The 72,089-nt window shown below is 40.9% G+C and overlaps 1 pseudogene; it reads left to right on the top strand.

Moving 5' to 3' along the window:
• The first annotated feature begins 52,427 nt into the window (after positions 1 to 52,427).
• On the top strand, positions 52,428 to 53,637 carry LOC131827890 (rRNA-processing protein FCF1 homolog; annotated as a pseudogene).
• Positions 53,638 to 72,089: the final 18,452 nt, after the last annotated feature.

The following is a 72,089-nucleotide window of genomic DNA, read 5'->3' as shown; positions in this document are numbered from 1 at the left end:
TTAATTGCATCCTAGCTTTCATCAAGGGTAAGATGCACTATAGTTTATGTTCGACTAAGAAAGAGAAATGCTGTCAGTTAAACTAGGATATGTCCTCAAGTGCAAGGTAAATGCCACCTTAAGAGATATAAAAATGGGGGGGGGGACAAATCTTAGAACAAGTAAACTGTGGTACTAGAATAATTAAGAAAGGTCGAACACTTGGATCAACAAAATAAGTGATTATTCCTTAACCATGTGCACCCAACTATATTAAGTCTTAGAACAAGAGACATTCTCATCTTGATGCCCCGCAGCTGTTAGGCCCAAGGTACAGAGGGCAGTAGCCAATGACCAGCAGGCCCCAAGTGCCATGTGCAGACTCTAAGAGCAACTGCCTTTGAGAGAGGAAACGGTTGAGAGTGGGCTTTCTGAGGTAGAGAAGTATTAGCTGGGAAAGTCGGAAAATTGACACAGAATCGGATATGATGCCCCTACATGACAGAGTTGGTGAAACTTCCCTTCTCAGAGATCTTGAGGCTCCTCAGAAATGTATTTTTCATTTTGGACGGAACATTCAGGATAAATATGATCTGTTCGAGTTCCTGGTTCTCTCATCAGGACTGTTTCTTAGGCTTCACTGGTACAAGAAAAGGGTTTTGATAGACCAGGGTAAATCCTGACAAAAGCAAAGCACGGTATCGATGAAAAACTAACCACTCAGAAGAGAACAACAGATAAAAGGCCAGGCCGACCTGACCCTGCAGGATAGGTAAGGTTGGTCTGGCAACAGGGGTAGAGGGGAAGTGCCCATCTCCTGCTAGAAGAGCTAGAGAAGTCCCCTTCCCGAGAGACCACACCAGGAGAGGAGAGCAGTAGGTGCTGATGATGAAGAATATTTTAATCAGCAGAGAAGGTCAAAATGACAAAGTTCCAGGATCAGAGTAAACCTATGGGATCAAAAAATAAAAAAAAAGATTTTTTTGAAACGACATTTTTTTTAAAGGAATTTAAACAAAAGTCCTTTATAACAGACAGTTGGCTGTTTAAACCAAAAGTACAACTCACTGAGAGAATTGCCGCATTATTTATTGGGGTAGAAAGGACCTGGAATGTAGAAAGACCCATTCTGTAGAGGAAAAAATAGAATCACTAACAGGTCTCAACCTTGCACAGCCAGTGGCTAGAATCCCTGGCTCATGAGACCCTGTGCTAGCAGGCCGCTAGAACCATCTCAACTATGTTAGTCTATCTTGGAAGCCAACAAGTGTTTGCCCAGTTAAGAGCACGGTAACAATCAGTCACGTTATGTTATAATGATTGTCGATATCTTTAAAAGCCTTGTCAAGTTCCTTTTTGAGTAACCCTCACCCCACCCTTAGAGAAATTTATCTGTGGTTCACCTCTTTGAAATACCTCACTGTTGTTCCAAATTTACCATAGCAAAAAAAAAAAAAAAAAGCTTTCTATTAACAAAGTGTTCAGAAGGGGGCGCCACTGGAAACAATGAGAGTTTTCGCAGCTGGGACAACTTTGTTGCAGAAACAGCTGAAAGCAATCAGGTCAGACAGAGCCAAGGGCTGGAGGGATTTTTAAAATTACAAAAACCGAACCAAATCAAACCAAAACAAAAATCATAACCAATGGCCAAGATTTCAAGGTTGCTACTAAAGGTATGACATTCTCCTAAGACATGCGTGTGACTTGATCAATATATTTCTATATTTATATTTGAAGAAGAAGGAACTATTTGATGCAGCAAATCCACGTTGATTAAAAATTACCAGATATGGGTCTCCTGGGTGGCTCAGTAGTTTAGGCCTCTGCCTTTGGCTCAGGTCATGATTTCAGGGTCCTGGGATGGAGCCCCACATCAGGCTCTTTGCTCAGCGGGGAGCCTGCTTACCCCTCTCTCTCTGCCTGCATATATGGCATCTGTTTGCCATTTGTGTGTCTTCTTTGGAGATGTGTCTGTTCATGTCTTCTGCCCATTTTTTGACATGATTATCTGTTTTGTGTGTGTTGAGTTTGAGGAGTTCTTTATAGATCGTGGATATCAGCCCTTTATCTGTAATGTCATTTGTGAAAATCTTCTCCCGTTCCGTGGGTTGTTTCTTCATTTTGTTGACTGTTTCCTTTGCTGTGCAGAAACTTTTGATCTTGATGAAGTCCCAAAAGTTCATTTTTGCTTTTGTTTCCTTTGTCTTTGGGGACATGTTTTGAAAGAATGTGCTGCGGCCAGTGTCCCTGAGGTTACTGCCTATGTTCTCTTCTGCGATTTTGATAGATTCCTTCCTCACGTTGAGGTCATTTGTCCATTTCGAATTTATCTTTATGTATGGTATAAGAGAATGGTTGAGTGTCATTCTTCCATACATAGCTCTCCAATTTTTCCTGCACCATTGATTGAAGAGGCTGTCTTTTTTCCACTGTATAATTTTCTCCTCTTTGTCAAAGATTTTTTGACCATAGAGTTGATGGTCCATATCTGGGCACTCTACTCTAACCCACTGGTCTACATGTCCTTTTAACCAACTGAGCCACCCAGGTGCCCCTTTTAAGCTATTTTTTAAAAGTACAGTCATTCTTTTTTTTCAAGATTTTATTTATTTATTTATTTGACAGAGAGAGAGATCACAAGTAGACGGAGGGCAGGCAGAGAGAGAGAGAGAGAGAGAGAGAGAGAAGCAGACTCCCTGCTGAGCAGAGAGCCTGATGCAGTATTTGATCCCAGGACCCTGAGATCATGACCTGAGCTGAAGGCAGTGGCTTAATCCACTGAGCCACCTAGGCGCCCCTAAGCTATTTTTAAAATTCCTGTTCCAATAACACTTGGATTGCCATATAAAGTTAACCACATCATCTTTTTTAGGTAAGTAATTGTACTTTTTATGTGCATAGTTATTTTATTCCATGAGTTCAGCTCCTCTTACGATCATCAAATCTCTGTAAAGTCTGGGTATGCTAGGATTTTCTTAGCAACAATAAAATACATTGAAACCTGGTAGCTTAATTATAATAATGTTTTCTTTATCAATCATTCACAATAGCATTACATTTTGAGTAGCTTCCTTCTATTTTGCAGCTATAGTGTTTGGAAAAACTTGAATTGTGATATCACTGTGATAATGTGAATTAGTCAGGGTTTTTCAGAGAATCGGGAAGAGAAAAAAAAAAAAAAAGGAAGATATTCTCCAGGGCCAACTCTAGAAGTAACTATTAAAACATCTGTCCAAATTAAATTGAACAAAACTCAGAAATGCCATCTCCAGTGAAATACAAAGAAGATTATATATAGTTCTGGGCACACACATCTCATTTGACCCAATGATGTACATCAATGAAAGACTGAAGGCCAATCACCACTCCATGGGAGAATTTAAAAATAAATTTACTAATGAGGCCAAGAATTCAGAATCACAAATACTTCAGAACTAATAATAACTGCCTTCACTTGATGTTATTCTATAAGATAAATCCTACGATCAAGTTTTAATTTTAAGTTCTTACAATTTAAAATTCTTAAATCCTTATGAAGAAGCATCATTTGGAGGGAGCAGTTTACATAATTTATCATCCATCAGCCTTTTTTTAAAGATTTTATTTATTTATTGGACACAGAGAGAGAGAGCGAGAGAGAGAGAGAGAGAGAGATTACTAGTAAGCAGAGAGGCAGGCAAGCAGGGAGGGAAGCAGGCTTCCTTTTGAGCAGAGCCCGATGTGGGGCTGGATCCCAGGACCCAGAGACCATGACTTGAGATGAAGGCAGAGGCTTAACCCACCACCCACATGATGAGAGAGCCCCTCAGGTGCCCCTCATCCATCAGTCTTAATTGTTTGGAGGAAAATGTGTGGATGAATAATGCCTTAGGGAGCTGATCTCTCTAAAGAATTTTCAAGTCTTTACCCCTTCAAGGTTTTTGCACAGTTCTGATAGCCTCTAAACATCCAGCTGATTTCTACAGTGACAGGCCTGTTAAAAACTGTCCTCAAACCAGGAATAGAGCTTGAAACATACCAGTCAAGAGCAGCTTTGAGTCTTTTAAGGAATTTATCATCATTTCTTTGTTTTTGGTTCATATCCGAAATAGTTCTATATTACACTTGCATAATTTCTCCAGAGCTGACTTTGAAGGAGGCATTCAGTTCCAGCTAGTTCCATATTTTGACAAGAACTATAATTCTATAAAAAAAAAAAGAACATATTTTAGAGCGCCTGGGTGGCTCAGTGGGTTAAAATCTCTGCCTTCGGCTCAGGTTATGAATCCAGGTTCCTGGGATTGAGTTCCACAGTGGGCTCTCTTCTCAGCAGGGAGCCTGATTCCATTCCTCTCTCTCTGCCTGCCTCTCTGCCTTCCTGTGATCTCTGTCAAGGAAATAAATAAAATAAAAAAAAACATATTTTATACCAGTTATTCATGTTTATTAACTAAGATATCACAATACAAATAATACAAACAGTTGCTCTTTATTAATACCTTCAACCAAGATCAAAAAAATATGTCCTATTTTCTCCAAAAATTTTATATCATCTGATAGGTCAGATATTTATAAAATTACATTTAAAGTTTAAAAAATATCAGCAAATATTTTCATTTAAATGCAAATTTCAAAGAAAATCTACTTTTCCAAACACGACTTTTTATCCTATTTTTTTTTTAATTTTGTCGACAACTGATAAATTGTTTAGCGAGACTATAAATGTTAGATCGAAAAAATGATTGATAGATGTAGGTTCAAAATATTATGTTCCATTAAAAATGATTTAGTCTTTGATGAACATCTGTTTGGTAATATGTTGTATCTAGATATTGTAAATTAATGACCTATATAAAACTATAGGGAAATGACACCTTCCGTTCCATTATGAGTAGAGCTTTTAAAATGCTATTTGTCACAACCTGTCATCTTGTCATTATGTAGCATTATGTAACATTTAAAAAATGTATATTCTATGCAGCCATCAAAAGAAATGAAATCTTGCCATTTGCAACAACATGGATGGAACTAGAGCGTATCATGCTTAGCGAAATAAGTCAAGCAGAGAAAGACAACTATCATATGATCTCCCTGATATGAGGAAGTGGTGATGCAACATGGAGGCTTAAGTGGGTAGAAGAATAATAAATGAAACAAGATGGGATTGGGAGGGAGACAAACCATAAGTGACTCTTAATCTCACAAAACAAACTGAGGGTTGCCGGGGGGAGGGGGTTTGGGAGAAGGGGGTGGGATTATGGACATTGGGGAGGGTATGTGATTTGGTGAGTGCTGTGAAGTGTGTAAACCTGGTGATTCACAGACCTGTACCCCTGGGGATAAAAATATATGTTTATAAAAAATAAAAAATTTAAAAAAAAAAAAAGAAAGAAAGAAAGGAGACTTCTGAATACTTTGGAGGAAGACATGATGGGAATAAGAGAAGGAAGCCAACAAGAAAGTTTTGGGATGTGTGATATGCCCTTTCTCCCTCTGCTAGGTTCACAAATATTCATTGAATGGATCTCTTGTGGACACCAGTGAAGGGCTGAATTGTGTCTACAGCTTGAATCAGAATGGCTTGCACAGTTGCAAGAGCCCAGAGGCAGAAGCACCAGAATTCCCAGCAGACTTACTTTGGACTTGCCTGGACTGTGGAATTGAGGATTGGGAGCAAACTTTTCCAGAGTTCAAATACTAAGGAGGCCCCAACTAACAACTGAGTTACAGAGACCCAGGAAAGCTTGTGTGAGGAGAAGGCCAAATGCTTAACCAAGACTTCTGTCAGTAGAGCTACAAAAATTCCAGACAGTGTGAAGAAAAAGGAAAAAAAAACAAAAACAAAAACAAAAGTAAAACCTGATCCAATGTCGAGAATTTGAGGAGTAGGATATCCCTGCAAAGTGGAGTAGCTAAGGGTAGTAAACAAGTATAGGGCCATTCCTGCAGAACCAGCAATCTTTTAACTAGTAAACATGGGAGAGTGTGAGCCCAGATACCATGGCCTCTGGGAGAAGGGGTGGTTGTTGTTCTTTTGTTCTGCCCTGGCCTGGGCCATGTGCCTGGACCTTGCATCTAGGATGTAATAAGTGTATGCTGAGGTTGTCCAAACCTGCACCCCACTCCCCATTCCTGCTATCTCATGGAAAGAGCAATGGAAAGTGAGTTAGAAGAGACTGAAGAAGAATCTCTAGGGATATCAAGACCCTAAGGGCACAGTACCAGTACTTTCATATCTTCTTACAAGGGGACGTCTGGGTCTTGGAAAACATGAGAGGCTTTGAGGGAGAAGCTCTGGCTACAGGGATCAGGCCAGAGGGTGGAATTTGCAATTCTTGGACTCTAATCCAAGGGCAAACATGGAAGGGCAAACACAGAAAGGTAAACATGGAATAAGGGCAAATAAGCGCAAACATGGAAGACAAGCTCTCCCAGATACTTGCTTATCTGTCCGAGCCCTGAGTATGGACAAGAATGGAGAAAGTGCCCAGTCAAAACACACAATGAGGCAGGATCCATAACAGAACTCTTGGCTTTAGGGCAACTGCCAAGAATACCAGCTATTGTAGACTTGGGCTTTCCCATCCTTATGCTCACCACCAACTTACTTTAGACTCATGCTATTGAAGGACATGAGACAATTGCTGCTTACTCCTTGCTTACCACCTATGCCAGTCAGAATCCTCTGTGTCACTTCCTCCAGCACCTGCCCAGCTTGGGATAGGAGGGGCTTTCCTGGTCCCCAGACTCTCCTGCTCAACCTGGTCTAACTAAGCATTCATCCACTCTGACTTCTAACCTGTGAAACCCACCCAACCATCTCTTTCCTAGACCATTGCACCAGCTTCAGGTTTGCATTCCCCTCCCCCCGCCAAACCTGCAACCTCTACCACAAGAATTCATAGCTACAGAAAGCTACCTGATCAGTCTTATTAAGATACAATTTGGATCAGGCTGTTGATTTGGTCAGAGCATCTTCAGTGTCATCCTCATCACTTATAGAACAAAAGCTAAATCCCTTAGTAAGACATCTAGAATCCTACACAATCTAGATACAACTTTCTAGTTTCATCTCCTATTCTATTCCCAAATAAACTTTCTACCCCATTCTCAGCCAAACTTGTTCTCCCATAATGCTCTACATGTTCTGACCTTCCTACATTTTTTCAATCTGTTCTTTCTACTCTGAAGCCCTCCTCCCTCTCTGCATCCATTGAAATTCTAGCCATTCTTCAAAGCTCAAGACAAATAACACCTCTACCACGAAGCCTTTCTAGTTGGAAGTAAATCCTCATTTCTCTCTGCCTCTTAGCATCTAAATAGCCGTCCCTTGTACCTATGAATCACATCTTCTTTATCCATTCATCTGCTGAAGGACATCTTGGCAATGTCCATATTGTGGCCATTGCTGCTATGAGCATTGGGGTGCAGGTGCCCCTTCACTTCACTACATCTGTGTCTTTGAAGTAAATACCTAGTAGTACATTTGCTGGGTCGTAGGGTAGCTCTATTTTTAATGTCTTGAGGAACTTCCCTACTGTTCAGAAAGGATGAACACCTACCATTTGCATTGACATGGATGGAACTGGAGGGGATTATGCTAAGTGAAATAAGTCAAGTGGAGAAAGACAATTATATGGTTTCACTCATATGTGGAACATAAGGAATAGTGTGGAGGACCACAGGAGAAGGGAGGGAAAACTGAATGGGAAGAGATAAGAGAGGGAGGAAAAACCATTAGAAACTCTGGACTCAAGGAAACAAACTGAGGGTTACAGAGGGAGGGGGGTGGGGGGATGGGGTAACCAGGTGATGGGTGGCATGTGTTGTGGTGAGCACTGGGTGTTATATGCAACTAATGGATCACTGAACACTACATGAAAAACTAATGATGTACTATATGTTGGCTAATTGAACATAATTTTAAAAAATAAAATAAAAATAGAAAAAAAATGTATATTCCTCACTTTGAAGTCTTTTAGAAATCTAAAATATGACATTCTATGGTTTGTGTTTCCATATTCCTTTATTGCCACATGCTTTGATTCAAAGGTAATAAATTCCTCTTATTTGGAAAAATGATGTTTATTTTTGTTCTCTCACCCTTAGCAGGTGGTTTCATTTTAGCACACTTCAGAGTTATAATTTCATGCTTATTAAAAACATTTATTATGATCTACATAGATGAATGAAACTTTTATTTTATTAAATTATTTGCCAAAAAATCTGTTAATTTAAAAATGTATTTCCTTTGAAGGGTTATTTTAGAGAATTCAGAGAGGATCTAGGAGTGTGGTATTATGCAATATTTAAGTAGGTATGAAATGGTTATTTATATGATTGTTTCTTTAAGGCTTATGTATATTGTCCATTATATGCTACAAAATATTTTGAAAGTAAATTTAAGGTATGTTTTACATAGTTTATTTTTTGGAAAAAAATATTGAAATGACTTATGAAATTCAGTATACTCTCAGCATATGTTTTTCTGAAATTTACCTATTGTGTCTTGAACCTATTATATGGCAGATATTACTTCAGACTACACTGGTAAATGAAATACTTGGCTTTGTAGAACGTTTATTTTAATGGGTGAGACAATTAAAAGCTATAAAACTTAATAAAAATTGCATAGTGCATTCAAAAATGATGAGTACAATGGGGAAAAAGAAAAATTAGATCAGGGTGAGAAATATCAAGGTTGCTAGGCAGGGGATGGGGAGTTAAAAATTTTAACAGGAAGATCAGGGTAGTTACAATGAAGCTGACAATTGAACAAAGGTATGGAAAGGTGATGAATTTGCCCAGAACTATCAGCAATAAGGTCACTCCAGACAAAGGAATTGGCTATCTTGAAGGCCATAAGGTTGGATCGTGCCTGGCATATCTGAGGAATAGCAAGGAGGCCACTGTGAGGGACTGAAGAGTAGCAGGGAAAGAGGTCACAGAGGTTAAATGAGTGGCTAGATCATGTAAAAGCTTAGAAGTCATTGTAAAACTCTGGCTTTTATATTTGGAAATTTACTGTATGATAGAATTTCTGCTAATAACTGAGAGTACAAATGTCCATAAAATTTCAAAGATTCTTTTACTTGTAAGACAGAATAAAGAAAAAGAGTTCATATTTTCACATGGTGTAACAAATGCTCGGAGATCCAAGTGTAGGAAGCTATGGGAGCACAGAAGAAGGCACTAAAATCACACCAATATATTTGATGACTGTGACTATATATAAATTTGTCTTTTCTAGATTTTTTATAGTCATGGAATCACACAGTATATACTATTCATTGCCTGGCTTTTCTTTTCTCAGCATGATTACTTTGAGAATCTCCAATTGTAAATAGTTCATTTTGATGTTGAACAGTAATCTCTTTAATGAGAGATCATAATTTGTCTTTGCTCTATTGATGGACATTGATGAACATTTCCACAGTTTTCAATTCTTAAAAATAAAGCTGCTATGAAATTCATATACAAGTCTTGTATGAACATAGGGTTTGTTTCTCTTGGTTAAAAGCCTAGAAGTAAAATGGCTATTTGTGTAACTGCAACATATTTTGCATTTAAAAAAATTTTCAAACTATTTTCCAAAGTGGTGGTATCATGATATATGCCAACAACAGTTGAGATTTTTTGTTGCTTCTCAATCTAGCTCAGACGAAGTAAATTAGCCTTGATAATTTTAGCCATTCTAATAGATATGTAAACATGTCTCATTATGATTTTAATTTGTATTTCTTTAATGTCTAAATGTTGAGAAATTTGTCATGTGCTTATAAGCCATCCATATCCTTTTGGTGACATGTCTCTTCAATAAATTTCTTCACATGTAAAATTGGTTACTCTGTTTGGTTATTAGTAAAGTTTTTTATTTTTATTCATTTTTTAATAATCAGAGGAGATGTCCATTATCAGATATATAATTTGCAAATCCCTTTTCCATCTTTACGGTTTCTCAATGGAGCTTTGATAGCTGTGTCTTTCAAGAAATATGCTACTTCTTTCCTGGTACACGGAGGTATGACTAGAACATTATCAATGTTGACCTTTGCAAAGAAAATCATGGCTTAAGATATATGTAGTCTGCGGTTGTTGGGAGTGTTCTGTAATATCAAGCATATCTAATTAGTTGATAATTTTGTACAAGTCTTACATATCTTACCAATTTGATGACTATTTGTCTATATAATCTTAAAATAAAGGTATTGAAACTTTTTTCCGTTTCTCTTCTAAGGTAGAAGTTATGATTTTTGTTCTTAGTTTTTCCCTATATATCCCCAAATCTGTTATTAAGTATTAAAAGTCAAGAATTATTATACTCCCTGATAAATTCATCGTTTTAGTCTTCTGTAATTTTGACTTGATCATTATGTCTGATAATGAAATTTGCTTTAAAATCACTTTTCATTATCTTGATATAACCACCAAAGTTATAGTGTGATTAGTGTTAATATAGCATAGTTTTTCTTTTACTTTATAAAGCACTTCTATATTTAATCCTGAAAAAAAAAACAGATTTTTAGCTCTGGAAGCATCTTTCTAAATTATCTTTTTTTTTTTTAAATGAAGCAGTAGCAATTTTTGTTAAGGGACCTATTTAGTAAAAGATTTTATTTTGTTTATTGACAGCAAGAGAGAGAGAGAGAGAGAGAGAGAGGAAGCGCACAAGCGGGAGGAATCACGTGCAAAGGGAGAGGAAGAAGCAAGCTCCTTGGGGTGCAAGTAGTCCCATGCAGGGCTGGATCCCTGTACACTGGAATCATGACCTCAGCCAAAGGCAAATATCTGCTTAAACAACTGAGTCATCCAGTCACCCCTAGGGAAAAAAAAAAAAAAAGACCTTTTAAAAACATTTTGTTTCTTTTTTTTTAATATTTTATTTATTTGACAGACAGAGAGACAGGAAGAGGAAGTATAAGCAGGGCAGAGGGAAAAGGAGAAGCAGGTTTCCCAGTGAGCAGAGAGCCTGATGTGGGGCTCCATCCCAGGACCCTGGGATCATGACCTGAAAGGAAGGGACACTTATGGAGGAAGCCACCCAGACACCTCTTTTCTTTGTTTTTAATATATGGCAACTGATGCTTCCCAGCCACGAGGAGCATATTACCCATTGATTAAATCTTTGATAACAACCTATTTAAAGAGGTGTGTAAATATATACTTACTCAGATTTATACACTTTGTGTTTTCTTCATAGTTTGGGGCTGGACCCCATGGTCACAACACTGCTTCCAGTCTTTGCCTTCCCATCTTTTGATACCAGGTATTTGGTCAGCAAAGCAAATTAGTATCAAAATTAATAAGCCCTTGGCACCATATCTCTGGAGCAGGGGTTGCTCTTAGCCAAGGCCCAGAGCAGTGGACCTCCCCTCTCTAGTGCTATAGCCCCAAGGACTAGGTCCCTGCCACCAGAACTCAGTCTTACATGTTATGCTAAGCAGACAAAACCAAAACAGGAAAGCTCCCACACCTTTCACTGGCATGCCTCATCTCCCACTACCTCGACGTCCAGTCAGTACCAGATGCCAGGGAGGGGTCTTGGTCCAACATATGGGAGGGAAGGAAGTAGCCACGAGCAAGTACCTGCCTCTCTGTGCCTTTCTTTCATGAGCAGGTTGTAAGGAGGAGTAAGAGGAAGGGGAAGAGAGGTGAACTTCAAGGGGTGAAGGCCTCAGGTAGGCAGCTGGCTCCTGCCAGTAGGAAAGGGACAAAGGAGAAGGCAGTGAGTCTTGCAGGGAGGGTGGGGGGTAAGGGTTACAGCTTATGACGGAATCTGGACAGGAGTAATAGGTATACTAGTCATTTGAGTCCACCATTGGCAAGCTGGGCTGGGTGTCAGGGCAGATAGGCCTCCCTGGGCAACGGCACATGAGAGAAGGTGGAATTCTTCTCTGAGGAGCAGGTGGAGCTTTGGGTGTTGGGAAAGCATAGACAGTATTGTTCCAGGGCCAAGGACAGGTCCGGGTACTCGTGGTTGGAGGTCAAGGCCACAGTATGATCCCGGTCTTCTACCAGCAGCTTGAAGGTACCACATGCCAGCCACCCCTCATTATTGTGTAGAACTCTCTGGTGCACTTATTGGCTTATCCATCAAATGACTCCTTCAGCAACTTGAAAACCACCTCCACAGGCACTCCAGGATATGGGAGGCTTCCAGAGTGAAGATTTTGCACAGGATCACCCCAAAAGACCAGAAGTCACTCTGGTGGATGTAGATCTGGTCAAACATGGCCTTAGGGACCATCCACTTCACAGGCAGTCCACTGTTGGTTGTCTTTTTATAGTAACTGATGTGGTGATATCTCTGGCAAGGCTGAAGTCTGAGATCTTCATCATGTTGTCCTTTGTCACCAGCAATTCCCTGGTGGCCAGGTCTTGGTGTATGCAGTTCTTGGAGGCAAGGTACTCCATGCCTCAGGCTACCTGATAGGCACAGGATACCAGGTCCTTGGAGGAGAGTTGCTCTGCTGCATTGTGGCTGATATTGTAACAGTACTCCAGGTCAGGAGGCCTCTGGGCCTGCAGGTACTCCTGTATGTTGTCTTTGGAGGCATATTCCATGAGAGTGTACAAAGGACCGTCCTGTGTGCAGGACCCAGCAGGTTGATGGTGTCCTTGTGCTGTCCAATCATCTTCATCATCTCCATTTCTGAGATTAGGTTTGACAGGTCTTTCTCTGTTGCATCTGACTTCAACATCTTCACAGACACTTTAGTCAAATGGTTGGATTTGTCTTTGTCCAGCCCAATGGCCTCCTCCAACACCACCTGCCCAAAGTAGGCCTGTCTTAGGGGTCTGCCTAAACTGCCTGCAACTAGCCTGTCTCCAGGCAGTTATGAACTCTAGATTATCCTCAAAAAACATTAAACCACAAGCTAAAAGTTCTCTTCACTAGGTCTCTGTCACAGGTCTAATTTTCTTATCTTTCATCATTTATCTTTTTCCTAATTCTTATTTTCAGTATAGTTTATTTTGCTTCCAGGTGTTTCCCCTGGTTTCTGTATGCTGTTTCATAGGGAAGAATTATCCTGTCATAAAATTATTTCTTGAGCATTCATTACACCTCTCAGTTAAAATGGGTTCTTTTATGGTATTGATTCATTTGGGTTTTCTCAAAATGGGAAGAATTTTCAAAATGGTGTTTTCCTCAAGGTTCAGAGTATGTCTTAGCCTCATCTTTACTCTTTTTGAAATTCACTTTTCAAATTCTTGTCCCTCTTTTTATCTTTTTAAATTAAAATGTTTTATTTTTACTATTCTTTTATTTGAGTATAGTTGATATTCAGTGTTACATTGGTTTCAGGTTTTCAATATCTCCATACATTATTCTATGATCACTACAAATATAGCCACCATCTGTCACCATATAACACTATTATAATATCATTGACTATATTCTCTACACTGTCCCATATCTCTTTTTAAAATCTCTGATTTTTATGTTTTCTGTTTTTCCAATTTTCCGCCATCATTTTACTTGGTTACTTTAATAAAATATGCCTGATTACACACTCTTTGCTGAAAACCATAGCATTTGATTTATAGTAGTCTTCTTCTTCTTTTTTTTTTAATTAACATATAATGTATTATTAGCCCCAGGGGTACAGGTCTGTGAATCGCCAGGTTTACACACTTCACAGCACTCACCACAGCACAGACCCTCCCCAATGTTCATAACCCCACCACCCTCTCCCTACCCTCCCCACCCCCCCCGGCAACTCTCAGTTTGTTTTGTGAGATTAACAGTCTCTTATGGTTTGTCTCCCTCCCGATCCCATCTTGTTTCATTTACTCTTTTCCTATTCCCCCAAACCCCCCATATTGCACCTCCATTTCCTCATATCAGGGAGATCATATGATAGTGTCTTTCTCTGGTTGACTTATTTTGCTAAGCATAATACCCTCTAGTTCCATCCATGTCATCGCAAATGGCAAGATTTCATTTCTTTTGATGGCTGCATAGTATTCTATCGTATATATATATATATACCATTCATTTGTTGATGGACATCTAGGTTCTTTCCATAGTTTGGCTCTTGTGGATATTGCTGCTATAAACATTTGGTGCACGTGCCCCTTTGGATCATATAGTAGTCTTCTTTACCTCTATCAGAACCCCAGGAAGCTTTATTTATTTATTTACTCACATAAACAGATGATCCAACACAACGTTTTTTGATGTTCAAATGTATTATAACGTCTTACCGCTTAACATTATGCTTACTGCTCTCTTTCACTGTCTGACTAAATCCTCATCATCACTATGCCATTTAATCAGAAAGAACATTTGAACTCAGAGTTCTCTCCATATCAGGGAATGAAGACTCCACACTTCTGTTTGTGCAGGTAAAATAAATGTTGATATTGTCTGTCCTGCACATACTCCATCCTGTTCACCAGAATATTCACCATCAAAATATATACAAAATAAATACCATACCTCACCACTTCTATTACCACCCAGCATGCTAAAAACACCATCATATGTTCCTGAATTATTGACTTGATTGATAACCCCACTTCCACACATACTGCACTCCTTTCTCCCTGCAAATTTATTTTGGTACAGCAATTTAACCTAAAAATCAAGTCAGATGATTTTATTCTGCTGTCGAAAGTCTTTTGGTATCTTCCCCTTTCATATTAAACAAAAACTGAAGGCGTTTCAATGTACTAGAAGGTCACGCATCAATACGTTCTTCCTCTCTCCACCACTATGAACTCCTCATTGGCCTCCTTGCTTTTCCTCAAAAGTAACAGACCAGCTGTTCACACAAAGTCTATATACTTACTTGCTCTGCCTAGAGCAGTCTTTTCCTTTAATATGTGTATAACACCCTCCTTCACTTCCTGGGTCTTTGTGCAAATAACATCTCATAAATGAGATATAACCACCCAACACAAAATAAAATTAACTTTCCTCCCAGCATTCTCCAATGGCTTTTACCTTTCTTGTATTTCTTTGTAACACTTATCACCATCAACCATCAATCATTATTCTAATACTGGTTATTTTCTTATTGGAGACAGAGAGAGAGAGAATTGGGAGGGGGTGCAGAGGAAGAAGAAAACACCCCACTGCCTAGAAAGCCTGCTGGGGAGTTACATCCCAGGACCCTGAGATCATGACCCAAGCCAAATGCAGTCACTCAATGGACTGAGCCACCGAGGTGCCCCTCTATTATTGCTGTATTTCACTATTATATTTCAAAAGAATGTAAGCTCTTTGTGGTCAGGTATTTTATATGTTTTATTAATTGAAGTATTCTCAGAAAGGTAGCTGGCAGATTGTAAGGGCTCACTAAACTCTATTTTGTTGTTATTATTGGGCTCCTTTATGGGCTTTACCTCTTACGCTAGAAGTCTATCCTTCAGATGTAAGCAATAAGAATAGAGCCCTGCTGCCTGTTCAAATGAGTAAAAAGCCTGTATTAAGTGGATATTTTAAAAGCTAAATGAATGGCTTAATAGTTGTATATAGGGGGAAAGGGAACATATTTTCCACGGTTTAGAAGTGGAGTTCTTTTATAGAGTTCTTGTACAAGCCGACACTATTGAACGATAATGGGCAGTTGTACATTACAATTATACAAACACTTTGGTAATTTATATCCTTTTTTTGTAATTCATGACTGGATCATTTAATTCCTTAGGAGCATTATAGCATTTCAACATTTCCTGTTCAATAAACTTATTGGGGTTGCTACCTTTTTTATTCAAATGGAGAAATAGTCATGATGTCATCTAAATAATGTGTTATTGATTGTGTTGTTTTCTAGGAATGAGTCGCACATGCTAGTTTAAAAGTTTTGTTAAATTCCCAAGTCTGTCACCGATAAAAGCCTTTTGTAGATTAGTAACTTGATCAAAACAGAAAAGTTATGTAACACTCAATTGTTATACTATCTTTGTTTCCATCTTGCATTGTAATAACACCCATCTTAACTCTATTTAAGACAAGTCATCGCCAGATGGCTTTCTGGCATTGATTGCATGATATGAAATCTAATATAACTAAAAGTTTTTGGTTTTAGTAGCATATAAATCAATTTAGAAAAATATATGTATTTGATATAAGATAAAGTTTTAAATTATTTGGCAATAGTAAACTAAACTTTTTTTTGTAAATTTTTATTTTCTATAATTTCATTGAGCTCTATTGCAATAAGAAACAAGTTACAAAAAATTAAGGTTTATTTACCCCAATTCAAAATTATTAGGAATATAATCATAGAGGTTGAAGTATTTAAAATATTGAACCCAAAACATTTTATTACTGAAATTCATGAATGCTGAGCATTCACTGTTAAAATATACTAACACTATTGATAGACTGGTAGAAGCCTAAAATCATATATTTATTAAATATTTATATCCATATCTTTTCATGGTGTGGAAATTCATTTCTCTAGCATTAAATAATATTCCATTGTTTGCATGTACTACACTTTATTTGACCTTTCACCTATGGAAGGATATCTTGGTTGCTTCCAAGCTTTTGTCAGTTATGAATAAAACTGCTATAGACATCTTTGTGGGTATAGATTTCATCTTCTTTGGATAAATACCAGGAACTGCTACTGCTGAATCATCTGGAAGAATATGTTTAGTTTTGTAAGAAACTGCCAAGTTGTTTTCCATTCTTTATTCTCAATAGACATGGAAGAACATTCCTGTTGCTCCACATCCTCACCAACATTTCATGTTCTGTTGTCAGTGTTCTGGATTCTGGGTATGTACTGGTGTCTCTTTTTTGTTTTAATTTGCATTTTCCTGATGACATATGATGTGAAGCATCTTTTTATATGCTTATTTGCCATCTGTAATATTTTCTTTTGTGAGGTATCTGCTAATGTCTTTGGCTCATTTTTAATCAGGTTTTCCCCCATTGTTGAGTTTTAAGGGGTCTTTGTGTATTTTTGATTAACAGTCCTTTGCCAGATGTGTATTTTGCAAATTTTTTCTTAGTCTGTGCTTTGCCTTTTCATTCTCTTGGCATTGTTTCACAGAGTAGACATTTTTAAATTCAGTGCTTGTGCTTTTGTAGCTAAAGTTATTTCCAAAACCAAGGTCATTTAAATTTTCTTCTATATTACCTTCTACATGTTTCATGTTTAGGTTTATAATCCAATCTGAGTTAATTTTTGTGAAGAGTGTCTGATATCTGCCTGGATTTATTTTATTTTATTATTTTATTTTATTTTTATTTTATATTTTTACATTTAGCTTCACCATTACTCCAGAACCATTTGTTTAAAAGATTGTATTTTGCTCTCTTGTATTGCTTTTGCTTTTATATTAAATATAAAATATAATTGATAATATATATTCTGTTCCTTTATTCTAGTCTTTCTGTGATATTACAATATCTTGCTTACAATTATCGTTATGGTATACTTTTTTTAAAAGATTTTATTTATTTATTTGACAGAGAGAGAGATCACAAATAGGCAGAGAGACAGACAGAGAGAGAGATGAGGAGAAGCAGGCTCTCTGCTGAGCAGAGAGCCCTATGCGGGACTCAATCCCAGGCCCCTGGGATCATGACCTGAGCCAAAGGTAGAGGCTTAGCCCACTGAGCCACCCAGGCGCCCTATCGTTATGGTAAACTTTGAAGTCAGTCCTCAGTCTTTGTTCTCCTTCAACACTATGTTGAATATTGTGAGTCTTTGCCTCTCCATATAAACTTTAAAATAAGTTTGTTAATATTAAGCAAAATGAGACCTCAAGGATCTGAGAGATGTCTAAGAAGTACTTGATACATCCCTTGGGTATGGTTTATTGAAGTGTCCACCTGTCTGAAAGCTGGGGAATCTAGATAAGGGAGGGAAAATTAGTTATGATAAAACATATCAACAAACTTGAATAAATTTTGTAAAACTTATTGTCATGGCTCATATACAATATGACCAACAGAGGGACTATCAAAAGGAAAGCATTAGTTATGTTTATTGTGAAATTTTTTATTCAAAATAAAGCAATGAGAGGGGAAGACACAATGAGAAAATTACCATTTTTTAAACGGTAAACTTCTTACCAACTGGAATAGGTTTTATATTCTAAGTAGTATATTGAAAAGTAAAACATTGGGGCGCCTGGGTGGCTCAGTGGTTTGGGCTGCTGCCTTTGGCTCGGGTCATGATCTCAGGGTCCTGGGATCGAGCCCTGAATCGGGCTCCCTGCTCCGCAGGAAGCCTGCTTCCCTCTCTCTCTCTCTCTCTCTCTGCCTGCCTCTCTGTTTACTTGTGATCTCTGTCTGTCAAATAAATAAATAAAACCTTTAAAAAAAAGAAAAGAAAAGTAAAACATTAAAAAATAAAATTTTAATTTAAAAAAGTTATGTAATTTTTTAAAAAGGTTAAAAATAGCAGAACCATTTTTCTTATAACTGGAAAATACATTGTATATATATCTATCAAAAATAACTTGTCATGGGGGCGCAGGGTGGCTCAGTGGGTTAAAGCCTCTGCCTTCGGCTCAGGTCATGATCCCAGGATCCTTGTATCAAGTCCCACATCGGGCTCTCAGCTCAACAGGGAGCCTGATTCCTCCTCTCTCTCTGCCTGACTCTGCCTACTTGTGATCTCTGTCAAATAAATAAATAAAATCTTTTATAACAAAAATTTTAAAAAATAACTTTCATGTCTGGAATCAGGAGCATATGGAAAAAAATAATATCTGAGGACAGTACTTCTGCCATGTTTTGTGCCTTGTTAATATTTTTAAACAGTCAGGCAACTTTTAGCTTTATTGAAATACCTGCGAAGATACTAGCAGTGCCTTTTGGAGCCCTATGACTATAAAAATTAATTGCAAATATTCAAAATGTTTACTATGGTGTCACTATTTAGGGCAACCACCAAGTATGTTTCAGAAGTAAGCATAACTGTTACTCGTCCATAAGGCAAAAGGGCATATTTTCAGGAGTTCCATTTGCTGTACCAGGAGGTGAATCAAGTAATGATTTTTGTCTATAAAATAATTCACTTTTCAACCTAACATTCCTCATTCTACATTAAAATAATAAAAACTAGGAGGAGACTAAAACAAACAAACAACTACAACTACAACAACCAGCTTTTCCTTCAGTGGAAAAGTAAATATAACCTTATGAGTACCCAGAAATTTATTTTTAAATATTTTTAAGATAAGCGTTTTTGTTAGAAAACCATATATTTTATATTGCTAAGAAATAACAGGCAAAGTTTTATTAACTTCTAAAAAGTCTAGTTACTTTTATTTATCTATTAACTCATCTCTTTATGAAGTAGAACATGATCACACCTATTGTATCTACCCAAGTTTGTATGCTTTGGTTATTTCATGTTTGCTACTTCCTTGCTTAATTTTTACAATATTTGATACATAATAGTATCTTTAAGTCCATCTACGGTTTCACAGAATTTGTTTGAACTTCATAAAAATGTACCATACTTTTTGCACTGTCCTTGTTTAAATTCTCTATTAACTTTCCAAGATTTATTCACTTTAGAGGGTGTAGCTATCATTTATTTTTATTCCTCCATAATGCTATGTTTACAAATTTGTATTTATCTGTACCTTTAAAAATATCTTAATTATATACCATTTCTCATCTCACGTAACACTCATGTTACTTCTACACTTATCAGATATTATGTAACTGAAAACCACAACTCAGCAACAATATAGAACCATTTTTCAAAATTCAATGGCTTACCAGAATTCTTTAATTCTATCCTTTATTTGTATTAGATGACCCTTTATTCTGGTATTTGGCATTGTTCATATGGAGGAAAGCTTATAAGTTGATATTTCATAAATAGAAGGATTTATTATGATTGATTAATTATTTTCATTTAGAATGCATAGAATATGGTTGATTTAATATTTGTTTCTTACTCTCTGCCTGGAACATAGTGCTATCTATGTAATAGCCACTAAAATATTAAGTTAATTACCTAGACTTTAAACTTCATATGAATAGGAATAACATACAGAACTCTTCACAGATTGGGACACCTGGGTGGCTCAGTCAGTTAAACGCCTGAGCCTTTAGCTCAGGTCATGTTCTTAGGGTCCTGGGACTCAGTTCTGCAACAGATTCCCTGCTTAGCCGGGAGTTTGCTTCTCCCTCCCCCTGCTGCTCCCCATGCTTGTGCTCTCACTCACTCTCTCTATTACAAATAAATAAAATTTAAAAAATGAATTCTTCTCAGATAGCTAATATAGAATATCATCTTTGTATTCATCAAAGGGAAAGTGCCATATAATAATGAAATTCAGACTACTTCAAATTCATTTTTTAACCAGTAAGAAAGTACTGGAAACAAGCCAAAAATGTCTTTAATGAATTAAAGAAATAGATTGATTTTCAATATCCTAATGTTTCTAAAATAAATTGCAAGATTTTTATACTAGATATCAGTGTAAATATTCATTATACAAGGATATTCTAAAAATAAACCTGAGAAAACTATTTGACATACATGATGACAAAAACGAGTTTGACAAAAGTCAGTTTGGGTAAAACTTACAACACCTACCACCTGAAACTCTTGTTCTATAATTTAATTATTTTAATTTACAAAAATACAAAAATAATATATCAGAGTAAGTATATTGATAGCTTTGAAGGTATGCTCTGGTTGTGCACTCTTTACTATTGAAAGGGGAATCAAATATGTGATACTTATGGTGTGACTATATTAAAATTCAACAAGTTCAGAAGCATACAAGGAATAGAATAAAGATAAAAGATGACCCTTACTTATCCTAAAGATAGACAATGGTATATATGTGCTAGTTGGGGAGACAATCCAGTCAGTAGATGGAGGATGTAGTGTTGGAAAAAAAAAGACACAACGTTTTGGTTAAACGTTTAGCACTATATTTAACAAAGTGAAATTGTGTGTTAATAGCCTTGAATAAAATCCAAAAAATATTTTCAATTCATTGAAGATTATTTAGGAAAAACTTGAAAAATACAACTTGATAAGGATTCCAATAAAAGATTCATAAGCAATACAAGTTTCAGAATTTTTAGTATATTTTCCCTAAAAAGCCATTTGATTTAATTAAAAAGAATTCTATTTACCTGCCACTTAAATAAGAGGAAATTATTTGGTTTTGTAATAAGTCAATAAAATAAATTAACATATCTTCAGAAAACAGATATGCACACTAATTTTAAAATAATAGTGCTTAAGCTGTTCAGCAAACATTTGCAAAATTCCTTGCCATCAGCTGGCTCTGGAGTTCTGCTAGGTGAGTAAGGCCATGTATGTTACTGCTCAGAGTACTGACGCAAAGCAATTGTCCCCTTCACCTCCATTTTTTGCCGTTGATATGTCATGCTATGTTGTTTAGAGATCCATAGATGGCCCTACATGAAGGCCTTTTTTTGTGTGTATAAGGGTGACTGTGATTTAACTTTCAAATCAGATGGCTCCTGATTTACAATGATTCAACTTATGATATATTTGGCAATGATGTGAAAGTGAAAGTGATTCAGTAGAAACTTTACTTTGAATTTTGAATTTGGGTCTTTATAAAAAGGGCCAGTGACATATGGTATGGTGCCGTCTTGTGATGCTGGGCAGGGGCAGTGAGCCACAGCTCCCAGTCAGCGAGAAGATTACAGGGGTGAACACCTGATATTCTTACAACCATTCTATATATAAACATTCTTCTTTTTTTTTAGTGTAATATTTAATAAATTGCATGTGATATTTGATACTTTGTTATAAAATAGGCTTTGCTTAAGGTGATTTTGCCCAAATGCAGGCAAATGTAAGTGTTCTGAGTATGTTTAAATAAGCTTAAGGTAAGCTATGATATTTGATAGTTTAGGGGTATTAAATGCATTTTCAATTTTTTATGTGTTTCTCTGTACATAGCCCCCTTGTGAGCTGAGGAACATCTCTATATGTATATGTAGCCTTGGTATGGCTTACATATTATTGGCATGAAACATCTAGAACAGTACGTGTGCCATATAATTGTCTACAACATCAAACAAGTTTCTTGAAAACTTGTGCCAAAGGGGTTATGTCTTTAAGGATTCTTATTTCAGAAGGGTTCTCTCAAATGTAAGATTTTTAGAAGTTAAGTGAAAATCTGACCAAACTAAACATTTTTCCATTTTCCCTAGTGAGCAAAGATAGCTAAAATCTATCTGCCATTTTCAACACTGTACTCAACGACTGTAATTCTAATTTAAGAACAGATTATTTATATCAAAACCACATGTTGGCCTAATCTTACACAATATTCATAAATCTCACTCAGAGCCTTGGACACTTTTATTTGTTGAGTCTATATGTTACTATGGACATTCATCTTTTTTGACCTCATAGCTTCGTGTATGTCTATACTTTTGAAAATACATGCATCATAGTTCCATTGTAAAATGTCTGGGTTATAAAATGTGCTATGCTAGCAAAATGGTAATAAGAACATACAAATGACCTGATGTAATGAACTGGACCAGATTGCCAGATATCACTTTTCATACCAGAAAGATTCAGTGGTAAGTTTTAAAATGGCCAGCTATACTTCGACTGAATTATAACTCATTTAACTTCTTTCTTTGTGTACAGTATTATACATTACTCAGTACTATAGTAAATAAGTACTTTGGACAGATGTAAGTATGCTGTAATAAAAAATGTTTTTCTTCTTTCTTTTAGTCCTTTTTACTTGTAAGACTAGCCACAAATACCATGCCTCTCCCAAAATAATTTGCAATCCAAATTTATCTCTAAATGACTTTATTGCACAGAAAAAAAATATATATATATACACTTACAGTAGACATGTTCAAAAATAGTTACACAACAGCAGGGCCCTAAATGTAAGCAGTATACTTGTTTTGTTTTGTTTAGTTTTGTTTTTTTCTTTAAAAAAAAGAGGTTATGTGAAATATTGGAATTTTATTTCGAGGCGTAGTATTTCAAGACAGTTAACTACACTTATGGTGTCAACAGCCTCTTGTTGGCAGTATGATTTTATTGGCTCCATGGAATAACAGCAAGAATTTACTATTGCTTCTTTCTTTTATGACACACACAGAAAAAAAAAATTGACACATTTGCACAAGACCAACCAGAATCATTTTAACCTATCAAAATTGATGGGAGGCCTTCACTGCCAAAGTCACTGCTGGGTTTTCACAATTCATTGCAGACAATCTGCTACTCCCATTATGATAAAGGAGAGAAGAGTCATAATCAGGGAAGAAAGCTAGATTAATACTTGTAATTATCATTGAATTATTTAGCCTGCTATAGGATTATTATTAGTAGTGTCATTTGATAATTTTCTCTCATTTTAGTAAACACAACTGTGAGTAATTACCCTACCTAATATTTCTCTGTATTGGCTGACTAGCTAGCAAACATTCATGAAAATATCCATTAGCCACACATATAAAATGCTTCATTATGATGCTGTTGAATCAGAACATACCACTACCTGATCCTGTAGCTCTTTGAGGATTTGCAAATCAATTAATTCTATGTTTATTGGATTCTTCCCATACAATTAGAAAATTTATAATAGAGTCCATGAACATTATTAGTTTTACCATTTTAAACCAGCAATCACACTTTGATTTTTACAACAAAAGCAGAAATATAAACACACACATTTGGATCAGTTTTCTGTTAGTCTGTCTGGACTTCAAAATCCTATTCCTCAAGATAATGCACACCAAAGTTCTGGATTAAACAAGAAATTAGATGGCACCTGAACACTTGGTTTAATATTCTCCAAAGGACTATGCAACTTATTTCTTACATTATGACATTGTTTTACAAAGATGCACACTTTTATAATGTTAGTATTTGTAATAATCAGTAAAGTCAATTAATCATGATTAAAAACCAAACATAAAAATTTCTACTTTTTGCTTTTGCCCCCTCCATTTAGAACTTATTTATAGCCTGATAATTCAAAGGTCCCTATGTTTATGAAAATCTGGACAGAAATAGCTCTAAGATCCCATTCAGAACTTGCTATTAATCTAAGTCTTTTGGCTCCATTTATCCTGAGGGCAAAGAGTAGGACAAAGGATTTGAGTACTGTTAGTTTATCTGGGAGATTATCCAAGGTAGAAAAGAATGGGAAAGTGATACAGTGAAGAAGCAAATTTGTCAAAGAGGTACGTTGTTGATATAATTGTTGTTGAAAGAAAATGAAGGCTTGCTTTTACTGAAAGGTCTTGAGAAACTTCTTTAAGTTGTCCTCATGAAGAATTGAAAACTGACAATTTTATCTATGGTTCTTATTTCCACTTCACTGAGAGCTGTCCTCAGAGGACATTTACTCTCCTACACTTTGGGGTTGTGTTGGACAGACACATTCTAAAATGAGAGAGAGAACATGAGATGCTATCAGTGTTAAGTAACTGCAATTTCCCATGGAACTATCCACCACAGGTTTGGCTATAATCAGGTGTTGGGCCTTGATATCAGAGGGATTTGAGGCAGAATCATTAGGTTAATCATTATATCTGAAATTTCCAAAAACTTCAACTGATGAAACTTTGATTATAAATCTATAAATATATCATTAAATCTACAGTATTCAAATTATTTTCATAGAAATACACAGACAACGCATCAATTGATTAATATTTAAATGTTACAAAATACTGAACTGAAAGAATTTGGTCATATAACAACGTGTAAGAAGTAGAACTTAGGTTTAGGTTAGAGCTCAGGATGCATTGGAGACTCAGTTAAGAAATTGAATGGAGGGACGCCTGGGTGGCTCAGTGGGTTAAGCCACTGTCTTTGGCTCAGGTCATGATCCCAGGGTCCTGGGAACGAGCCCCAAATCGGGCTCTCTGCTCAGCAGGGAGCCTGCTTCCTCCTCTCTCTCTGCTTGCCTCTCTGCCTGCTTGTCATCTCTCTCTGTCAAATAAATAAATAAAATCTTAAAAAAAAAAAGAAATTGAATGGATGTCTGACAATCTTATAGGTTTGCTAAAACTCAGTGACTTTGAGTTCACGTGTGGCTATGCAGGAATTTTTAACTTTCTCTAATAAGTTATTAGATTTGATTATCTAATGGCAGTAAACGATGGGCAAAAGCAAAGTACAAACCCCATAAAGACAAAGACACTCAGTATGAGAAAAGAGTAATAGATAAGAAGAATCAATGCATTTGAGGAAAGTGGGAATTGAAATACACAATGATTGTTGATTTTGTTTAGATGGAGAAAACAAAACTAGCTTGCAAGAAGGAAATAACAGAAGACATGTTGTGATGTGAGACAGAATCCTGGAAAAGGCAGTAACGTGGAATAAAGGAGTAGGGAGAGCATATCAGGTAATTTGGATAGGAAGGAGTTAGGAGATAATTGCTTGATAAATTTTATATGGCCCACGTAAATGCACAGATTTCTCTTCTTTAATTTATATGGAGAACAGGGTGTCCTTTCTCTTCCCTTTCAGAGCACCAGAGGTGTACTCTTTCAGACTGAAAACCTGAAAAGCTCAGGACTCAATTGCTTAAGCACAGCTGAGAGGACATATTTCAATTAAGATTCACATTTTGCTGTATGTAGTAGACTTTCAAAAGTGGTTTAACCATATTTTTTCATTTAACAAGAAGATTACAGAGAGTGTTTTCTGGTGTTGGTTCAGAGTCTTAAGAAAGTCAAGTGAACTATCTTAGAGGTTTTCATGGCTTTTTATTCACAGTTGCAAAAACTGCTGTTGGAGTTCTCACTATTAAGCCCACATTTCTGGCAGAAAGATAGAGGTAAAAGAGCATGATAGCTTGTACGACTGATACTTTGTCATATGGTTACGATATCACTAGAAAAGAGACAATAAAATATTTGATGTTGTTTTAAGTTTCCTTGTTGTCAATCCCTCAGTGCTTTCTGATATTAAAGGAAAAAGTAGATGGATATTGACCTGGCAACTATCAACACCTGTCAGTCTCTCTTGGATAACCAATATCTCTATAATCTCTTCTTCCCAGTAAAAAAAAATATATATATTCATAACCCACACTGTGCGATCTCAAGTTACTGCACCAAGATAAAATTACAATGATTTTCAGTTGTTCCAAATGGACAGAATACGCTTCCTTATGATATCATGTCTTATAAGATAGATAATTGGCTTGCTACCAATATACCCAGATGTGACTGTGGAAGAGACAGGAAAAAAATAATAATATTTATTTATTCCTTGGGTTGACCCTGTTTACACAGATGCATTACTATTAGAAAAGGTTGGTTTGGGACATTGGAATGAATTTACTTAATGGGTCTGTATGTAATTGGGTGGGAGGAAATTTTTAATTTCTACAAAAATTATTAGAATTCTATCTTATTCTCTTTTGTTAATTTTCACATGTTAACAAAGCCAACGTTTTTTTCTAGCAGACAAGATCTTAAATCCTAACGAAACTCAATTATTTCCTTTTTTTTTTTTTTTAAAAAAAAGCCTCATCTTCTCTCATGCTGCTTTAAATACAACTCAAAAAAAAGGAGCTAAGTGGGGCAGTAAGACCAGACTTTTTATTTTATTTCATTTATCTTATTTTTAATTAAAAAATTAAAGATTGTATTTATTTATTTGAGAGAGAGAGCATGAGTGGGGCAGGGGGAGGTAGCTGCAGAGAGAGACTGTGAAGTATACTCCCTAATGAGCAGGAAGCCCGATATGGAGCTCGATCCCAGGGTCCTGACTGAGATCATGACCAGAGACAAAGGCAGATACATGTGCAAAATCCCTTTCTTTCTGGGAAACAATACTTTACAAGAGATGTTTGAAAAAGTACTGGGGAATCAACTTTAATAGGAGGCACAAAAATTTAATTGACTTTTGTAAAGCTACAGGGATTCAAATGATGGGAATCCCAGCCCGTTTAGGTTGTGGACCACAGAGTATTCTTCTCTGTAATATTTTATTTTCTTCCATGTCTACTAACTCCAGTCCAAGTTCACTGATCTCTTTTTAGATAGTGCAAAACATGGCAAAGAATACCAAACGAGTGCCCAATATTCTACATTTATTACATCATTTCTAACATATAGAAGTGTGTTATCAAGGCTGGTTCTGTGAAAGAACATAGTTATGCTAAAGTGTGTTTTGTTCTCCAAGAAATTAAATGCATGATTATCACGCAATTATAAAATACTTGTGTCAAGAATTTTTATTCAAAAATTAATAAAAGAAGCAGATATTAAAACTAGTTCACATGGTTATTTGGGATATAAGCAGAGTTGTGCAGCAGAAGTGCTCTGGGCCCATAATTTGGGATATAGCATTTATGTTTTCTAATGAAATATCACTAATTTGCATTATTGTTAACAAGAATCTTGTGCATTACCATCAGTTTTCTACATTATAACATTATAACTTCTTGCTCTACTGTTTGTAAATAACTTTGTCAATAGCAAGCTAATAAACGGGGTGACTCCAATGGATTGAGATCATCTCCAGAGTTTCTGCTACAAAATGCCCAGGACTCCATTGAAAGGACACCTAAGAATTTATTTTGCCCAAAAATTTGATCATTTTTTTCACTGTCCTTACCTATTATCCAAACCTAGTCCTTTTGCTTCACCTTTCAGTCTATGGACAACCCTGTATCTGAGTGAAAGGGGAGACTGATCACCTCCCATTAGCCAGAGATGCCCAGAAGGGGAGGGTATCCAACCTGTTTGAATCTGAAGAGTGCCTGACTGTGTGAATGTGTCTGTATGGCTCCACCACTTCTGCTACGGAGTCTGAGTGGGCTGCACCTTGAGTCTCGCAGGGCGTCATATGGCATAACGGTCATCTACTCCACGGAGTAGCCTGGTCCGGGGTTTATACGGACAGGCCTTAGCTAAGACGCTCCTAAATTCCCATGAGGGATGGGAACAGGACAGCAGGGGAAAGATCCCCCTCCTTTGTCTGCGACATCATTCATGATGGGAGGGAAACCCAGGAAACTCCTATCTTAAGACTGCACACTTAGAAATAAAATAAAAAAGGGAAAGACACTGGTATAAAAAGCTGGTTTTCTTTCTGTTTAAAAGGGGCAAAGTTTTCTTAGCTAATTGATCTGTTAAAGAGTGTAAATGGTTTTCTCTTTGCCTGCCTGGAAAATTCAGTTCCTATGTTTTGTTTTATCAGGTGTTAAACATCCCTAATTATATTTAGGCATGTGTTTTTAAACTTTCTAAGGTTTTAGCAATTGTTGACAAGATTTAAACCAATGATAAACCTTGGGTTACATTTGGGAAAATACTATAACTATTCTAGAGATTCTATGCACTTCCTAAAGTTTTAATGTTTTGAGAGATCATCGCTTGATATTGTAATTATGGGAATGTTATATGTCACAGAAACTGTAACCTGATTTTCTTGCAGCTAAATTGTAAACTCCCATGTCTCTTTAGCTCTAACCATATCCATTCTGAGTTTTTGTCATTTATAATTGTTTTAATTCTCTTGTAAAATGAGTTTTATCTTCAAGGAGATTCCTATAAAGGACTTTCAGGACAAATACAGATATTTAATATACTTGAAAATCCTAAAACTGAAATGGGTAAGAATTTCCAGAACTAACTAAAGCTGCATTCACCAGATTTAGTAATATGGAACTAAATGAACTAAAAGATTATAATGTTGTGTCTCTTAATGTTTTGTCTTACTTTAAACATTGCTGGTTCTCTCTAATGTTTGCTCTTCCAGACCAGGGATACTTCCTCCTAGTTATCTGTAACTTAGAGAGATGTGAAAGTGCTCAAGGCATTCAAATTTTCTCTCTATATGAACCCTCTGAAACCAAAAGGTCTCAGTAAGTATTCTTTCTTCCATGGCAATCAGTCATTTGCATAAGTTCAATAAGAATCTGTTCTCCTTTAACAGGACACCATTAAGAACTGGTTATTTTACCAAGGCTTTGACTGGAATGTCATATTTGAGAAAGACATGCATAGACTCAGATATGACCAAACAGCTTTAAGGAACTAACGTTGACTTTATGAAACCTGGAGCCATAAAGCCCCTTGGGACTGTTGGCCTGATACCTTGCTTACAGAGTTCCCAGCAGCCTCACCAGGTGAGTAAAGAATGTCACTCTTTGGTAGGTGCGGAAACTCAGAAGAGGAACTCGCCCAAATCAACAGGTATTGCAGGCATGCCTGATGGCAAGTACAGGGCTTGGCTTCTGGCCCGGAGAGGCTACTAAAAGTTCAACCCAGAGATTCCTTATAAGAAGTTCCAGCAAAGCAGATTCTAAAAGATCTATATGATCACACTCAACTGTTCTTGCTGAGCTTATGTAAATAATGGGCCAAGTTTGTTAAAACTGGACTTGTTTCACAAGTGAATTAGTCCTGATTTGGCTATCTTTGTAAATGAGGGTTATTTTAGAGAGAAAAATTATATTTTAGTAACACATCTTTATGGATGTTAAATTCTAGATTTGATTGTCTTTAAATGATTACCTAAGCTAAACAATTTGAGGTAAACTTCAGAGAAGTTACACATTAGCTCATTTAGATGATCTTCTTGCTTTTTTTTTTATTTTGTGGGGATATTAGTAGAACCCCCTCACACATGATTAAACAACTGGAAAATGGGATTAATTCTCGTACAATTGTATAACTTAACTAACACCTTATGTGTGGCTGGGATAATGAAATTGCCTAAAAGCCAGCCTATTGCACTCCATAGGATTAACTATGGACTTGTGGAGACAATGGATGACCCCACTTTGTTTATGAGTGGATTGTATGATGCATGGGGGACTCCCCTTATCTCTTGACAAGTTTTCTCCCACTTGACAATGATCCTCTGTAATCAGGATATTGTTAAGGCTGGACCACTCAAAGGTCTTCTTATGGGTTTCATCCCTTAGTAATATTTATCCTAGAGGCCACCTCTGTTGAGGTGCAATTGCAAACAGATACTTTAGCTAAGCATAGAACAGCCCTCATAAAAGGAGCCTCAAAGTTCACTATGGAACAGTCCCTGATTGTAGTGACTTCACATCAGGTCCAGATTTGTCTTAGAAGCCAAAGGCCACCAATGGATGATAGAGGCCAACTAATTAAATATTGGACTATACCTATAGATATGCCAGAAATAATACTTACAATTTGTCAAACTTTAAACGTAGTTACCTGTATGCCTGAACCTGACCACTGTACTTCTTTCTCTGTGGAGCGGAGGTGTTCAAAGGTTGTTGATCTTGCTTATTCTATAATCAATAACCTCTGAACATTTTTGCTCTATAGACAGTCCTACAAAATAGGATGGCCTTAGATGTCCTGACAGCAGCCCAGGATGGCACATGTACAATTATCAAGACAGAATGTTGTGTGTACATCCCAGACTATCACAAAAATGTCACAGGACTAATAAAATATATGAATACGGAGCGCCTGGGTGGCTCAGTGTGTTAAGCCTCCGCCTTCGGCTCAGGTCATGATGCCAGGGGCCTGGGATCGAGTCCCGCATAGGGCTCTCTGCTCACCAGGGAGCCTGCTTCTCCTCATCTCTCTCTCTGTCTGTCTCTCTGCCTATTTGTGATCTCTCTCTCTGTCAAATAAATAAATAAAACAAAAAAAGTATACCATAAAATATATGAATACCCAAATTAAGGCCCTACAAGATCCTTCTCTCTCTCTCAGTGAATGGTTAAGTTCCTGCTTTGAAGGAGGACTATGGCCAAATCTCCTTCTCGGGCTTTTCATTCTTATCACCTTATTAACCTTAACATGTTGCTTTGTTCAGTGTTTCTCTACTTGGTGCCGAGACTCCATTGCTGCAATGACTTCACCACAACAGACGATCCTTGTCGCGTGAGAGGACGCCTCTTCACTGTCAGCGCTGGATTCAGCTGCCTCCACCTTTCGTAACTCCCTTATACATTCCTACCCTGATCAATATTGACCCCAGTAGGTAGTGACAGCTCTACGCCCCTATTCAGCAGGAAGAGGTTACAGAAGATGAGACCTTCCACCTTCAACCACCTTAAAGCTATAAGGGTCAAAATTGTTCAGGGGGAAATAATGAGGGAGCAGGAGGCTGGCTGAAGATGGAAAAGGGGCTGATGCCTTGCAGCCCCTCTCCACCCACATCCCTTGGTAATATGTGTGACATTCCACAGGCACCCCTGACTGCCTTAAAAGAAGAATGTTGCTTTTATGCAGATCAAACTGGAGTAGTCAGAAAAACTATGGATAAACTCAGAGAAAGACTTGCTCAAAGAAAAAGGGATTTTCAGTCCCAGCAGGGATGGTTCGAAAACTGGTTCAACAGATCACCTTGGCTTACTACTTTGTTGTCATCTATAACGGGCCCTCTCATCATTCTGTTATTAATTCTAACTTTTGGTCCTTTGTCTTAAACAGGTTAATACAATTCATTAAAGATCGCCTGTCTGTTGTTCAGACTATGGTCTTGACTCAGCAATACCAACTACTTAAACAAGTAGAGTCCCAAAAGGACTCAATTGAAGAACAAAACAGATGGATATAAGATTATATCCATGATAAAGAAAAAGGGGGGAATGAAGGACCCCAGGTCAGAACTATAGTATAGCCTATAAGTTTTAACATTCTTTTTATAACCAGCTCATGCTAACTAAGAAACTGTGGCCAGCTGACCATAGATAAGGGAGTCAGCAAGCAGCATAATAGGATAACAAATAGCAAAAATCTGTGTTTAACCCAGTTGTTTCTGGTTTCTGTATAATAATGCTTCTAATGCTTTGCTAAGAAATGAAAAATTGCTTAAACCCTCGCTCGCTGTGTAATCAAATAAAGTTATACCCTTCCCCTGTTAAGAATTTCCCCTACTACTAAATAAAATTGATAAGGGTTGTCTCCCGTACCAAGGCCGAGACGAGCGGTTCAGCACGTACGCTAGCTGGAGACGTGCGGTTCAGCACGTATACAGATAAAGGTTAGAAACGTGCAATTCAACACGTACCCTCTACTGTACACTACCTGAACGGTGACAGGCCAGAATGGATGGTTGATTTTAAAGGATTGGCTACCTGTGTGTAGGCCTTACTGTAATGCTTTGAAATTACTGGCTAGAAAAGTGAGAGCTCTGATGTAATGGACTGTAAAATTCTATATTAAGTCACTCCCGAAACAGATCAGAGCTCTCAGACACTGACCCATCCTTCACGGATTTCATGGTCAAGTGTCCCTGGGAGTCCAAGCATGCCCGAATAAAATCCTCTTGCTTATTGCATCCAGAGGTCTCTGAGTGCGTCCTTGGGTGCGGGTCCTCTACGGTCTTTCAGGTAAGGTTGGTCCAGCAACAGGGGTAGAGGGGAAGTACCCATCTCCTGCTAGAAGAGCTAGAGAAGACCCCTTTCGGAGATTACCACCAGGAGAGGAGAGCAGTAGATGCTGATGATGAAGAATATTTTAATCAGCAGAGAAGGTCAAAATGACAAAGTTCCAGGATCAGAGTAAACATATGGGATTAAAAAATAAAAAAATTTAAAAAAAGATTTTTTTGAAAGAACTTTTTTTTAAAGGACTTTAAACAAAAGTCCTTTTAAAGAGACAGTTGGCTATTTAAGCCAAAAGTATAACTCACTGAGAGAATCACCGCATTATTTATTGGGGTAGAAAGGACCTGGAATGTAGAAAGGCCCATTCTGCGAGGAAAAAATAGAATCACTAACAGGACTCATGCCTTGCACAGCCAGTGGCTAGAATCCCTGGCTCATGAGACCCTGTGCTAGAAGGCCGCAAGAACCATCTCAACAATGTTAGTCTTTCTTGGAAGCCAACAAGTGTTTGCCCAGTTAAGAGCAGGGTAATAATCAGTCACGTTATGTTATAATGATTGTCGATATCTTTTTTTTTTTCATTGTATGTTGCTTTTATTATTTTTTTTATTTTTAATTTTTTTAATTTTTTTTAATTTTTTATTTTTTATAAACATATATTTTTATCCCCAGGGGTACAGGTCTGTGAATCACCAGGTTTACACACTTCACAGCACTCACCAAAGCACATACCCTCCCCAATGTCCATAATCCCACCCCCTTCTCCCTAACCCCCTCCCCCCAGCAACCCTCAGTTTGTTTTGTGAGATTAAGAGTCACTTATGGTTTGTCTCCCTCCCAATTCCATCTTCTTTCATTTATTCTTCTCGTACCCACTTAAGCCCCCATGTTGCATCACCACTTCCTCATATCAGGGAGATCATATGATAGTTGTCTTTCTCTGCTTGACTTATTTCGCTAAGCATGATACGCTCTAGTTCCATCCATGTTGTCGCAAATGGCAAGATTTCATTTCTTTTGATGGCTGCATAGTATTCCATTGTGTATATATACCACATCTTCTTGATCCATTCATCTGTTGACGGACATCTAGGTTCTTTCCATAGTTTGGCTATTGTAGACATTGCTGCTATAAACATTCGGGTGCATGTGCCCCTGTGGATCACTACATTTGTATCTTTAGGGTAAATACCCAATAGTGCAATTGCTGGGTCATAGGGCAGTTCTATTTTCAACATTTTGAGGAACCTCCATGCTGTTTTCCAGAGTGGTTGCACCAGCTTGCATTCCCACCAACAGTGTCGGAGGGTTCCCCTTTCTCCGCATCCTCGCCAGCATCTGTCATTTCCTGACTTGTTGATTTTAGCCATTCTGACTGGTGTGAGGTGATATCTCATTGTGGTTTTGATTTGTATTTCCCTGATGCCGAGTGATATGGAGCACTTTTTCATGTGTCTGTTGGCCATCTGGATGTCTTCTTTGCAGAAATGTCTGTTCATGTCCTCTGCCCATTTCTTGATTGGATTATTTGTTCTTTGGGTGTTGAGTTTGCTAAGTTCTTTATAGATTCTGGACACTAGTCCTTTATCTGATATGTCGTTTGCAAATATCTTCTCCCATTCTGTCAGTTGTCTTTTGATTTTGTTAACTGTTTCCTTTGCTGTGCAAAAGCTTTTGATCTTGATGAAATCCCAATAGTTCATTTTTTCCTTTGCTTCCCTTGCCTTTTGCGTTGTTCCTAGGAAGATGTTGCTGATTGTCGATATCTTTAAAAGCCTTGTCAAGTTCCTTTTGAGTAACCCTCATCCCACCCTTAGAGAAATTTATCTGTGGTTCACCTCTTTGAAATACCTCATTGTTGTTCCACTTTACCATAGCCAAAAAAAAAAAAAAAAAAAAGAAAAAAAAGAAAAAAGAAAAAAAAGTTTTTTATTAACAAAGTGTTCAGAAGGGGACGCCACTGTAAACAATGAGAGCTTTCGCTGCCGGGATAAATTTGTGGCAGAAACAGCTGAAAGCAATCAGGTCAGACAGAGCCAAGGGCTGGAAGGATTTTTAAAACTACAAAAACCGAACCAAATCAAACCAAAACAAAAATCAAAACCAATGGCCAAGATTTCAAGTTTGCTACTAAAGGTATGACATTCTCCTAAGACATGCGTGTGATTTGATCAATATATTTATATATTTATATTTAAAGAAGTAGGAACTATTTGATGCAGCAAATCCACGTTGATTAAAAATTACCAGATATGGGGCTCCTGGGTGGCTCAGTGGTTTAGGCTTCTGCCTTCGGCTCAGTTCATGATTTCAGCGTCCTGCGATGGATCCCCACATTGGGCTCTCTGCTCAGTGGCGAGCCTGCTTACCCCCTCTCTGTCTGTCTGCCTCTCTACCTACTTGTGATCTGTCTGTCAAATGGGTAAATAAGATCTTTAAAAAAAGAATTACTAGGTGTGAAATGCATCGAGGGTATGGGAAGGAAAATGATTTCACCTGATCTGACTAGGAAGTGGTTGAAACCTGAATTAAAGTGCTATAAAAAGAGTAAAGACCTGGGAAATATATGGGGAAAAAATCCCTAGAAAAACAGCAATAATAACTGGCTGCTCTTTATTGATCCAGATCCTGCGGTAGGCAAAGAAGAGCTGGTTTTAGCCAGAGGATGATCTCCGTTTGTCTTCATGATTTGGCATTTCCTGCAAGCCAGGCATGGGGCTCTGCACTAGAGCTGCAAATGCTGGGGGAACCTCACTGTCCCCTTTCTCTTCTCAGGGGGACAACCGGCATGTCCATGGTGCAGTGTGACAGGCTTTACCACAGGGAGAGAAAAGACTGCCAAGGGTAGGTTGGAGCTGGGAAAAGCCACTTAGGAACAGATTTTCAGGGGAGCTGATAGACAAGGGCAAAGCGAAGAATGAGGATGAGTGTGTCAAGTTTCAAAGTGCCAGGAGGCAGCACAGTGCATTCAGGAAACTACAGCAAGTTCCTGACAACCGACAGCTGATCTGGCAGCATCACCTGAGGATGGAGCCTGAGCCCCGGGGTTAACACTGGGGGTGAGATGGTTTGTACACTATGCCTAGGAGGTGAGGTACTACACTGTGGGGGCACAGGGAGCTACCAGAGGATTTCAAATATCAGAATCGTAACCATAATAGAGGATTTAATTGCATCCTAGCTTTCATCAAGGGTAACATGCACTATAGTTTATGCTCGACTAAGAAAGAGAAATGCTGTCAGTTAAACTAGGATATGTCATCAAGTGCAAGGTGAGTGCCACCTTAAGAGATATTAAAATTGCTGGGGGAGGACAACTCTTAGAACAAGTAAACTGTGGTACTAGAATAATTAAGAAAGGTCGAACACTTGGATCAACAAAAAAAGTGATTATTGCTTACCATGTGCCCCAAACTATATTAAGTCTTAGAACAAGAGACGTTCTCATCTTGATGCCCCGCAGCTGTTAGACCCAAGGTACAGAGGGCAGTAGCCAACGACCAGCAGGCCCCAAGTGCCATGTGCAGACTCTAAGAGCAACTGCCTTTGAGAGAGGAAACGGTTGAGAGTGGGCTTTCTGAGGTAGAGAAGTATTAGCTGGGAAAGTCGGAAAATTGACACAGAATCGGAATTGATGCCCCTACATGACAGAGTTGGTGAAACTTCCCTTCTCAGAGATCCTGAGGCTCCTCAGAAATGTATTTTTCATTTTGGATGGAACATTCAGGATAAATATGATCTGTTCGAGTTCCTGGTTCTCTCATCAGGGTGTTTCTTAGGCTTCACTGGCACAAGAAAAGGGTTTTGATAGACCAGGGTAAATCCTGACAAAAGCAAAGCATGGTATCTATGAAAAACTAACCATTCAGAAGAGAACAACAGATAAAAGAAGGCCAGTCCTACCTGACCCTGCAGGATAGTTAAGGTTGGTCCGGCAACAGGGGTAGAGGGGAAGTGCCCATCTCCTGCTAGAAGACCTAGAGAAGACCCCTTCCCGAGAGACCACCAGGAGAGGAGAGCAGTAGGTGCTGATGTGAAGTGAAGGAGCAGGAGACTGGCTGAGTACAAAGCAAAAGCTGGCGCCTTGCACCGCCCCCTTCACCCGCTCCCCTCCATATGTGTAGCATTCCTCAGGCACCCCTGACTGCCATAAAATGATAAATAGTTAACTTGCAAAAATCACAGTCCTGCAGGGTAGGAATCTTCCTTGGTTTGCAAATGTCCTTGAGATTTACAACAAAGAAGTTACCTTACCTTTGATAGCTGGAATGTAACATTTCACCAGGAGACTCCCAATTGTCTTTATGTTAGTGCCTCATTAGAGGGAAAGTGGCCTTGGCTTGATAGTAACCAGGCCTTCAATATCCTGATAGTGCTTTTTTTTCGCATGCGTGGGCTAACCGGCCAGTTCTGCTTCTGTAAGATTGCTTTGTCTGCTTTCGCACGCGTGTCCCCTGACCCAATCCACGGACGCCAAGTATGGCTGTTCAAACTATCAATCAATCAGCTCAGCCCCACCCGAAACTTGTTTGTATCTGTCTATAAAAATCCTGCAGTGACCCAGCTCTGGACCTCTCGGCGTTATCGGCCACGAGCGGCGCAGAAGTCCAGGTTCGAACCTGCAATAAACGACCCTTGCTGCTTGGCTTTGACTCATGTCTCTGGTGGTCTTTTAAGGTGGGGGTAATATTCAGTTGGCAATACATTTGGAGGTCCCACCGAGATCTCCCCTTCAAGCCCACCAGACAACTGGTCAATGGGTCACTGCAACCGATCGGTAAGAAAGCGGGCTTTGTCTTTTGTCTCTATGTTTTTCGTATGCTTTGTTCTTATGTATGTCTTGTGTGTCTTGTCCTTTCTGTGATTTTTCCTGGGTTAGAGTCCCAGGACCTGGGTTAGAGTCCCAGGACGGTGGCTGGCAAATACACCCTGGCGGATGCGCTATAGGGTTGCCAGTGGGCCAATGGGGAGGCGTCCCTCGTCCCCGGCGGGAATGGCTTCTCAGAGATCGTGGGTTCAAGTCCCACCTCAGGGGCCGAGACGGCTTCTCAGAGATCGTGGGTTCGAGTCCCACCTCGGGGGCCAGGAGGGCCTCGCAGAGATCGTGGGTTCGAGCCCCACCTCGGAGGCCAACAATGTATGTCTTCATGTATGTCTCCATGTTATGTCTTTAAATGTGGATATATGTTCCTTGTACTGGTCATGAAGGTTACATTCTGTTTAACGGGAGGGTGTCTAACCCATTTGAATCTGAGGAATGCCTGACTGTATGAATGTGTTTGTGTGGCTCCACCGCCTTCGGCTTCGGAGTCTGAGTGGACAGCACCCTGAGTCTCGTGGAGCGTCATACAGCATAACGGTCATCTACTCCATGGAGTAGCCTGGTCCGGGGTTTATACAGATAGACTTTAGCTAAGACGCTCCTAAGTTCCCGCGAGGGACGCGAGCAGGACAGCACCTGAAAGATCCCTCTCCCCTTGTCTGCAACATCGTACATATCGGGAGGGAATATAAGAGATAGGTATTAAGAGCTAAAACCAGATTCAATGAGTCAGCTAGTAAGTTTCCTCCTGACATATTGGATGATAATTATGTAAATAAGCCTTCTTCTAGTAAACCCAGGTTGCTGGGCCATCCCTAGCAAAGGGGACTCTGGATTTATTTCTCTCTGTTACTCCTAATAGATGTGGGGGCTTCTCCCTCACTCACTTCCCATGTTAATGGCTATAACTGGAGCCAACTGGGGTTGGTCTAACTCGAGACAGAGACTATAAGGAATATTCCCAAGCAGCTGCCGAAACTCTCTTTGTTTCGGGGAAGTTTCCCTGTGTTCTCTGGCCTGACTTGGACTGCCTAACCCCTCCCCCCTGGCTGATGGGAAAGCATGGTGTCTTCTCCTCTGTTGGGCCTTATGAGCTCTAAAACCGGGAATCTTTTCTCTGCCTCCTGGCAGCGCTTTGTTTCTTCTGTTTCCCCCTTACGTGTTTCTGTACCAACGTGTGTGCAGCCTGCATGACTGGCCTCTAGATCATGCACCACAGCTCCTTCTCTCTTCACTGTCAAGGAGCAAGAAGAGCACCCCCTGGACCTAACACGCCCCACTCCAGATCTTCCCACGCATGTCTCAGGTAAACATTCAAAGTGGAGTGGGCCCAGGTGGAAAGTAAATCAGTGTTGGAACTAAGTTAAGTTTGTTGGTTTAATTAAGATAAGACCTGTCTTTTAAGTTATCAGCAGTAAATGTGAAACTTCGAGTTTTACTGAAGGTCAAATAAGCTCATGTTATTTATTAAAATTTGTTAGCAAAGAAATAACTAAACTGAAGGTTAATTGTCTGTCTCAAAGTTCTAATGGGTAATTGCTGAAGTAGCTTTCAAAGTCTTTGGTAATCTGAAAGTTTTAAAGTTTTGCTTGGATGACAAATGGAATTAAATTGTGGACATCTAGGTCTTTACCAAACAGGATAAAATGCTAAGTCGTTAATTATTGGATGTAGGTTTGTGCTTTTGACTTCTTACTGCAAAGAAACTAAGAGTATTTAAATCTGTTGGTAAACTTGTTTGCCACTTAACTGATTCATAAATTTGCCACCTGAAGAATTCTGTTGTGTAACAGTTCACAATTGGTTAATAACTAAAGGTGTTTCTAAGAATACAAAGTTCTGCTTAGTGTAACTAAGACTGATGGAAATAAGGGAAACTCTGTATGTAAGAAAGTAGCAGATATGTAAGAAAGATTTAAGGAATGGGAATACATTTTGTTGAAGGTAAGGGAAGGTAATTTTGTCCTAAATGAATGGGTTTTAAAGGTACATTACATTAGTACAAGACTGAAATTCTCTGTTCAAAGGATAAAGTTTTATTAGATTAATTGATCTCCTGTTACGAGAATGTAAGTGATTTTCTCTTTGCCTGCCCAGAAAAACCAGTTTCTATGTTTTGTTTTATATTTAGGCATTTGCTTCAAAACTTTCTAAGATTTTAGCAAATGTTGACAAGATTTAAATTGTAAATCTCTTTAACTCGGGCTTTTCCTTGGTATGTGAAGTTTCTCGTGAAATACTACTGAACCAATGATAAACCTTGGATTACATTTGGGAAAATACTATAACTATTCTAGAGATTCTATGCACTTCCTAAAGTTTTAATGTTTAGAGAGATCATCGCTTGATATTGTAATTATGGAAATGTTATGTATCACAGAAATAACCTGATTTACTTGCAGCTAAATTGTAAACTCCCGTGTCTCTTTAGATCTAACCATATCCATTCTGAGTTTTTGTCATTTATAATTGTTTTAATTCTCTTGTAAAATGAGTTTTATCTTCAAGGAGATTCCTATAAAGGACTTTCAGGACAAATACAGATATTTGATATACTTGAAAATCCTAAAACTGAAATGGGTAAGAATTTCCAAAACTAACTAAAGCCGCATTCACCAGATTTAGTAACATGGGACTAAATGAACTAAAAGATTATAATGTTGTGTCTCTTAATGTTTTGTCTTACTTTAAACATTGCTGGTTCTCTCTAATGTTTGCTCTTCCAGACTAGGGATACTTTTTCTTAAGTTATCTGTAACTTATAGAGTTGTAAAAGTGCTCAAGGCATTCAAATTTTCTCTCTATATGAACCCTCTGAAACCAAAAGGTCTCAGTAAGTATTCTTTCTTCCATGGCAATCAGTCATTTGCATAAGTTCAATAAGAATCTGCTCTCCTTTAACAGGACACCATTGAGAACTGGTTATTTTACCAAGGCTTTGACTGGAATGTCATATTTGAGAAAGACATGCATAGACTCAGATATGACCAGACAGCTTTAAGGAACTAACGTTGACTTTATGAAACCTGGAGCCATAAAGCCCCTTGGGACTGTTGGCCTGATACCTTGCTTACAGAGTTCCCAGCAGCCTCACCAGGTGAGTAAAGAATGTCACTCTTTGGTAGGTGCGGAAACTCAGAAGAGGAACTCGCCCAAATCAACAGGTATTGCAGGCATGCCTGATGGCAAGTACAGGGCTTGGCTTCTGGCCCGGAGAGGCTACTAAAAGTTCAACCCAGAGATTCCTTATAAGAAGTTCCAGCAAAGCAGATTCTAAAAGATCTATATGATCACACTCAACTGTTCTTGCGGAGCTTATGTAAATAATGGGCCAAGTTTGTTAAAACTGGACATGTTTCACAAGTGTATTAGTCCTGATTTGGCTATCTCTGTAAATGAGGGTTATTTTAGAGAGAAAAATTGTTTTAGTAACACATCTTTATGGATGTTAAATTCTAGATTTGATTGTCTTTAAATGTTTGTTTACCTAAGCTAAACAATTTGCGGTAAATTTCAGAGAAGTTACACATTAGCTCATTTAGATGATCTTCTTGCTTTTTTATTTTGTGGGGATATTACTAGAACCCCCTCACACATGATTAAACAACTGGAAAATGGGATTGATTCCCTTACAATTGTATAACTTAACTAACACCTTATGTGTGGCTGGGATAATGAAATTGCCTAAAAGCCAGCCTATTGCACTCCATAGGATTAATTATGGACTTGTGGAGACAATGGATGACCCCACTTTGTTTATGAGTGGATTGTATGATGCATGGGGGACTCCCCTTATCTCTTGACAAGTATTCTCACTTGCCAGTGATCCTCTGTAATCAGGATATTGTTAAGGCTGGACCACTCAAAGGTCTTCTTATTGGTTTCATCCCTTAGTCATATTTATCCTAGAGGCCACCTCTGTTGAGGTGCGATTGCAAACAGATGCTTTAGCTAAGCATAGAACAGCCCTCATAAAAGGCACCTCAAAGCTCACTATGGAACAGTCCCTGACTGTAATAACTTCACATCAGGTCCAGATTTGTCTTAGAAGCCAAAGGCCACCAATGGATTATAGAGGCCATCTAATTAAATATTGGACTATGCTTATAGATATGCCAGAAATAATACTTAAAATTTGTCAAACTTTAAACCTAGTTACCTGTATGCCTGAACTTGACCATTGTACTTCTTTCTCTATAGAGCAAAAATGTTCAGAGGTTATTGATCTTACTTACTCTATTTGTCCAGATTTAAGATGCCCCTGTTAAAAATACGAATGACAGTTGGTTTTCTGATGACAGTAGTTTTCATAGAAAGAATAAGAAAATCTAGGTGTGCCATAGTGCTCACTTGCACTTTGCAATTGCCAAAGCCTAAGAATTAACATTTATACTGATTCCAAATATGCTACATGCCCATGGAGCTATTTGGAAGAAAGGGGATTGCTATCAAGCCATAAATCCCCAATCAAATATGGGCCTAAGTTTCAAAACCCTCCTTATCGCTATACTAAGGATGGCATATACTAAGGATGGCATATACTAAGGATGGCATCTGAGATACATATCTGTGGCTTACACCCACGATTGGACAGCTCAGTCAGAAGGCAGTTTTATGCTGGGAACAAAGGAATCATACGAGTGGTATTGGGCAAATAACACACGATGTCTAGGATGGCTCACTAGAAATGTGTCCCCAAATAATAGTACTTCAGGCTACTGACTGGTTTGCTACTGACTGGGCAAGGCGACCTGGCATCAGATGGCCAGCTCCAAACGGAACCCACTGGATATGTGGAACCAACTTGTGGCCCTGGCTTCCTCCAGGGTAGATAGGTCGCTGTACTTTAGGATTTCCCTGAATTCATGGGTGCATTACTAAAACCATTACAACCCCAGCTAATCTCCCCAACTTGAAATAAAGATGGACGCGATCTGTTTTTAAATGGTATGATCACTTAGCATCCATTTTTGTTCCATCTGCGGGACTAGAGGATGTCATGTGTCATGTAGAAGCCTTTAATAAATATACTACAAAGGCACTCAATGATTCACTAAATGGCATCTCCCTACTTAATACCGAATTGTCACAGATACGCAAGGCAGTCCTACAAAATAGGATGGCCTTAGATGTCCTGAAAGCAGCCCAGGGTGGCACATGTGCAATTATCAAGACAGAATGTTGTTTGTACATCCCAGACTATCACAAAAGTATCACAGGACTAATTAAGGATATGAATGCCCAGATTAAGGCTCTACAAGGTCCCTCTCTCTCTTTTAGTGATTGGTTAAGTTCCTGGCTTGGAGGAGGGCTATGGCCAAATCTCCTTTTCGGGCTTCTTATTCTTATCGCCTTATTAACCTTAATATGTTGCTTTGTTCCATCTTTCTCTACTTGGTGCCGAGACTCCATTGCTGCAATGACTACACCACGACAGACGATCCTTATTGCACGCGAGGACGCCTCTTCACTGTCAGCGCTGGATTCAGCTGCCTCCACCTTTCGTAACTCCCTTATACATTCCTACCCTGATCAATATTGACCCCAGTAGGTAGGGACAGCTCTACGCCCCCATTCAGCACGAAGAAGTTACAGAAGATGAGACCTTCCACCTTCAACCCCCTTAAAGATTTAAGGGTCAAAATTGTTCAGGGGGGAATGAAGGAGCAGGATGCTGGCTGAGGACAAAGCAAAAGCTGGCGCCTTGCACCCCCCCTTCACCCGCTCCCCTCCATATGTGTAGCATTCCTCAGGCACCCCTGACTGCCATAAAATGATAAATAGTTAACTTGCAGAAATCACAGTCCTGCAGGGTAGGAGTCTCCCTAGGTTTGCAAATGTCCTTGAAATTTACAACAAAGAAGTTACCTTACCTTTGATAGCCGGAATGTAACATTTCACCAGGAGACTCCCAATTGTCTTTATGTTAGTGCCTCATTAGAGAGAAAGTGGCCTTGGCTTGATAGTAACCAGGCCTTCAATATCCTGATAGTGCTTTTTTTTCCGCATGCGTGGGCTAACCGGCCGGTTCTGCTTCTGTAAGATTGCTTTGTCTGCTTTCGCGTGCGGGTCCCCTGACCCAATCCACTGACGCCAAGTATGCCTGTTCAAACTATCAATCAATCAGCTCAGCCCCACCCGAAACTTGTTTGTATCTGTCTATAAAAATTCTGCACCGACCCAGCTCCGGACATCTCGGCGTTATTGGCAACGAGCAGCGCAGAGGTCAGGTTCGAACCTGCAATAAACGACCCTTGCTGCTTGGCTTTGACTCACGTCTCTGGTGGTCTTTTAAATGGGGGTAATATTCAGTTGGCATTACACCCCCTCTCAAACATTGTTTATTTCTGTGAATGCTTTTCCTAGTTGGTTTCAGGGCAAGAGCACTCTTCATGGGGAAAGGGGGAAGGGCAGGACCCGAAGAGAGACCTAGTGGACTCTGACCTGAACCGAGAGCTAGCCTCAGGGCTCAATCTCAAGAGCCCGAGATCAACCCCTGAGCCAGAACCCAGAGTTGGGCACTTCACTGAAGGTGCCGCCCAGGTGCTCCTCAGCTGTTGTTGGCCCATTTCTGGAGACGGGCGCCTGCGTGGCTCGGTTAGTTCATCGACTGCCTTGGGATCAGGTCATGACCCCGGGCAGGCAGGATCTCCTACCACCTCCCGCTCCCAGATCCTTGGGGAGTCGGCTTCTCCCACTGACCATCTCCTCTCTCATGCTCTCTCTCACTCATTCTCTCTCCATGAAAGAAAGACAAGCTTTCCAAAGTGTCTGGAGCCTTGTTGGATGGGCTTGAATGTGGTGGATCTCAGGGAGTTTTCTCATCGCATGCAGACACCTTGAGGATAGCCATGTCTTTCTAAAAGGATCCCTTGTTGTTCTGCAATGGTTTCTTTCTCTGTTCACGGATCGGGTGTCTTTCCATTGTCTCTTCTCAAGACCTCGGAAAAGCAGCCTTTGAGGATTCCTTTGGGTACATACGGACTAGCCCTTTTCATCCTTTCTCTTTCCACAAAATCTATACTAGCCTCTGCATCCCCCTATGTAGAGTTTATTTTTCACTGACCTATCCAGGTCTTTTCTTTCAATAGAATTTCAGTCGTTCATTCTGAAGGTCATTGTTGAAAAGTTAAAGAGGAAGTCTACTAACTCGCTAGGCGTATTTTCTTTTTCCCATCTATTCCTTCCTCCCTTTCTATCTATACACATAGATATATATAGGAATACATATACACACACACACGTGTGTGTGTGTGTGTGTGTGTGTGTGTGTATGTGTTTATGCATATGAAGTATCCCAGTCCTAAACCCCAGCACCTGGGAGCATGACCTTATTTGGAAATAGGGTCCCTGGAGATGTCACTAGCTAGGATGAGGTCATATTTTTGTAGACTGGGCCTCCAATTCGGGAGGACTTGTGCACTTCTAAGAAGGGAGAGTGCGGATACACAGATATGCACTGAGGGAGAAGGCCCGGTGAAGAAGTCCAAAGCCAGAGCAACGCTTCAAGCTGGAAAAGGGGCCTGGAGTAGATCCATCCACAATACCTACAAAAGGAGCATGTTCTACCAACACTGTAGCCTCTAGAAATGTGACACTGTCCACTTCTGTGGTTTCAGCCTCCAGGCTTCTGGTATCTTGAAATAGCAACCCTAGAAAACTTATATATATATGTATATATATACATATATATATACATTTATTTATTCATTCTTTTACCTAATAAAATATTTTTTCAGAATCTCAGTCTTCCTTCCTTTCAATAGAATGTTATTCACATTCTTTTGGTGCCTCCTGAACAATTCGACCACGTCTACCTCTTCAATTTGCATGAAAGTTATTCATACCTAACGTCGTGTGCCATTTCTTTAAAAACAGTTGGCATCTTTTTGCAGTTTCCAGTGTTTTTGGTTTGAGTATCTGTTTATAGGCTGATAAAGGTAACTTTCATCCTACTCTTTCCTTCTGTGTTTATTTCTTTCTAGGAAAGTATATTTACTACTCTTTAAAAAGAAGGACCTAGAAAAGCAAAATGGTTCTTCTTTGTATGTCTACATTCCCTTTCCCCATTTTTTGTTACCTCTCTTTAATGTCTCCCCCTGCTCTGAGGCACTGCATGTTCTAAGCAGCCTCAGGCAGGCATATCTCTTTCTGAACGTCAGACTGACGCTGAGTACACATACGGAATAAGGCATATTTTGAGTCTTTGTATAGAATCGTTCCTCTATTGCTTTGCAATGAATTACCCCCAAACTTAGCAGCCCAACCTATATATTTAAGTACTTATGATCTCACACCGTTTATGAAGGTCAGGCACCTGGAAGCTGTCGAGCTGTGTGTTTCTGCCTTGAGGTATCTCATGAGATTGCCATCAAATAGCCGGCTGCAGCTGTTTGAAGGACATGTGATGATAGACAGACCTCAAATCTGTGCAGGTGGCAGGTGTGGAGGGCTTCAGTTCCTTGCCACCCGGGTATCTACAGGGATACCTGCATTTCCACAAGAGCTAATGATAAATGAGAAAGAGAGAGAAAGGGAGGGAGTGAGAGGGAAGGAAAGGGGGAATAGAAGAAGAAAGGAGAGAGAGAGAGAGAGAAAAGAAAGAGAGGAAAAGAGAGAGAGAACAAAACAGAAGCCTCAGTGTCTTTCATAACCTAATTCTGTAACTGATTTACCCCCAATTCTGCTATATCCTGTTAGTCACACCAGATGTGGGAGGGTACAACACACATGCAGATACTGGGATGTGGAAATCTTCGTGGTCCTCCCCGAGGCTGGCTAGCACACTGACTTGTGCTTTTCCCCCCACACAATCTAACATCTTTGAAATTGGGATACATCTTACAATCAAAGGTATAGCATGGTTTGAAAGGCAAAATTCCCATTTAACAGCATTTAAATCGTCGTAAGCCTTATCATCATGATTTGAGAATATGCTATCCTGGGATATTCGGGCTTTCAGGAGGCTTCCTGGCTCCTGGCAGCTTGCCTTGACCCCAGTCTCTCACGGCCCCACCGTGACAGTCCACTTGCCACCTGCCAGATGTGCTCGGCTCCTGTCCTGTGCCCTTGCTCACCACACCACCCCTTCTGATGTGCCCTTTTCACGACTAAATGATCACACCAGGTACTGAAGCCTCCAGAAGATTTCCTGGACCATCCGGAAGCATCACAGTCTTCTCTTGCTATAGGATTGTCTATAGTCCTAGCTACTGCTTCCATCCATTCATCAGTACTTATGCTTCTGGTCTTGTAGACTTGCTGCACTTTCTGTGTAATAAATGTGGCTGTATGCATTTAGCCTTAAAAGCAGAATTTCTGGACTCTTCATAAAACATAAAGTCTTCCTTCCTCAGGTGAAACTGTAAAACTAATCCGGCACACATCAGTAATGGACAGCTATCCAAGAATGCACAAGCTCACTGTTATAAACCGAAGCTGCAAAGACCACTGTTTCCAACGTTCATCAAACTGATGAACATTCTGTTCCCTACAACTTCAACATTCTAAGATTTGCTTAGACAAGGCTTTGAAGTGCACCATCGCATAGGATGGGGAAGGGGTGCCTGCTCTTTTTTACTCGCAAAAATAGGGGTTCTGTCCAGTCACTGTGTTAAGAATAAAAGGTCAGTACTTCGTGACACTCTTGTAAGTGGCTTAATTTGTTGCCCTTTTTTTTTTTTTTCAGGTTTAATTCCAACAGGTGAATTGATGTTCTCTATAGAAAGCAGGTTGAAAAGGGGGAGTGGATAAAATGCATGAACTTCCATTGAAACCCAGTAGACAAGATTGTTAAATTTGAGGATTATCTTTCAGTTATTTGACTGCTCTGAAGGAAAGCTGTGCTGGACCATTGCCAGGAAACAGTAGGAAAGACCCAGGCCCATTCTTTTTGGCGGCAGGCTGGAAAGCATTTCTATCATTGCATGTATGTATGGGAAAACAAATCATCACTCTTGCCTCACATTATATCCAAAAATTAACTGGAAATAGATTGTAGACTTAAATGTAAAGGCTAAAACCATAAAACTTTCAAAAGAAAATGCAGGCGGAAATCTTCATATTCTTGGGGTAAGCATGGCTGGATCGGGCCAGGTACACTATTCCCTGAGCACCATTTTTCAATTCAGGGCACAGGAAGATTCAAGACTCTTTTGGTCTTGAATCTAAGCCATGCTGACTCATCTAGCCCTCAATACCTATCACATTTGATTGAACTCGGTTCTTATCTGTTGTCAGTCTAGGTTAGAACCCAGAAGGATGATTCATTGACACCTTCCCTGATCTCTAAGAGCACAGAGTCTAATATTCTTCAGTTTTCCCAGACTTGGGAATAAGTGCCTTGCGGGGACATTGCAAAAAGGTGGATGAGAGGTTGTCTACAAAACACCCAGGTCTCTAGGAGGAAGACACCTCAGATTCACAAGGGTCCACTAGCATACCTCTTTTTCCCAAGAATATGTTCTGACCTGTTGCCAAGAACCTGTCTTTGATCTGTCTCAGGATGTCTGTGTTTAAACGCCCAGAGTTAATGATTGGGTTGGTGGTTGACATGAGGGGATGGTCACTGAACAAAGGCACCCCACCTATCTTCTGCTCTCTGACTTCCTCCCTCTTCTCCAGGTCCCCTATAGCATGTGACAAGCAGAATTAGCTCACATAAAGCTATCAAAGAACTCTCTCATTAACTTAGCCCCCAGGTGTCAAAAGAAACAGCTTAAGTCCCTGAAACATGAAATGAAGATGTGTCCCCACCTTAACGATGTAACACCCCTTCCCTCACATGATGCACACCGTGGGAAGCTCTAATCACATCCATTAGGGACCAAGTTGCTGAGCATATATCAAAGGAATAGGACAGAAGTGAGGAAAGATAATTATGTTTAACAAATGAATTAAAACAATTATACAACCACCCACTGAGTACAGAGCTTTTTGAGCTCTGCTTCAAATAGGATATGAAAAGAATCAGCTGAGAAATCGTATTGCAATCAAAACTGGTCAGCACTTTCAGAGAACTTTTTTCTGCAGGATCAGAATGCAGATATTATTGGTTAGAGAAATCTAAAAGGTGCTCTCTTATCAGATATCTTGTGAACCTATAGTAAATGATTCCCAGTAACATTAAAACCCAATAATAACTGTTTCAAGACATTAAAACCCCACTTCTGATGGTCAGTGGTATCGTTTGTCCTGTTTGTTGTAATTTGAAACAGCCAGCATCCTTTGGACACTCTTCCTACCTCTGAGGAATTTTCCCATGTTGACTTTCTACCCCAAGAGAAGCCAGAAATTACTTTGCAAATGATACAAGGTCTGCCCATCAGATGCACCCACATGAGGCTCTGATGGGAGAAGAAGAAGCAAGCACCAAGTAGGTAGGATCTGTTTCTAAGGATGGATGCAAAAGACTGGAGTTCTCTGAGCAGCCATGCCCACGGTTCCATCCAGGGTCAACTGTTGGGGTATCACTGCACTATCTCCCCTGAGCAGTCCTGCGGTGGTACAGCCCCAGAACCTGGCATTGGCCCTCCGGGAATTCTTCAAGGCCCTTGATAATGTTCAATAAAGTTCTTTTCTGTTCAAACTAATTACATCATTGGCTGATACACATTTTGCTTTTCAGAAGTAAAGAATAGGGGAAGAACTCATAAGTGCTTTGAAAACTGTAAAAGACTGTACCGATCTACGGGAGCAACTACAGTGCTTGGCTTTTAAAGGCAAGAAGCAGCAACCTAAGCTTGCAAATAAATAGACCACTCACAAGCTTGTTGAATGTTTTGAATTCTACAAAGTAAAACATGGGTCATGGGATTAATGTTGTAGATGTCCCTTCATAGCCAGATGGATGATGAGTTGGGTTTTCAGAAGTTTCCAAAGCTACTCTTCGTGTAGGAACTAACTGAGGCTATTTCTGTCCCCATGCTCTGACACTGGACATTGTCCTTTGGGGGGCAGATAGCAGGAAACCCCAAGTTGGTGGGACGATGCAGGTTTTCAGTCCGGGCCTGGCTTAGGTCCCAGCCAAGAGCCAGCATGGCCCACCAGGGACATCACCCACACTCCTTCCTTTGTTAAGCTGAATAATCTTCCATTGTAATTTATTTATTTATTGCATTGCAATTTTATTTATTTATTTATTGCATTTCATTTATTGATATAATAATATAGCATTATAATAATATTTCATATATTATATGTAATATATCATATCATTGGCTCTCTCCCGTCTCTTCTCATAAGGGCACTAATCCCATTGTTAGGGCCCCACCACCATGACCTAATAATCTCTTAAAGGCTTTATCTGTAAATGTCATTACACTTGGCACTTGGATTAGGGTTCCAACATATGACTTTTTTTTTTTTAAGATTTTATTTATTTATTTGACAGATAGAGATCACAAGTAGGGAGAGAGGCAGGCAGAGAGAGGGAGGGAAGCGGGCTCCCTGCTGAGCAAAAAGCTCGATGCAGGGCTCGATCCCAGGACCCTGGGATCATGACCTGAGCCAAAGGCAGAGGCTTAGCCCGAGCCACCCAGTCGTCCCTCCAATATATGACTTTTGAGAGGGGACACAAACATTCGGACTACAGAAGAGCTATATTTTTTTAAATTATTATTATTATTTTTTTAATTTTTTATTTTTTATAAACATATATTTTTATCCCCAGGGGTACAGGTCTGTGAATCACCAGGTTTACACACTTCACAGCACTCACCAAATCACATACCCTCCCCAATGTCCATAATCCCACCCCCTTCTCCCAAACCCCCTCCCCCCGGCAACCCTCAGTTTGTTTTGTGAGATTAAGAGTCACTTATGGTTTGTCTCCCTCCCAATCCCATCTTGTTTCATTTTTAAATTATTTTTTAAGAAACAGGAATAATTAACCAAAAACCATTAATGTAAAAAAAAATGATAAAAGTACATTGTATTACTGTAGACTTATTTTGTAACTGCTAATATTCACTTAATATAATCAATCACCTGGGATGATTAAAAAATGTGGACTCAACAGCCCTGGCTGACAATTTGAGTCGGCATCTAAACTGTATCTGTGTTTTATTTTGTGTGTACGTGTATTTTGTGTCTTGAGAAAAATCTGATTACAGAGATAAGTAACTGTAGATAAAGGCTGACTCGTGACAATTTGCCTTAAAATCTCAGAGCACCCCTTAATTTAACCCAAAGTCTTGAAGAAAAGATATCTTCTCTTTGTACTCAGGGGTATTTCCTATCTGAACCCAGTTCAAGTACAAATCCCCCAAAAGGCCAGAAGTTGGGAGATCACAAGAGATGTTGGAACACAGGAAAATAAATGAGCTAACCAGACAAGCTGCAGGTAATTAAGAACCATTAACCATGAGAGAAGCAGTGACATCACTCAAAATTAAAACCAAGTAGAGTTTAAAAGTTTAGCTACTTTACTAACTAGCTGCAATCAGGGATGGCAAACAAAGACTAATTCAAAGTAACCTGGGAATTAATCATTTAAAACTTACCAATAATCTGAAATTAGTAGCTTTAATGCTATGAAAATTACATGGAATTTGGAAAGATTGAAGTTCTCTAAGCTGCCAAGAAGTAAAACACTCCTTCCCAGATACATGGACTTATAAAATCACTATATACTATCTCCACGAGAAGCAGAATCCCCCAGAACCATCACTCTGTAATGATGAGAAGTACTAAGAGGGCATATGAAATTTATGAGCTCTGCCCTGAAACATGTCCCATTTCATCGAGACAAAAAACCAAAATAGTTAAGCACTAATCTGCACACTACATAGGGGTTGAAAGACATAGAAAGTTTGTGCGAGCTCACGTATGTGTGTGTTTCCAACCATTCTTGAAAAACAATGGACAACAGAGATGAATAAATGTCCCTGTATATCCCATAAATATTCCTCAAATATTTATCATGCAACTCCAGCTCTGCTCTAAGACCTGGGGACACAGTCATGAAAAGAAAAGACAAGGTCTCTGCTTTTAAGGAGCAGATATTCTAATGCAGAAATGAGAAAATAAATATGTAAACAAACATTATATTAATGAACAGTGATCAAATAGTGATTAATGAATAGTGATCACAGCTAAAAAGAAAACAGGACATAGTAAAGGTCTGAGTGACAAATGGGATGTATTTTAACTTGGATGAACCAGGAAATATAGAACAATGAATTGAATCCAAATGACACAAAGGAGCTAGCCACAGGAAGTGTGGGAAGAGTGTTCCCGCCCAAGGTATCAGCATGTATACAAAAATGTCCTTGGAGCTCATCCCTCCAGCCCCTGCTCTCAAATCTCTGACCCAGCTAGGTGGGGATATAATCTAGGACTTGTGTCTTCCAAAACTCATTCTAAATCTTTGTTCGGTGACTAAATTATTCAAGCTTGAGAAATTAAAAACATATGCTAACAAGATCTTCCCACCATCTACAGAGAGATCATCTTAAAAGCATCATGAAATAGTAACACTGAAATTCTAAAAAACTTCTGTTCTAACATTTTAATCAATTTTATATCAAACTCCTTTGTTGAATTTATATACCCATTTGACATATTTATGAAGAGACAAAAAAAAACCCTACATTCCGTAAATGTATTTATCCATCTAACAAATATTTGAGTACCTAATTACACTCTGTTCCAGCTGATGTCTTCTCTTTATCTCCTTTTTTCCCCTCAATTTAACACCAATCATAATCTATGTAGGCTTTTAGTTCGCTTTTCAAAATTAATTTCTTGAGCTATTTAAAGGAATTATCCAGTGCTAGAGTTCTCGACACTGGTCACACATTAGAATCACTTAAGGAACTTTTTTTTTTAAGATATTATTTATTTATATGACACACAGAGAGATCACAAGTAGGCAGAGAGGGAGGGAATCATGCTCCATGCTGAGCAGAGTGTCCCATGCAGGGCTCGATCCCAGGACCCTGAGACCATGACCTGAGCTGAAGACAGAAGCTTAACCCTCTGAGCCACTAAGGCAGCCCCTCACCTGAGGAACTTAAAAACAAAAAGCCCAAAGGGCACCTGGCTCATTCAGTCACTGGAGCGTGCAGGTCTTGATCTCAGGGTTGTGAGTTCAAGTCCCATGTTGGGTATAGAGATTACTTAAAAAAAAAAGAAAGAAAGAGCGAGCCCAAGCCCCAGTTTGTGATTAATTTGTTTAAATGTTTCAAGAAATTTGATGCTAAATGTTGTAAGACTAGTTAAATAACAAAAAGATATATTTACATAATACTTCTTGCTCTCAAATTTTGAACAAAGAACTTACTAATAATCAATAACTTAGTAGGCCAACATTTTATTTAAATAAGTTTTATGGTACTACAAAGAGTGAATTAGAAAATCAAAAGCAAGGAGAAATGGGCATGGTGTGAACATGGGGAAGCAAGAGAAAGCAAGAAAGTATGTGACCGGGAAGCGAATGCTTAGCTCTGAGATCCTTCTCTGAGAGAAGGACAGATTAAAACCTAAAAAGAAAGAAAAGAAGGATCCCATGCACTCAAGGAAAGAGAAGTCCCCCAACATCCCTCCTGCTTTTTCCAATATAAACACACAGCTGGGCCGACTTACCACATCCTGGTTGGTACCGACTTTATCAACTTTTCTATTTAAGCCAAACTTGACCGGTCAATGATGGACGGGCTGTGTGCCAAGTGTACCAGTTGTACAACTGACTGTGTAATGGCTGAAACTGAGAAACCGGGGTGAAAGTATCAAGAGGCTCTAAGGATTGAGAAAGAGCCAATATTCAAATGATTACCACGTACACACAAGACAAACTATGCAGATGTCTGCTCAGTATGGAAGAAATTCAGAGTGTTACACTGTGGCATCAGCTGACCCAGACCCAGAAGATTGCTGGAGTTCCCATCATGGACATCTCTAACCATATAGACGACACTGAGCAAATGCCAGATGAGGATGGAGCCCCTCACTCCTATATCTTAATAGAGTTCCTCAGCTCTCCGTTACCAACTTTTCCTGTTGCCAGTTCATACAAGCAATTCTCCTTACCCAGTTCCTCTGTTCTGAGCTATGGCTAAAGACACTCATTTTTTTATGTTTTGAAACTGATTATCTTGTACCATTTTACTTTTTGCTGCATCTTTTTATAAATCAGATGACCGCTCACAAAACAAAAAAAAAAAAAAAAAAAGGAATGGAAAGGAAAGATCAAACGGGAGGACAACAACAACAAAAAAACAGTTCTTTTTTGCCGGGAACCCTTCTTACAAGTGCCAATCAGATAAACTATATCTGATGTTACATCGTCACAACCCCTCTATCATCAGGGAAAGTAGTTCACATAAGAAAATTTCTCTATAAAATGAGTTCCACACTTACATTCCATATTTGGCTAATTAGAATTTCATTACGATGTCTGTCTCAAACTGATGCAGAAGAGAATGGAATCTTGTCATCAAGACGTGACATCAAACTAAGAACCCACAAGGTAAGCACTCAGCTCCTGTGATACGAAGACAGCTCCTGGGGATGGGCGGCCCTGGGCAACAGTAGCTGACATGCGGGCCTGCGGCTATCTGCTGTCTGTTACTCTTCCCTCTTCCTCCTCTGTCAGCTGCTAGTCAGCTGCTCTCTCCAGCCGCCGTCAACAAAGTCCACCTCAAACAGCCATCACTTCCCTCTGGTCCCATTTACCGTAGCTAAGCTCCAGGCCAGGCATCCAGATCACCAGCCCTGTGGGAACTTCTTCTAAGGTAAGAGGTGGCCCTATTGGTGAAATGCAGGTGCCAAGGCATGCGGACATTGTGCCATCTTCTGCGCTATTCTTAATGTTTTGATTGTCCCACTTCCCTCGGTTCCCACCTGTGGCCTCTGGATAGGAACATATTACAGTAGGATTTCCAAGGACTGATGCGTGGGGGGTCAGGAGATCTGGCCTGTGATTGGCCCCAACTAGCTGTGTGGCTTTAAAGGAAGTCATCACACCTCAGGCCTCAGTTTCCTTATCTGCAAGCCAGGATGGACTGGAGTCTTTTCAGAGGAGCCGGCAAAGATCACATAGATAAGCACCACCTCATTATACTAACAAGCAAACAGCAGGCCGGAGGCGAGTGATTTGCCCCAAGTCAGACATAAGCAGGCAGAGAGCAGAGCCGAGGATGGGACCCACATCTGCAGGTCACAGCTAATCAGCCAGCACAGTACAAACAGATCTGAGCAGCTGCTCATTCTTCCCCTTTTCCGTTTTGTCCATCAGAATGCATGCTCCCTGCAAACAAGGACACACAGGACCTGCTGCCTGTCTCAAAATTCCCAGTTCACCCAGTTAGAACACAGAGGAGCCTCAAGGACTTACCCCCCAACCCCCACACACGGTTCTTTTACCTATGGAACATGAGGGTACATACATTCACCGTCCAGAGGGCTCCTGCCTTCACTTCTCATGGAAAAGGTCTTCATGTGCCTACCCGGGGTGCCAACGAAGCCACAGGTTCCAGAGAGGAACTGACACAGAGAAGTTCGAAGGAGGCAGACTGGCTCAGCACAGAAACAAACTGTCTACCAAGGAAAACTACCCCATGGGGGACTGATTCTCTTTGAAATACGTTCGAGTGCGTGGGAAAATGGTTTTTCAAGAGCTGGTGGACTGACCAGTCACCTGGTACATACAAGATTACATCCGCATTCTGACAAGAGTGGCTTGCCTGCAGTGTAGACCAGGGGCCAGGAAGACAAGGAAGGCGCATGGAGACTGGGTGAGAAGCTTCTACGGTGTGATGGCAAGGGCGCACTGCAAAGGTACAAGAAGAGATGGAAAGAAGTATATGGACTCAAGAGGTTTAGGAAGCGAAATCCACAGGACTTGGTGTGACAGACTAGATTTTGGAAAGGTGACAGAGTAGGAGTTGACTTCTGGTTTCCCGACTCCAGGCTAAACGGATGAAGTGTTTACTGAGAGAGGCAATAGAATAAGAAAGGTGGTTTTCAGTGGAGGAGGTGCTCATGAATTCCTTCTTGAACCTGATGAGTCTGAGGGGCCACAGACACATCCGAGAAGAAAGGTCAGCAAGTCCGATACACAGAACTGGTGCTCAGGAGGCGTGTGGGCCAGAGACAGGAATCTGCCTTACCTGCTGATAGGTGGTCATGAAGCTGCACAAAAGGTCATCTAGGGAAAGAAAGGAACACGGGGCTGAGCCCATAATTAGCATTCAGTGGCTACCAGGAGCATGACTTTGCACAGGAGACACATCAGACAGGTAGAAGAAAGACAGGAAGCAATGCAGAGCATTTGGTCTACTGCGATGTCGAGTAAGGAGACAGAGAAAGGTCGGGTGTGCTGACTTAGAAACAGTTTTGGTAAGAACTCTTTAGTGGAATGACAGGGCCTGAATGGTGGAAGGTGGGAAAGTCAAGTCAACCCCTGAGCACTGGCTGTGATGCACAACAGTGACAGGGCAATACCTAGAGGTGGGGCAGTCAAGTGGGAGAGAATCAAACAGGAGCGCATGATGGGAAGGAGTGCAGGGGAGAGGATCCTCGCAGGCTCCTGGAAGGGCGGGAGGGCATGGACTCCGTGCCAGAGTGGAGACTGAACCCGAGGAGGAAGGAGAGCCCCTCCCCGTACCAGGCGAGGAGGAGAAGGGGACAAATACAAGAATGGGCTCATGATCAGCAGGATGGAGGAGGTCCCGTGGGATGGCTGCTAATTTTTCTGTACGACTGGAGATGAAGTCATATGTTGAGATGGAAGAGGAAGGCTACATGTGATGTCAATAGCACACCCATGTAAATGGTCTAATTTATCTGTTATGCCACTTTCTCCCCCTACTACCAATACCTTATGTCCTGCTCATCTATTATTTGGCTGTCAACCCAAAGGATTTTCGTATTTCTAAGCCGACAAAGTATGATGTTGCCAGTGCCTCTGACCCAGGTGACCCTTCCCCATCTGCCATTCCTGCACTTTGATCACCTACCTCTTTTGCATACCTTTCCCCTTCTATTTCTCATTAGATCTCATAAACATGACTTTTTAAGTAGTCTCTTGCCACCAGTCAGCTCGAACTCAACAGATATGACCATGCAACTTCCTGCTGTAAACCTGACTGCAGCTCTACCATGAAGACTGCATCAACGTGGACCCCTCAATGTATGCAGTGTCCAAGGTGCAACCCGCAGCCCCACCTCATCTCCCTTTCTACCATCCCAGTCTCATTCCAAAATGTGCCAAACAAGACACCTATGTAGAAATACAACCCCGACAGCAAGCTCTCCACTCATTTCTGCCTCGGAACTGTAGCTTAACATCTCTCTGACGGAAACACAAATTGCATATAACTTTTATCTCCAGCTCCCACATAGAAGATCAATACCACTTTACACAGAACAGCTGTTCCATGTATTTTCCTTCTATGTATGAAGGGGTCACGTTCATTAACACTACAAATTATACATTATATTCAGAAATGTCAGAGCCTTGAAAAAATATGGAATTGCTGGCATTCTAGCCACTTTCCCAGTTTGCTCTCTTCCTACCTCTAAGTCCTACTTTAGAACTGCTATTTTGAGATTTCTATTTTCAAAGCTGCTTTGACCAAAGGCATTCTGTCAGCTCAGAGTGAGAAAGATGGCGGGGCAAGGAAGTGCGAGAAAATGCTAGTGTTAGGCCCAAAGAAAGCCTGACGAAGTCCAAAGACAGACAAGCTAAAGAGACTTCCGTGCTTTGACATTCTTTAAGTCTGTGTGTGTGCCTTTTCTTCTTCCAATGACCTCTCTCCTCATCACGTGTCCTTCATTAACAAGAGGTTTCTGGATCAGAGAATTCACTCTGTGCTCTCCTTCAGACACTCCATTCAATTTACACCTTTTATTACAGTGGCTTAACATCACCATACAAGAACAAGAGTACAATATACCTTCGTCTAGACATCCCTACATATTAAAAATGATATGGCCACACCGCAGAGGATCCAGACATAAGCACTTTTAAAGCCAGAGTTTGGGAGATGTGATCTGAATGCAAGTATCAAAAAGGAACTAGCTGGTTAACCCAAAAAAGAAAAAAACATATTGTGACTTGAAGCCATAAAAAAGTAAGAAATTCAAACTCTTTTCATAATTTTAGGTACCTACAGAGCCAAAACTTTTTAACACTGAAACCAGCTACTAAATCCCAATCCTTAGAAATTAAACATATACGTTTTGATAGTTTAAGTACAGACCCAGAGGGATACAGAAAACAGATAAAGCTCCTCCTGGCTCTAATTCAAACCTTGGGACATTTTCAAGGCTATGTCTGATGAACCTTTCCTGTCAGTAAAGTCTTTTCAGTTTAAATTTCTATTCTGTAAGTTTATGTCCTACAGTTATCTGCTGCCAACTTCAGGCTGACCTCACCAAGAGAAGTAGGGCAACTTTAGAAAAGGAGCTTGGTATGCTTTGTAGTACTGGACCAGAACCAGTAAGGACAGTACAGTCTTTCAGATTTCTCATTCCGGGAGCTTAAGACGAAAGTCAGGCATAAACGTTAGGTTAAGTGCCTTTTTGACCCAATTCCTGGTAAGTACGTGTGTTCAGAGATGCGTTTTGCCCTGAACTTTCAGGCCTTTTCATTCAATGTGCACGATTTCACAGGAGTGCTTTCTCCAGGCTGCACCTAGCCCACCCGAGGCCAAGAGACTCACTGCGAAGTGCAGTGAGGTCCCCGCCGAGGACCCGTCCGGGGCGGGGACAGCCCAGGAAGCCCGCAGGAGAAGCCCGAGGAGAGGACCGGGAGGGCCAAGGAGGGCAGGCCACCCACGGCCCGGCTCCGGGGAGCAGAGCCCAGGCGTGCACCTTCATGAACTCGTCCTTGTCGAAGCAGAGCGTGTCCGGCCCCTTGGGCAGGTTCATCTTACTTCTCTCCATCCCGCCGGCCGCCGCCTCTCAGCACCAACACTCGAGCTAGGAGGAAAGGTAGGAGGCTGCGCTCCCGGACGGTACCGGTGAAGCCATGGCGTTTCCACCGCACAGAAGGCACCGCTTGCTCCAACATGGCAGCGCCCCCGCCGGGCCAATGAAAGAGGACGCCGCAGGCTCGCCTCCGCCTGCCTCCGCCAAGAGAGGCGCGCGGGCCGCTGCGGTCGAGCCAGCAGGTGGTCCTGCCCCCGAGCGGCGGAGGGCGACACTACAACCTCGCCTACGTTTCTGCAGGGCAGCCCCGCCGCTGTTGATGCCGGGTGAGCGGGAGAAGGGAGGGCGGGGAGGGTCAGGGGCGCTCCCTCCCCACCTCGCCCTTTCCCTCGGAAAATCGGCCTGCGAACCTCTTCCAGGACCTTCTCCCGAGATTGTCCCGCGGGAAGCATAGCCGTGGCGGGATGCTGGCCTTTTACTTTTGCGGCCGGTTGTCCAGAGAGGGGGGCGCGTCCGGGTGTCAGGCCTATGGTCCCGGGCGCCGCCGCTGCAGCCACCTGGGCGCGGAGTCCTCTGTGGGAACACGGCTTCCGCCCTTAGCCCCGGGACCCACCCGCGAGTGTGGCTTCTCCCCCGCTGAGTTTGGCTCCAGCGATCTCTAGGGAGGAAGGTGGTCAGCTGGCAGCCTCGGGTCGTCTGGGCAGCTCCCAGCTCCACTTCAGCTCAGCTGCGGGGCGGCCACAAGTTTGGGTTCTCAGAGCTCTTAAAGAATCACTTCGCTACCGGGCCGGCCGACAAAACGCAGCCGACAAGTAGATGTGCGAGCATGTTTATGTCCAGTCCACTCTAGACTAATGGGCGGAATCCTGTGTTTGTGGCTAGCGTTGGTTCGATCGCCACACCGCCCCCAATTTCCGAGACCCTCTCCTCCTCCTGCCATCCACCCCACTTTTATTTTGAGATTTTTCTTTCCTCTTCCCTTGCTCTTTCTCCCACAGTCCTCCTTTTTAGTGGGAATGTCATGGTCAAATGATGATTAATTTCTCTTTTTTTTTCTCCGTGAGACTCGGACAGCTCAAACCACAGATCTCACCCGTGCCCTTCAGGCTGCAGCTTTGCTGTAATGGCCCAGGACTGGGCTGCCCCTCCCAATGCTGTGATCTCCCAGAGATAGCAGGAGCAGTCCTTAGAAAGGGATGGGACACAGCAAGACAATGGCTTACTGTGAGTCCTGCATTCGAGTCACTCCAAACGGGAAACTGGTCACTTTTTTTTTTTTAAACGTGAGTACAGGGACGCCTGGGTGGCTCACTTGGTTAAGCAGCTGCCTTCGGCTCAGGTCATGATAACAGGGTCCTCAGATCAAGTCCCACATCAGGCTCCTTGCTCAGCAGGGAGCCTGTTTCTCCCTCTGCCTTTGCCTGCCATTCTGTCTGCCTGTGCTCGCTCTCTCCCCCCTCTCTCTCTGATAAATAAATAAATAAAAATCTTTAAAACCTGAGTACAGAATCTGAAACAATACATTCCCTAGCAGTGGGCCTGGCAAGGCCTTGTTGAGGAAAACGTCAATATCCAGAGACTATGACAGGTAGGATGAAAGCTGGAATCTTATTTGGAGAATCAGAAAAAATTGCCAGGGGAGCAACTATGAAAGTGCATTCTATGCCCTGTTGTGGTCATTTGGATGTAGAGAATGAAAGCCTCATTATTTGGTCTTTGTTTGTTTACTCTTATTATGAAAATTCTCAAGCATACACCAAAGTGTGTAGAGCAGAAGGATCCCAGCCCTTCCGCGTACTTATCACTCTGCTTCCCCAACTGTTTCATAGGCCCTCCTCCTTCTACTGCCCCCAAAGTGCCTGTATTTTTGTTTTTGGGGGAGAGGGGAGGTCTGGAATATATTTTAAAGTAAATCCCAAACATCACATCATTCCCTGCTCCCCAAATACCTTGGTTTACACATCAAAGAAGAAGGAGGAAGAGGTGGAGGAGGGGAAGACTGAGAAGGAGGAGGGATGAAGAAGAGAGATTTCCACACAGGCCCACTCTGCCAGAATCAATAGGTCTAATAAGCTATTCCGATTGGCTCTGAGAGGCATGACTTTTAGCCTCTCAGACTTTTAGGGCCACCGTGCTAATAAGCGACAAGGGCAAATTCAGGCAGCACAAACAGCAAGGTCCACACTCATCACCAAGGCACCGAGAGGGGGGGCAAGGGTGCCAGACCGACGGAACAAAGTTGTCTGGGAACCCCACCTGCTCTAGAAGTCCAGATGAGCGAGTAGTTGAACTGTTTTTTACCTTCATTGTCATTCCTTTCTGAAATTATTGCTGGCCTTTGGTAAAGACATGAACCTGAGCTTGTGCAGCCTGGGGTACTGATCTTGGGGTTGCTGAAGAGAGTAGATGCCAACAAAGAATGAAAACCCCTGCTGCCTGTTCTCCTTCCGAGAGTCAGGAGGGAACAGTCAAGAGCCCATACAGTGCACTGCCCCTTGGAGCCCTGGCTGTGGCAGTGGCGTGGCCCACAAAAGCCAGGAGCAACAGGCAAGACCCCAGACCCCAAATGCTAATGGAACACCCTGGGGAGGATGAAGGAAAGGCAGAGAGTCAGCGGAAACCTTCCCAAAGGACATTTCTCTCAGTTTCATCTGGGAGCTGACATTCAGCTGGTACACACCCCTTCAACCACACAAAGTTTGGTGACTAGCCTCTGGCCAGAACCTGCTGTGTGTCTCCCTACCCTGGACCCTACCATGGCCTCGCGATCCAGGCACTGGGCATGTAACACTTGACTCTGCAGGGGTCCCCGGGCCAGCTTTTGGTTAGTTAGTTGTCCGCGCTGTTAAAGATTTGACTACTGTTACATGTTTGACTCTCGTCTTTGGTGATGGTACCTATTTCATAGGAAATAGAAGCTGGAATCCAGGAAACAGGCTGGAAGATGAAATTAAAAAGTGGATACAAAGCTGCTAATCAGAGCCAGACACAATCGGCGATCAACTATATCCCAGTCTCTCCCCTCTTCTCTGATCTGTACTTTCCTTAATGAGGAATGAGACTTTAAGTTGACTTTTTTTTATCTTGAAGTCTCTCTCTCTCTCTCGATTCCCTAACTTGCCTCTCTTGCCTTCATTTCATCCTAGAGCTTGTGCCCACGACTTCTTTTCTAAATAAATATTAACCCCCTTTGACTCTGAATCTCTGGAAAATTCTCAGTTCCCTATTTTTGCTGGCACTGTGACAGGTCCTCATTTCTTCTTCCCACTCCTCTCTATTTATAGTTTTCACATTTTTTTTTTTTTTGGCAGGTTGGCTACAGAACACTCAAAAATTGCAAAGAGAAATATTGTGTTCTGGAAATTCTTCTGAGCATTTTTTTCCAATATCGTCCTTATGCTCTTCTGATCCTCTCTTGAACTGTTGGACTAAAGCAGCTGACGCTTCCACCAGCAACCAGAGTCATCCTGTCCACTACTGTGGGAACAGAGGGTTTCCATTTGGAACTGAAGACCGAGCCTAAAGTCTGGTGGCCCTTTGGTGCCAGGATAGCAGGTATGGGATGGGTGGGACATGGAGGACAAGCATCATGGTAGAGGTCTCCATTTGACCAGGAAAGCTCACAATGAGCCAACAGGTCCATTTCAACATATTCTGTATTTTCCTTATAACCTGTTTCATTCCAGAGTGGATTTGAGATCATTTAGTTTGATTCTTAAATGTTTCCCATTCCAACCAGAAACAGACTCATTCTAGGGGCTCCCAAATTCTGCCTCATCTTCCTAATCAGTTAGTACCCCAAATTGGGTATGATAGTGCCAGAACATTCTTCCATGTGTATTTTATAACAGACTAGTATTTTATTAGTTTTTTTTCAAACTAATAAGAATGATAAGGGTAACTTTTTTTTCTTTTAAAGCAGAGGCAAAATCACGAAAGACATTGAAATGAACCTAAAAGATTATAGTGTCTTCCAAGTGAAAACAGGTGTTGTCTCATGTACCCTTCTGGGCTGACCAATTCTATGGGATATTCTGTGCCTTTCTTGTCTTTGAGCTATTTCGCAACTCTATAGATTGTACATAATTGATGTGGATGCAGATGATCTTGTCTAGCTATATGTAAATGAATTTTGTCCACTGGAAGTACAGTTGACCCCCTTTCCTTTGGTAGAAGGCAGTTTTGCATCCATTTGCATTCTATTTGCATATCTATTTGCATCTATCAAAGCAAATTCGTTTAAGTATTACTGATTGTATATGTGTCTGCCTTGAGATTCTTGCTTGAAGTGGTGGTAACATCTTAGTGGTTCCCGAGCTAATGAATGAATTAAACAAAATCCCTTCAGGCATTCATCTCATATTTGTAAAATGGTCCTTATTTAATCTTTTCGAGAAAATGATACACTAGCAAACCATGACAAGATTCTGGTAAATGAAAAGTGCAATGAAATCAAATCGGAATGAATTTTAGAATTACCTTCAATGTGGCCCACGCTATGCCAGAGGCAGAGAATGAATGAATCTCAAAGACATGGCTTCTGGCCCCCAGGAGTTACAGTAATCTGTGTCAACATTGGCATGCCTGAGAAATGCATGTGACATTCCCATCAGGGTTTCCCCGGGGGTTCAGTTAACCTTTCTCTTCCAAGCTACCCTCTCTTGTAGTGATATCAACTGTGCCCTTGGTTTCAGCTCCCATTACCTAGCCAACATCTCTCCCACTGATATATGACCATCTGTTTCTTTCCTACCCACCAGACCCGTGTAACTGACTACCTACTCATGCCATTTCACTGATGTCCCACCTGTGCCTCAAAGCCCAGCATGTTCAAAACTTGATTCATCATAGTTTGTGAAAGAAAGGCTTATCCTCTTTTGCTTTGTTTCTTTAGAAATGATTCTACCAATGCCAGCGGCATGCACCAGAAACCAGGAAGGAATCATACAGCTGAGCCAAACTGCTGTACTTTAAAACACTTGACTACAATTCTCCAGTGGATACTCAACCCTGGCTTCAAATTCCCTTGTCTCTCTGGTGAGTTTGCTTTCCCTCTAATGGATGACCGTTTCACACCTTCAAGACTTGCCTCAACAATTCCTACCCCCACCTCTTCTGAACTATGTCACCTCACTCCCAGCTCCTGTCCTAGGGATGAGGGAGCAGAAGGCAAGCTTAGGACAAAGCAGAAACTGGCACCCTACACCCTCTCCCCATGCCATATGTGTAACATTCCTCATGCACTCCTGGCTGCCCTAAAGGAAAAACAATGCTTAACTGATAGAGATCCAAGTCCTGCAGGACAGGAGTCTCCCTCCATCTACGAATGTCCTAGCGACTTACAAGGAAGGAAGAAGCTTTCTCATCAATAGCCTGACTTCCAGACACCCATACCTCAGTTTCCGGAAGCCCTAACATCACCATCACCCTCCCCTCCATAAAATTCTGGGAGGCTAAGGGGGAGGGAAGTGTAATAAAACTGAATTTCTTCTAAGCCCAAAGCCCACTGACAAGGATGTGTGATAGGAGGAATGTAACATATCTCCAGGAAACTCCCGACTGTCTTCATGCTTTCCCTCATTAGAGGCAAAAACAGCCTTGACATTACAATAACCAGGTCTCCCTTATCCTGAAATTCTTCTTTAGCATATGACAGTCCTTCTGGACACCCCCTCTGTCCTCACCTTCCTCAGCTCCCAGTCAACCATGCCTCTGTCTGAGCAGCTCTTTCTGCCCTTGGGTCCTATCCCTGTGTTTTAATAAAACCACCATTTGCACCTAAGACGTCTCAAGAATCCTTTCTTGGTCATCGGCTCTGGACCTCACCCCACCAAACCTCACCTGTGTTCCAAAACTTCATGACTAGTGTCACACTTCAAGAAAATAAAAGCCCTTTGTGTAGGAATTCCCTTATCTTACCACCACCCAATCAAATCTATACCTACATTTGTATCCATTTTTAATTTGTTTTTAGACATTTACTCAACAAATATTTAGTCAGTGCTACACACTGCCCTGAGTGTTTGTAAATCTGTGGCGAACGACACAGAAAAGTCCCTGGCATCATGGAATTTACATGGTAATTGGAGAAATGTACAAGAAACACAGAAAGAGTTGAAGACAGAGCAGGTTTATTGAGAAGAGCAGACATCCCCAGATTGGGTTTGTTCTTCCTTGTGTCTGGGATTTGTTCCCTCCAGCCCTCTCCAGGACTCCACTCCCAGGGTCAATATCAAGTTCTCGTTCCAATGGATCCTTCCAGTCAGAAGACAAATGACCTTTTTCTTAAAAACAAAAGGAAAAAACCCAAAACAAAAACTTCCTTTAACCTTCTATCTTCCTATAACAACCTCCATATTTCTCTCCCCACCTCATTCCCAGCATAGCTTGTAAAATATTTGTCTACACCTGTGGGTGTAGGGTACCATGTCCCCAAGGGTAGTTGAAAAATCTCTATAAAGAATCCTTATGTGCAGATCATTTTAAGGGAGTCCATTTCCAGATCCAAACTCCATGTGTGCTCTGTAGGATCGATGATATGCCCATTCTTGGGTCTGATATCAGGATACTCCTCTCCTTCCTGGAAGATCAAGACACTCCTCTCAGATCTTATTAGAGTGTAGGACTTGGGCTGATACCAAAGTTGAAATACCAGTTTTGTTTCAAATAATGCCCTTCTGTGGGCAGTCCTGGGGCTCTGCTTTTAGGGATTCCTCTCCTTATTAGGGTAAAGGTTAACATCAGAAAGGGGATTTGGGCAGATGTTGGAAGTGCTCTGACATCAGAATAACAATCAGTTTTGGTTAGTGACACTCATTCCTTCATATTTAAATTAAACTACATATTTTTAGGGACATAATAGGGAAAGGCACAAGTAAGGATTTTAATGGTTTCATTCCATTCCAGTGTCTTTTGGGAAATAAAATAACAAAAAATGAGACTGTTCTGCTTAAAAAAAATCAACTTGTAGCAAGCAAATGTTATTCCAATGAAGTCGATCCTTTCCTATCTCATTTTCTTTTTAAAGATTTATTTATTTATTTGGTAGAGAGAGAGAGACACACACACACAAACACACACACACACACACACACACACACACAACACAAGTAGGGAGAGCCAGGGAGGGAGAAGCAGGCTTCCTGCTGATCAGGAATGTGGGCCTTCATCTCAGGCCCCTGGGATCATGACCTGAGCAAAAGGCTGCTGCTTAGTGACTGAGCCACCCAGGTGCCCTCTATCTCATTTTTTAAATGTTTAATATTTTCAACACCTAGTTAATAAAATATACATATATTGTGATGAAAAGTTTATGATTAAAAAGTTTCAGATGCCCACTTAAAAATGTGCAAGGTGTATGAATTCTCATAGGCGGTCCATGCACCATACACGCCTATCACTAGCAAACGTGGATGTACTCGGTGTCTCTAGGTTCCCGCTTCCTTAGTGCCCTCTTAATCACTTGGTTTCTCTTCCTACCATCCTGGACCTGTATTCTCAATTTGCTTCTCTATTTCATCTCCGCCCCTTTGAAGAGCTTGATTCTGGGTCTTCTGTAGCTATGCTTTCGCTCTCTCTCTCTCTCTCTCCCTCGATCAGGCTTTCGCAACCTAGCACTATTGATACCTGGTGGGTGATTCTCTGCTGTGGGGCTGTCCTGTGCCCTGCAGGACAGTTAGCAGCATCTCTGGTCTCTAGCCACTAGATGCCAGCAGCACCCCCCCAAGTGGTGACCACCAAAAATGTTGCCAGATATTGTTCAGTCGGCCCTGGGAGCAAAACTCCTTGCCTCCCAGCCCCAGTTTAAAAACCACTGCTTTAACCGATTCCATTCAGCATCATTGATTTAAGTTCTTTGTAGAAGCTGAAGGCTCTGAAGTGAACGTCTTTAATCCTAACCCGCCCTTGGAGCTGAGATTCACATGGCCAGCTGCCTGCAGCATATTTCTCAATGAATATGTAACAGGAGTCTTATTTTCACCATGATTTCTATCCTGCTCACTCCTCAACCTTCTCCTGTCCCAGTCTCCCCATCTTAGTAAACAGCATCCCCACCTCCTACTGGCTAAAGCCTCAGCCCCTGGGATAAATTCCCCCTTTCCCTTTTCTCGTATCTAATCCATCAGCAAAACCAACTGATTTGATCTCCAAAACAGAAGTCAGACTTGCTCACTGCTCTTTATATCCACTGCTCCCATTTGAATCCAAACCCTGAAATTTTTTTTGCACTTCAGACACTGTTAACAGTCATTGGTCCCATGACTACACCTACCCAGATATTTTCCATGATCGCTAATCACCACCAAGTTGCCAAATCCAATGATTAACCCTCAGATCCAAATAACTCAAACTGTCAGTCCTATAGACATAGAAGTCCCTCCACTTCTCTGGAAATATTCTATCTTTTTCATCGTGATGTTGGCTCTCCCTTCCTCTTCCACACTGGTCAGTGATGATGGCTCCTTTCCTGCCTGGGTTTTCTTGAGCTTCCTGACCTTTAGACATCAGTCCTGTGCTCTGGGACTCGGAACTTCTGCTTGAGTTTTCTGTTGTGTTAAAATAAAAAATTCAGCTGAGTACATTTTAAAGAACCTATTGGCTTTATTCAATGATTCACGAAATGGGCAGCATCCTGCTTGCAGAGTGAAAGGAACTCGGAGGAGCAGTACAAAATGAAAGACTTTTATAGGCAGGAGAGAGGAGGAGCAAGGAAGTCACGTCAGGCAAACAAAGCAGGTTGTTTATGGCCAGGTGACTTGGCTTCTGAGGATGGCAGGGGTCCGAGGGAGTGGGGATCAGGTGGTGTCTGCTTGCCTGAGCTCAGATTCCATTTCTGGGACAGCTGAAATCATAATTAAGTCTGATTTGGGGGACATGGGGCTTAGCATAAGCAACTCCATTTTGGGCCTCTTGTTTTGTTTTTAATAGTTACTTCATAACAAATAATAACAAGTTTAGTAACTTTAAATAGCTCAGTTTACTATCCTACCATCTCTAGCTGTCAGGAGGCCAGACACAGCTTAACCAGGGTCCTCGGCTCTGGGTCTCACTCAAAGGAGGAGAGAAGGCGCCCACCAAGCTGTGTTCTCACCTGCAGGTTCCACTATGGAAGGCTCTGCTTCCAAACTCACTCGGGTGTTGGCAGAACTCATTTCCTTGTAGCTGTGTGATTTGGGGGGCAGCCCATGCTGGGGCGGGCCAGGGAGATTCTCCAGGCTGTTAACTGGAAACCATCCTCAGCCCCCAGAGTCTGCTTGCAGTTTCCTGCCATATAACTCTCTCCACAGGTGATTCCGAACTTGGCTCTTTGCTTCTTCAAGTCCAGGATAGCCTCTCACTCCAATCCGTAAAACAGTCTGATTTAATATAATGAGATCATAATAGTGACATCTTCTTACCTTGCCAAATTCTACTGGTTAAAAGCAAGTCCTAAGTCCCATACACACTCCCATCCATACTCACAGGACAAACACCGGGGGACAGATATCACGAAGCTGACTTATCATGTTGCCAAACACACCTCTGTCCATACTCACTGTGTAGGTAAGCCCACTTCTTCTCACAGCTTGAACCCTATGTCCTAACGGTGCTCATATTTGTGCCTCCAGCCTGGACCTCACCCATGAATGCCAGACTCGTGTGTTCAGCTGCTGGTTGGGCATCCCCATGTGGATTCAGCCACCATCTCCAGAAACAAACACCTGTTGCCCATCAAACTTGCTTCTCCCGTCGTGTTTCCCATCTTAGCAAGTGGTAATGTCACTGTTCTAGGGCCTCGGGCCCCCCAAATTGTAAAATCATCCCAACTCTTGTCTTTTCCGCACACTCCACACTTAATATATTTACAAATCCTGCGTGTTTTGTCTTCAATATACACCCAGAATCTCCCCCCTTCTCCCCACCCCTGCATCTACTGCTCTGGTCTGGGCCAATACCCCCTCTCACCTAGATCAGTGGTCCTCAACCAGGAGAGTTTTGTGCACCTGCTCTCCCCCAGGGGATTTTGACAGGGCCTGGACACACTTTTCGTTGTCACAACTTGGGATTGGGAAAGGGCGCTCCTGCGATCTAGTGGTCAGTGCACAGGACAGCTCCCCATAGCAAAAATTAATGTGGCCCCAAATGCCAGCAGTATAGAAATCTCAGTCTACATTAATGCAAGTAGCATCCCCACCCCACAACCCCACAAGTCTGTTCTGCACACAGCAGCCTGAGTGATTCTTTTCTTTTCTCTTTATGATTTTATTTATTTATTTGACAGATCGAGAGAGAGATCCATGTAGGCAGAGAGGCAGGCAGTGGGAAAGGGAGAATAAGGCTCCCTGATGAGCAGAGAGCCCAATGCAGGGCTCGATGCCAGGACCCTGAGACCATGACCTGAGCTGATGGCAGAGGCTTAACCCACTGAGCCACCCAGGCACCCCGATCCTTTTCTAATCTAAATCAAGTCAAGCCTCTTCAAAACCATCCAAGCTCTTCTCATCTGGCACAAAGTTAAAGGCAAATCCCTACAATGGCCTTCAAGACTTTATGTGATCTGACCCCACTACCTTCCTTACCTACCTCCTACCACTTGCTGTCTTGCTCATTTTTGCCCAGCATTATTGGTCGCCGTGTCATTCTTTTAACACACCAGATGTGCTCCCACCTTGGGCTTACTGTTTGCTTTGTGTGGGATGCTCTTCAAACAGCACAACTGCTCACTCCTTAATTTCCTCCAGGTCTTTCCTCAAATGAGGGAGACTTCCCTGACACAGTCCCATAGAAAATTCCAACCTGCTCCCCTAAACCCTCACACCCCATGTCCACTCACTCAGCTTAGATTCCTTCCTACCCCACATCAACCCCTGATATGTATGTATATTTATTTGCTTCATTTCTCACTCAACAACTAAAATGAAAACTCCAAGAGGACATCAAATTCATTTTGTTTCTTGTTAACTATTCTGTCTTTAGGGTTTAGAACAGTACCTGACACATAGTAGATGTTCCGTAAATATTGGAGAATGATTTGTTTCTATTTTTGCCTTTTCTCTATCCATTTTTTACACAGCGGCCAAAAATGACATTTTAAGAATGCAAAAGGAATCCCACGACCACGCTCCACCCACTAGTGTAAAACCCTTCAACGGCTTTTCGTTGTGCTCAAGCCGCAGCTGACATTCTACAGCCCAGGCCAGATTAAGATTTCAGAGTTCTTAATCACTGGAAAGGTGATGGTGTTGTCACCACCAGAGATATTTAAATATTTTTGAAGATTAGATCCCAAAGTAAGTGTGCTAAAAGCCTAGCAATATCCGATTTCACAAACTCAGATTTCATAAAGTCTCATTAGTCTTCTCACCTTGTATACTTTCCTCAGCCCCCTTTTCTCTTCTGTTTCAGGCACTCACCATAATTTGACAGAATGACCATAATGGCCTTCCAACCTGTCATCTCATCTTCAGGAATATGCCCCTTTCCCTCCCCTCCTCACACCAATTCATCCTCTAAACTTATTCTAAGATGATCACTCTAAAATGTGCATCTCATTGTGTCCTTCCCCTACAGGAACTTACTCAAAAGCTCCTAAGGACGTGTGAATTTCCTTGGTGTGGTATTTTTACAAGACCCTTTGCTTGCAAGTGGCAGCAATCCAAAGAAAACTGGAGGAACCAAAAGGGAAAAGCAAGCAAACAAACAAAAAACAAAGGAATGTCCAGGTTCCTGTAGGGGTGGATACCACAGAAGTTCATAAAAATCCAAAAGAAGACGGGGCACCTGGGTGGCTCAATGGGTTAAGCCTCTGCCTTCGGCTCAGGTCATGATCCCGGGGTCCTGGGATCGAGTCCCACATCGGGCTTTCTGCTCTGCAGGTAGCCTGCTTCCTCCTCTCTCTCTGCCTGCCTCTCTGCCTACTTGTGATCTCTGTCAGATAAATAAAGAAAAAATCTTTTTAAAAAATCAAAAGAAGAGCTACAGAACTAAAATTTCAGAATCAAGAACTAGGGCTGGAAACCGGCAAAACACTTTTCTCTTTGTCCATGTCTCATGTTTACTTGTCTCCATATGGCTGCTTTCTTCTCTGGTCAGACTCTTCAAGTGTCCAGGAAGATGGCCATTGCCAGCTCCTGAATCCCATCCAGCAAGGCCAGTCACTCGCCTAAAGAGAGAACATTGTCTTCCTGTCATTTACATATCAATCCCAGGGAGACTCTGATTCGTCCTATTGGTGTCAGGTGGACCAATCACTATATGGGTTTATATGTGTGCCCATCCTCCCCCAGACTGCATAAAGCACCGGTGAAATTTTTTTTAAATTAACATATAATGTATTATTTGCCCCAAGGGTGCAGGTCTGTGATTCATCTGTGTTAAACATTTCACAGAACTCACCATATCACATACCCTCCCCAATGTTCATAACCCAGCCACCCTCTCCATACCCCCTCCATCCCCGCAAACCTCAGTTTGTTTTGTGAGATTAAGTCTGTTATGGTTTGTCTCTCTCCCCATCCCATCTTGTTTCATTTTTTCCCTCCCTACCTCCCATGACCCCCTACCCTGCCTTTCAAATTCCTCATATCAGAGAGATCATATGATAATTGCCTTTCTCTGATTGACTTACTTCACTTAGCATAATACCCTCTAGTTCCATCCAAGTCATTTCAAATGGCAAGATTTCATTTTTGATGGCTGCATAGTATTCCTGTGCGTGTGTGTGTGTGTGTGTGTGTGTGTGTGTGTGTGTGTGTGTTTATTACATCTTCTTTATCCATTCCTCTGTTGATGAACATCTTGGTTCTTTCCATAGTTTGGCTATTGTGGACATTGCTGCTGTAAACATTCAGGTTCACAGGCCCCTTTGGATCACTACATTTGTATCTTTAGGTAAATACCCAGTAGTGGGATTGCTGGGTCCTAGGGTAACTCTATTTTCCTCTTTGAGGAACCTTCATACTGTGAAGCACAGGGGAAATTATCCAGAGTGAACGGCTTTGTGTACCCAGAAAGAGGAAGATGAGGAAGTACAGCGGTCAGGCACAACACATAGCCCACAGTTTCCACCATTTACATGATGTCTTCGATTCCACTTTTCCCTGCTCCTTCCGCAGGTTCTGTGCTTGAACCACAGTGAGCCCCTGTGAATTCGTGGATGGCTTTGGCTTTCTCTTACCTGCATCTGGCCACACCTGCTGCTCTCTGTGCCTAAAACCCTATTTTCTGGCTTGCTATACAAAGATAATACTTCCAGATATTCTTCACACATCATACACCTCATACATCACCTCCTCCAGGAAGTCGTTGTTTGGACTTAGGGGTTTTATTGTCATTTAGGGATAGTAAGGCCAACAGACCAGGAGACCACTGCCATTGAAAAGACAATTGGTTACTCACAGATCCCAGAAGGAGGGGGCTGGCGCAGCCACCAGGGAGGGGTGGGGGAGGACAAAGGGGAGCACCGGGTTCCGTCAGGATGGGACTGAGGATAAGAGCCTTTATTGTGGTTTCTGTAGGAAGGAATGGGGGAAGTAGGGATGGTAAGTTGTGACTGGCTGATTTGGACACTTTCAGCAGGAGCTGGGGTATAACGGCTGTCCCTGGTTGTCTGGTACTTGGCCCTGGTGTGATTCGGACCCTGAGTAACAGTTCCACAGAGAAGGTGGTCAGGAATTCAGACTCTAGATTCATTGCTTTGCATTTAAAAACCTCACTCCCAGCTGAGGGGTAACTCTCTCTAGGAGCTGACCAACCCTGGAGGGGCAGTCCTTCCAGCTTCAGCAAGCACTCATGATGGTCAAAGTATCAAAATATAGAAAATAAAGGACGGTTACTCATCTTCCCTGATTTTTTTCTTTTTAAACTTATTTTATTTAAATTCATTTAGTTAATGTAAAGTGTATCAATAGTTTCTAATGCGGAGTTCAATTATTCTTCCCTGATATTTTTTTCACCCTCTTCCCCTAAATCAGGTTTCTGTGATTCTTCCTTCTGATCCCATAATAACCAGTGCATATTTCTGTCCTTGCAAGGTGACAGCGCCAACAATGGCATCCCAAGTGACAGCATAGCAATGTTCAACCTTCAGATTCCTTTGAGGGAAGAGGGTGAGAACTTGAAGCCATTTTAATTTCGATGTAATGGATGTGTGACCTCATTTGATGTGGGTAGCCTGTAAGACTGCACTTCTAGTCTTTAC

This window comes from Mustela lutreola, chromosome 3 (genome assembly GCF_030435805.1).
Source record: "Mustela lutreola isolate mMusLut2 chromosome 3, mMusLut2.pri, whole genome shotgun sequence".
NCBI lineage: Eukaryota > Metazoa > Chordata > Mammalia > Carnivora > Mustelidae > Mustela > Mustela lutreola.
This window is presented reverse-complemented; position numbering and strand designations above follow the sequence as displayed.